At 42.0% G+C, this 60948-nt stretch overlaps 3 long non-coding RNA genes across 3 annotated transcripts; 1 reads left to right on the top strand and 2 right to left on the bottom strand.

Moving 5' to 3' along the window:
- Positions 1-347: 347 nt before the first annotated feature.
- LOC309337167 lies at positions 348-24817 on the top strand. Its single transcript, XR_014154131.1, has 3 exons — positions 348-778; positions 2698-2855; positions 24155-24817. It is a non-coding gene; the product is annotated as an uncharacterized lncRNA (long non-coding RNA).
- Positions 24818-50176: 25359 nt separating this feature from the next.
- On the bottom strand, positions 50177-57923 carry LOC309336438. The gene is made up of 2 exons (XR_014153995.1): positions 57563-57923; positions 50177-51432 (listed from the first exon to the last, which is right to left on the bottom strand). It is a non-coding gene; the product is annotated as an uncharacterized lncRNA (long non-coding RNA).
- LOC309336432 lies at positions 54763-56830 on the bottom strand. The gene is made up of 2 exons (XR_014153994.1): positions 56047-56830; positions 54763-54907 (listed from the first exon to the last, which is right to left on the bottom strand). It is a non-coding gene; the product is annotated as an uncharacterized lncRNA (long non-coding RNA).
- Positions 57924-60948: the final 3025 nt, after the last annotated feature.

The following is a 60948-nucleotide window of genomic DNA, read 5'->3' as shown; positions in this document are numbered from 1 at the left end:
GTGGAGGAGGGGCAGATAAATATGGAGCAAGATAGAGCCAGGCGCCATCCAGGGTCTGACTTATTTTTTCTTCTGTTGCAATGTCTGCGATATTTTATGGTTTCACAACTTGCAGGCTCTCAGCATGCCAATTACAGACACAGCAATAAGAAATAAGAAATTAGAAAATCTTAGAAAAGGGAACCACAAAGTTGATGGACGAGATCTGCAATGAATTTGCAGAGGGATGGTATGATCACAGCGGGTTTTTATTGATTGGTTGGTTGGTTTATTTAGCAAGTTTGCTTGGCTACAATATAAATATGCAAACCTAATACAAACCCAGAACGAATTCAGATTCTCATAATTTGAATGTTCTAAACATTCCCAGTTATCGATGCTGTCAGATTGATGGATTTTAGTTAGTGGGTATTGCCTAAAATGTTGAATTTGAAAAGCTGATGTTGAACGTTTAATTGCCTTAATGCTCACTGACAAATGTAGGCTTACAAGTGGGCCATCTAATCTGCATGGTGAATGATTGTACCAAACAGGGTTGTGGTCAGTGGTGGCTGGTGCCCATTGAGACTAATAGGGTGGAAGGCAGGGTAGATGGAAGTAGTAGAGCCAATGACGGATAGAGGCAACAAATTCTGGGTTTGTCCCACTGAGATCCAGCTCCAAGGGCCTTCTGGTGGTTCCCTCATTGCGAGAAGTGAAGTTGCAGGGAACCAGGCAGAAAGACATCTTTGTGGTGGCACCCAGCCTGTGGAACACCCTCCTGTCAGACATCCAAGAGGTAAACAATTTTTATTTTATTTTATTTTATTTATTTATTGTTATTGTTGTTGTTGTTATTATTATTATTATTACACACACTTGAGAACCACTAAGTCTCTTTTGTGGTGTACAGCTTTGCCAGCTTATCATTACACACACTGTAGCTGACACACTCTTTGGCACTAGCATATTATGGTATTTTTAACCAGCGAATGAACGCACAGACATAGGGACTTTGCTTTTACATCATTGTGGGGGCAGCAATTGCCAAGAAAACAAAAAAGGCCGGCAAAGAAGAGCCATTAGCAATGTTTAGCATGAGGGAAAGGAATGTGGGGGCTCAGGAGGTGATCCATAGGATGAGAATATGTGTGTTAACAGTCAAGCATGCAAGCGCGCCCCTCCCGATTTTAATCTGTGACCTGTCACTATAAAGCATTTTATGCTGGTACGACATAAATCCATGCTGGTGATGACGGGGGACTTTCCACTTTGTTTTTTTGTTTTGTTTTTAAGTTGGCAAAATTCCTTAGGTGAGTGAACTGTTCTTTAAAGGAGAGACCAATTTCTTTTTCTTGTAGAAGTGAAATGGCATGCCAAGAACACAAAACCCTACCTCAGCCATAACAGAGAGAAGTGCAGCTTCTTGGTTACGTGGGAGCGACACAATTATGACAAAAGGACACACGCGTGTTATAAAAGCATATCTACAAGTGAAACAAGGGGGCTGGCCCCCTTGACACCTCAGTCCCACAAGTTCAGGGGCAGGGAAATACCTAATTTGGAGCGTTCACATCCAAGCCACACCATCCATAGCTAAGACTGTTAACCAAGCGTCAGGCTCACTAGGCCAAAACCTGAATAGGCACGTAGCATGCCTTTCTGTCCATCCATTCTACCCCCCTACATTTGAGGAGAAACTTCATTTGGGCTGGAATCAGTGCTTACAGGTGCATGGGGTTAATTCTGGAGCAGCCTTCTGATCTCCAGTTTGTGCGTGCTAGCTGTAGTGAGTGACTCAGTAGCTAGGGAAAGACAACCTGCACGTGCCAAGAACATTCTCCTTTCCAACTAGCCTGCGGATTCGGAGAAAAAATAGTTCCACTGAATGAGTGATATTGCAGAGACAGATTCTGGAGTCTGATGCCAGCAAACAGCCCATCTGTTGGACAAATCGATTGAGTATTTTATTTGACTAGAATGGTAGTGATTACTCTCCATTTTTCATTCTCCAGCTCATCTGTGCACACCCTATTTCTCATGTTCTCAGGCTGAGCCCCAAATCTGAAAATGAGCTGTACTATGACCTGCCCAGGACTCTCTCTTTATATCTCTCCCTGCCTCTCCGTCTCTGCCATATGTGCGAAAAGTATTGGATGGTTACAAGAACCAAGGGATGCATTTATTTATTTTGAAGTTCCCCTCCAGCTTCCTCTTTCTAAGATGCAATTCTAATCTTCTCTATTCACAACTATGACTCAGATGTTGTATTAGGAGGGTCTGTTGTGTGTATTATTAATGAGGCAGAAGTATTTTGTATTGATTGATTTGAAATCCAGATCTCTGTAAGGGAAGAGAGAAGAGAATTGGGAAAGAAAACAAGGGATGGAGGGAAGGCAGAAAAGAAGGAAAAGAAAGAAAACGTGAAGCTGTTGAGAATAAGATTCATCAGTGGAATTAATGGGAGTAAAAGGGTGCTGTGGGTTAAGATTCCATAGCCATTTATAGATGAATAATAGCTGTTTTCCTGTCAAAAATGTTTAGGGCATGGAGAATGGAACAGCCAAGTTAGGAGGGTTGTATTTCTCAACTTCAGATTAAATCAGAGCTGCTCCAAAACCACATTGCCTTAGAATCGACAGATACACTTGCTTCTTGGGAACACTCAGTGTGAGTCCTGGCAGAGGAAAACCTCTTTTGCTTTGTCCTCAAAAACAGCTGTGTGGGTTTCCTGGACCTTGAACGCATTGGCGACAGCAGCCCAGCTGGTACCAAGGATTGGAAGACCTGGAGGGTGGTGGAGGAGGATGCTTCCCCCCGCCTTACAAATAAATGTCTGGAGATAAGGCATCTTTAGCTCACGTAGACATTTTCTGGTAAGTGTGCTTTCCATTGCTGCTGAACTGCTTCTCACATCTGCTATGCGGCATGTTTAGAAATATATATGCAAAATCCAGACTCTCCAAGTGTCCCTATTTTCCAGTAATGTCCCTGATTTAGAGGAGCTGCCACGGTTTCTGATTTGATCCTGGAATGTCCCACTTTTCCTTAGGATGTCCCAATTTTCATTGGAGAAATGTTGGAGGGTGTGGAGTTATCTGACCCCCGAGATGTCTGAAGGCAATCCTGTATAGGGAAGGGTTGTTGTTGTTGTTTAAAGTTTAATGTTTTATTATGTTTTTATATACAGTTGCACCTTGGATCCCGAGCGTCTTGCAAGACGAATGTTTTGGCTCCAGAACGCCACAAACCCAGAAATGAGTGTTATGGTTTGTGGACATTCTTTGGAACCTGAATGTCCAATGGCACTTCCGCGGCTTCTGATGGGCTGCAGGAGCTTCCTGCAGCCCATCAGAAGCTGCATCTTGGTTTCTGAATGTTTTGGAAGTCCAACAGACCTCCAGAACAGATTCTGTTCAACTCCCAAGGTACGGCTGTATGTTGGAAGCTGCCCAGATTGGCTAGGGCAACCCAGTAAGATGTGTGGGGTATAAATAGTAAAATTATCATTGTGGAATGGGACATTCCTATTTTCATTGGAGAAATGTTGGAGGGTATGAAAATCCTTTGTTGCACAAACCAGTATGCTGGTTTCTATTAATGCAGGGAATCCCTTTAAGGCTTGTGTTGCTACCCCATTGCCCAGGAAATGGTTTTTCTTATACTTCAGATGCCTTAGCTGTGGGCTGCTGAGCTCAGCACCCCCACACTTAGGACATTGGGATTTCCTCCTCACCTTCTCAGAGGGATCTGGGTTTGCAACAGCTATTATCTGCTTCAAAATCACTTGGTTAAAGGATTTTGCTTACAAAGTATTGGAGATTTGGGGGCCACCAGGTGGCGCATTGGAAGATGGCCGACAATAACATCTCTCCGACCCACACGAGGTAATTAAGAGGCTGCTATGGGAAGTATGCAGTCTTCCTACCCCCCCAAGGATATGGGGGGGGGGGCTGCCTTGCCAGCGGTGGTCACAATGCATCCTCCGATTCGAAAGACGGGGGTGAGGATCACTTGGCACAAGCCCTCTGTGAAGTCGGCTCTTCCTGAAGCCATCTCCAATCAGCGCCCTGGTTTGCTTCAGCTCGGAAAAATAATTGGAAATATATAATTGGAAAAGAAGCTGGAGCACATACATCAAACAAAGTTTGAGAGATAAGGCTGCTGATTAATGCATCTCTGTGATTGGAGCGACGGGAGGAGACAAATAAATCAAGCGATGAACCACCATTACGAGACTGGTACATGCGGAGCGAAAAAAGAGGGGGGGGGAGGAAAAAACTTTTATTTTCTTTGCCTATGTGAGTATTTATAAACTTCCACCCCAAAGAGACGAATCGTTGCCTTTTACTAATCGCAAGCAAGAATTTAAGAGCTGTGTGGAGTGAATTATTGATTGAAGAGAGGACTGGTAAATATTGGAGAGCGGAGGAAAAATTCTATGACACAGTTTTTAATGGCGTCTTGATAAGACAGGCTTGTCGAAGAAAAGCGAGGGGAGGAGGACCAGGGTCATTGGAATGTGAATGATGGATTGAAATGTGATAACCTGGCAGAGCCCCTTTGTGAAATACGTGGCAAGCTTGGGAAAATTAATAGGACAGACCGGGGATAAATTTTTGAAGAAGGGGAGGAATGGCGGCTGTCCTTATGAGATATGACTTTTGGACTGTGCAAAACCCACGCAGATGTTGTTTGTTTCTAAACTGCTTGTGAAGACTATCAGAGATCGCAAAGAAAGGAATATATGATAACAACAAGAAGACGAAGAAAGTAATAAAGAGACTATCTGGACAGTTCTGGATAGAACTGTTTGATAAAAGCAGGAACAGAAGTGATGTTTTGATCCTCGTTCAGAGCTTGATGTATGGGTACCCCCAATAAATTTAAAAATTTGGCTGTATAATTTAGAATTATGATTTGGAAATAATGTGATTGGATTGGCCTGCTAATAAAAATTATGTTTTTAAAAAACCCAAAGTATTGGAGATTTGGGGCAGCAAAAGTATAGGGCAAGGAGATAGCTGGAGTTTCAGCAGGGTAGGGGTGCCTCAGGTAGTCACCTCTATCTGTCCCTTGGGACTTTCCCTAGGTCACAACTTATCCCCAGGTCAGCTCTGCACATTCCTTGAGGACTTCTGCCAAGTAAGAATGTGTCCTTGAAGTGAGATAATGCCTTTTGCTTCTTTGGATGAAGAGAACTGTGTATAGAAACTTATTATTTTCACAGGACTGGAATGTAGTCTGGAATGTAGCCTACTGTACAAAGATGAGAGCCACATCCATTACTCCCCTCCCCTTTGCTGATGGTCCTGCCCATGTATGCATATGGTCCCATCTACCCCTGGCATGTGGCCTGCTCAGTGTTGCCAATGGTGGAATGTGGATCCTGCTATTCTAGTGGCCATGACCTAGTGAAAATGCACCTATGCATTATATTTTAGTAATTTTTAAAATAAATAAATAAATAAATCAGATTTTAAATTTGTGCTAAAATGTTTTGTTTTATTTAACTGCTATAGCATTATTATTATTATTATTATTATTATTATCATCATCATCATCATCATCATCATTATTATCATTATTATTACTATTGACATTTATATAACACTCATTGGAAGACCACAGAGTTGTTTACAACATGCAGCACAAATGTCATTACATAACCTAATATCTGTGGAACATAAAAATCAAACAGTTATATAAATATAAGAGAAGAATTACATAATAAAATGCAGATTCTTGTAATAGCGACAGCATAACAAATAAAGGAGAAGCAAATCAGCAGCAGAGTATCTAAAATATAAAAACTGTATTTGAAAAAAGTGGTATAGCATAAATGAAAATATTTATTTTTTTAAAGAAACAATGCTGCAACAATGGAAATATGTGTAATGAAAATATACGCCTCTGGTTATTGTGTGCTTCTGTTTGATTCCTCCCCCCACCCCCCACCCAAGGAAGATTTTATTAGATCTCAAAAGAGATGGAAGAACTCTGGGGGGAAACACCATGATTTGAGGATAATGTCACCTTGATTTTTTTTTTTTAAAAAAGGAATGATCAAAGAATGGTCATTCCAGAATAAGCACCTTGTGGAAGCACACTGAGATTTGCAGTAAAGCTGTAGTACGATAGCTCTTCAACCTCTGTTGAGGATGGGATAACTACTAGGACACTGTTTCCCAGGCCTGTCATTATAAGCATCCTCCAAACAGAATGCTGCTTCTGTTCAGGACTCATTTATCAATTTATTCCACAGACCCAAAATGAATCTGTCTCGATACTCATACAGTGTTGTCATCAACACCAGCTGCTAACAGCTCTCCAATGTTCTGACATAAGCACTTTCTGTCAGTACAGTCTGCTTTTTAAATAAACATCAAAAGAACAGAGCTTTTCCCTGAGATGACCCATATCTCCCCCTTACTCCTCTGTGAGCTGGGAGAAATGCTCCGCGTGCAGAGAGGAGAATACCCATCTGCTCATGGAACACTTGCCTTTTTGACAACAAAATAGGAAGCCTCTGCTTGCATATATGTCAATACTAAAGCTCGCACTGGGTGCTGAACTGAAGACCCGAGGGACTGCATGTACAAACTCAGACTGTGCAGCACCTCCCAGGTCTGCAGAGAAACCAGCCAAGAATGCTAGAACAGACCAGGTGGTGGTGTGTTCCCTGCACAAGCTTCCAGGTCAGAGCTACTCACTAGTCTAAGCAACTGAGCCCCAGCTATGGAGCACCATTCCACTCTTGTAGGGATGTGAGAGAACTTTGATTTGGTTTGCATTTAAGGGTGAATTTACCAAATCCACACTTTCCTAAACAGTAAGTGAGCTGAAACAACTGTCCATCAGAATTCACAATCATCCAAATTTTGGGGTGCAGCTTCAAAAATGCATATATTGGGGGGCAACTGTGCATAAAAAATGAATATATCAGTTAAAATAACTTGCAAAGAATGCATTACATGAGGGGAAATTGCTTGCTAAAATGTGTACATAAGTCAAAATCGCATACAAAAAATGTGTTTACTAGAAGAAATTTGCGCTAAAATGCTGATGAATTTTCATGAAGATTTGTATTTTATTTTAGTCACAAATTGATGTAGAAATACGGAGCACTAAATTTCAGAAATTTGGGAAAATGTGAAACTGAGATAACTGAAGTTGACAGCTCTTTCCATCCCTAGCACTACTTTCAGGGCCACAAGTGGCTAGCCTGTGGTCCTCCAGATGTTGTTGGACTCCAAACCGGCATCACTTTCCACCAGCAGGGGCAATAGTCAGGGATGATAGGAGTCGTAGTTCAGAAACATCTGGAGGGCTGCAGACCATCCCCAGTTTTAGGCACTGTGTAAAGTTTGGGACTCAATATATAGCAGGAGGGAGTTCCAAAAGGCAGGCGCCATCACACTTAATGCTCGATTCAGTGGCAGACTTTGGGGTCTCAAATTTCAGTGACTCCCTGTGTGATGCCAAAATTTGGTGCCTCCCAACTCTCAGCTTCCATTCTATATCATAGCTGCAGGGCCCCCTGTGGCACCCCTGAGGCTCAGCCCCCCCAAATCTGCCTCTGACCATTTCTACAATCCTTCTGATGTGATGGCATCTGCACAAGGCCCTCTTCTGCAGAGCGTGGTGATCAGTGAGGAAAATAAGGAGTGAGAAAACTTATGTAACTCTCCTGCCAGGGGAAGCTGGTAAGATGCACATGCAGTCACCGAGGTTACCAGGGCTTTTGTATCTTAAGATGGATCTGGGGCAATCCCAGAGGAAGTATGATCCCATTCAAAGCTGACAATTGTTCAATCATCCAGATTCGAGGACCGCTCTCTAGGAATGCATCAGTCTAAAAGTTTTGGTTACTCTCAGTTCCTCTTTTCCCCACTGAATTTATGTTCATTTATCCACATTTCCACATCACTTTGTAATTGTTTTCAAGTCCTCATGTGTGAATTTAGTGTGAATTTCTCCTAACACACTAGTTTTTTTTAATGCAATTTCCCCATATAAACATTTTTACAGAGCTATTCTCCCCAGTACATTTTGGATGTTATTTTCACAAATATATGCCTTTTGGAGTACACGTTAGCCTCGTACGTCCATTTTTACATAAATTACTTAGCTGGAGAACTGCATTGCAAGATTCGGAGAAGTGTGAATTTGGAAGAATAGCTGTGTTTTGGTTCACATATTGTTTTGAATTATGTATGTTTGCCTTTAAATGTGAACTGAATTGAATTTCTTCCCAATCCCTACCACTCACCTACAGCACCTCTATCTTGCAAAATTCAGATTCAGTTTTTTTGGTCCTCATCCAGCCCACCACCAAGTCCAGGCATTGGTCCAAGACTTGTATAGCCTCTCCTGATTCAGATGTTACAGAGAAATTATCTTAATCATAGGCATGTTTCCAAGTAATTATCTTAATCACTGACATGTTTAGGCTGCAGTCCAAAGCATACTTGGGAGCATGTTCTGTTGGATGCAGTGGAAATTACTTCTGAGTAAACATGCATAGGGTTGGACTGAGAGTGGCAATAATATGAAGATTCAGGCTAAAATTCTGTACTCATTTATCTGGGAGTAAGCCCCATTAAACTGATTGATGCTTATGTCTGAGTAGACATGTATAGGAGGGCACAGTTAACAAATAATTAACATCAAACACAGAAAACATAAAAAGACAAAGTCAAAGCTAATCAAACTTTATGACCTCATTAATTGTTAGCTTGATAATTGTTATCCCCATTTTTTCAAAGTATTCGCCCAGGACGACATCCACTTTTATCTCCCCACCCCCATTTTATGTTGTTATTTCTATGTATATTATGCTATGGCCACAGGGCTAATGCAATAAAATCGACTATTAATAATTGTTAGCTTGTATCTCTACATAGCTGGCTTGTTTTACTCACATAACTGTGTCAATAATTTTGAATCCTCCATAAGGATCCATTTCTGCTTCACATATTGCATTTTGTTTGTTTGTACCTAAAACATTTTATGTGCTGAAGAGGCTGAAAAAGTGGAAATTGGAGATCCCCGCAACTACTGCCACTCTAAGTGCCATATCAATATATCTCTATCTCTGTCACAAAGCTGCATCCAGTGAAGTAGCTACTCAGATGGCTTCATCAGACATCCATCTAACTCTGTAATTGACAAAGGCCTCTGTAAAGCAGTTTGTAAGGTAGCTACCAAAACAGGTCGCAGTATGCACCAGGGAGCCATTCTAAGAAGAAACAGAAATATAGGAGATTTTCTAATAGTCTTGACTTATAGAGATACTGGTATGAATACCTTCAAAGTATCGCTTTGAAGATATTCACCTACCTCTCTCTCTCTCTCTCTCTCTCTCTCTCTGAAAATGAGAGCACCTTGTAGTTTTCTAGAATCTGATTTCCACAGAATTCAGGGAAAGTATAAACTGCTTTGATGACTTCTGTTGGATTATAATGTCTTTAAAAGTTGGGCTTTTATGGTGAAAATAGGCTGGAGAGTGGCATTATGTGAATGGACTAGATATGTGCTCCATACTACCTGTTTTCAGATACCTTGCGTGTTCTGGGTAATAGGCCATTCAGAAGACCCAGGCCTAAATCTATGTGTGTGTTTATGTATGCTATATCTGTGTATGGTTCAGTATGTGTTGCTACGGTCCTCAACCTGAGAACCAAATGAAATAAAGAATGCTTAGATACAAAACTGAATCCAGTGCAGTGGAGGCCACTTTGAAAATGGACAAACTTCTACTTCAGACAATAGGCTAAGACTGATTCAGTAGAAAATATTCTAGAGAACATACTGGGCTTGGATCCTCTTCCAGTATATAGGGGTCTCCTTAGAACACATTGCTGGAAGTGTGGTCTCCCACAAATAGGCCACTGTTCTGGAGATGCTCTCAGAAAGAGGTTCTGACAAGGGTCAATCAACATGACTTAGAAGCTTTCCTTAGAGTAGGAGATATGCATGCTATGGCATGGCACCTTCAAACTATTGGAACCTGTAGCCAGAATCTAAGCTGTGGCTTAACTAAGCCACATTAATTGCTAAATGTATCACATTACAGAATTGGACAGCAACCCAAATCCAATCAGTAAATAATTGGATTTGGGACATGTTGGCTTTGGTGGCACATGAAAAAATCTATTACATTAGATTACAAAAGGAGGGCAAATTTCTAGCAATTTGGCAAGGATTCCTTGATTTCTATGTAGACTGATGTGAAAATGAAGGTGTTTTCTATAAAGGCACATTGCAGGAACCTGGGTTCTAATCATACCTATGAGATGGAAATTCAGTAGCAGCTTTCTTCATTTCATTCATTTTCTTTTTATCATTGTGCCTTCCCTTTTTGTTCTGCCTTCTAGTTCTGTCCTAGTTAACCCCATCCACTCCCCTGATTAGCTTCTTGCTTGGAAGCTTACATGTATAGGGATAAAGCAAGGCAAGGAAGGCGATCAGTTTATGGGTGGATGGGATGAAGGGAAGACATGGTAGAAGCTTTGGGAATTGGGAATTTCCAAAATATAGGGCAGATCTATGTCTAATGGGAGATGGACAGACTGTGGATCAGTAAAAATCAGTAAAATCTCAATAAACAAAACAATTGGATCACAAACAGTGATTGCTTTCTGATTTGTTCTGCATGCATAACTGGTGATTTTGGGCAGCTAAAACCTGCATAGATGCTCAAAACTCAAAATAATAGAAGTTTTCTCTTTCATTTTTATCTCTGCGTTGTTACCAAAATTGCTGGGATAAGCCTCCACACTGCTTGTTCAAGGGATGGGAAATTGGCCATGAAGTCTTTTGCTCTCACACAAATCAAGCTCAAGGCTATTAGACCAAAGGGGGGGGGGGGAGGGACCACCTGCCAAATGTTCTCTGGAATGATGTGCTGGAATGGTCACTGCTTTTATTACAAACTTTGTTGACGAGAGAAACAAACCTTCTCCAACATAGTTTCCTCCAGATGTTTGAGGATATAACTTCCATCAGCCCTGGCCAGCATGAACAATGGTTAGGGATTTGGGAATTGTAATGCAAAGCATCTGGAGAGCTCCAGGTTGGAGAAGGCTGGTATAGGCTGTGGATTGGTCTTGAAGGGCACATCTGTGTGACCATTTCCTGCATATTAGCTGAAGCGTAGGAGTTCAAAAGAGATCCTCAGGAATTGTTAGAACCTAAAACTAAGATACTTTCGAGAATGTACAACTTGCTGTTAAAATGGAATACTCAGGATGAAACAGTTAAATCAGCTATGATTAAATGGGCACAGGACATTGGTCATAACATTATGTTTGCTGACTGGAAAAAGTTGTGGACCACCAATATGAAGTTTACGGCATGTAATGCCTTAAGAGAAAATATTATGAAAATGATCTATAGGTGGTACATGACCCCAGTCAAGCTTGCAAAAATTTATCACCTGCCTGATAACAAGTGCTGGAAATGTAAAGAAACTGAGGGAACATTCTTTCACCTTTGGTGGACATGCCCAAAGGTTAAGGCTTTCTGGGAAATGATCTATAATGAACTAAAAAAGGTATTTAAATATACCTTTCCTAAGAAACCAGAGGCCTTCCTTTTGGGCATTGTCGGCCAATTGGTGCCAAAGAAAGATAGAACACTCTTTATGTATGCAACAACCGCAGCAAGAATACTCATCGCAAAGTATTGGAAGACACAAGATTTGCCCACTCTGGAAGAATGGCAGATGCAAGTGATAGACTATATGGAATTGGCAGAAATGACTGGCAGAATCCGAGACCTGGGAGAAGAGTCGGTAGAAGAGGACTGGAAGAAGTTCAAAGAATATCTCCAAAAACATTGTAAAATGTTTGAATGTTAAAATGATGTTGGATATAAAGATAATATGGCATCAGTGACATAGTAAAAAGAAATATGCAAAAATGTTTTAAGAAAAAAGGGTAAGACCAGAGTAAAATTATGTCGAAACTAAACAAAGGATATAAGGGATTAAGTTATAAAGAATATGCAAGAATGTATTTAAAAAGAAAGGGAAAATAGAAGACATAATAGGTTGGAATGTATAATATTGATTAAGATTTGAAAGAGGGTAAGGAGCTGCTAAATTTGATTGAGTAAAGGGGAATGCAGGAAAGGGAGACGTGAGGAAGTCAGGAAAGAGGGTTATAAAGATAAGAATTCAAAAAACTAATTTTTCTTCAATTTCTGTTCTTTTTTACTTTTTCTGTTATATGTTTTTATATTGTGTTTTTTATCTCTGTTGGATTATGTTGTTTTTTATTCTATTTCTCTGTTGTTTTGTTGGACTGTAATATCTGTTTTATTACATAAAACCAAAATAAATATTATAACAAAAAACAACAACAACAAAAGAGATCCTCAGAAGACAGGCACACCTTATTTCTCTCCATTGCTTAACAAGTGGAACTATTCTGTTACTCCATTCTGTTAAGGCTGGGAACATTTCAGCCACTCCTCATATATGTCTGAGCTACTTCAAAACTGCCGTACCGCCTCCCACAAAATTTAGTTCTCATGGTTTTCTTTCAAATCCCTAGGCAGTGGAATTGTTCTTCTCCAGCCTTATGGGACCTGACAAGCTTTCCATTAATTCTCAAATATAGCAGTTAGTTGGGCAAATCTTGGACTGGCTAGCTTTTCCCAATGCTGTCCTTTTCTTCACAGAAGCCTATTTGGCCCAGAAAAGCCAAATAATGGGAGGAGGCAGGAGTCCATTTCCACAAATTCCCTCTTTCTCTTGCAGCTCCCTTCACTACCACCCACATTGTTGTGGAGGGCCCCTAACTCCCTGGAACAGATTTTTGGAGTTGCAGAGGGAAGGGGAAATTTTCTAAATCTAAATTAAAACACGCCCCCCCCAACAACCCCTTCTTCTTTCCTTTCAGAAGAGCCTTCCCTGGATCAAGTAGAAGAACAGCATTAGATACAACCCACTATCTCCTTTAGGATTCCACAGGTTCTGGCCTGCTGATCTGAATTTGTTCAGGTGATCTTTTTGACAGGCTCCTATGTTAGCATGACCTGTGCTTTTGGTCCACAAGTTTGCTTTCTAGTTGAATGAATAAAAGAACTGTCCTGAAGACCAAAAAATTAGTTATGCTATGCTTTTTCAGTTCATGCCACGATTTGAGGGTCATCCAGCCATTATTTTGAACCTTTGAGGGTTCCCAGTCCCCAAGCCTTTGATCACACAGAAGTCCATTACCAGAACTTGGCCAGAGTTTGACTTCAAAAGTTGGCTTTAGTATCTTGTTGTCAAATATTTAAGGGGAAATTTCCTGATTAGATCGCGTTCATTTCCTGATCTTACGAATCACATCCTTCTTTTGTCTGTTGTAAAGAGGCACTTAAGTCTCTGGGCAGGCTTTTGTAGCATTTTTTTCATTCCTGTTTAAATAATCTCCAGGCTGGGCTACTGCAATGAATTCTCATGGGGCTACCCTTAAAATGCCTTGAAACTTTGACTAGAGCGAAGGTCAAAATCTACACTTCTGAAATGGGTTGCCATACATCCAGATTTTCCTGAACATTTCAGCAATTTCTGCCCGGACACTATTTCTGATGGCCGAATCCTGGCTATGTCTGGGAAATTCCGGATGTATAGCAACATATTCATTCAGTGTTATTCAGTCTGCACTGGTTACATACCCTCCAATTGTCCTCAGATGAAAATTGGGATATTTTATGCACCATGCATTTATGAGTTTTTAGGAAGCATGATAACTTTGAAAAACCCTTATTGTTGTGATTGTGTAGGTGTTTGATGTGGGGTTTACCAATGTTTATTTGGGGGCCCAGGGACATAGAGACTTTTGAGATCAGTGATACATAAACTTTCCCTTTTTTAGTGTTTCAAACTTAGGAATGTGTAAGCGACTTCAACATCCTGGTGTGGTGATGAATCCTGGATGGATCAGTTGTACAGACACCCCTGCCAAGCATCCCCCTCCCAGCTGTCCTGGGACTTCTCTTCACCCAGATGCACAAAATGGGGAGACTCGCATCAGATTTCAGAAGGTGGCACCAATTTAGCTCATGAGAGAAATCAAAGCCTTTTCTCTATCCACGTGAGAAGCCAGGCAGAGAACCCCTCCCCGTCTCTGCAAATCCCCTTCCTCTCTAGGAATTTAGTCCAGATCACTTTAAGCCAGAGAGAGAGAGAGAGAGAGAGAGAGCGCCAAGCTGCAGGATCAGATCTCTTTGCATTTCTCTCCAAGCAGGAGCCAGATGGGAAACACCACACAGGTGGTGATGGCTCAGTGACACTTCAGGTTCCCAAATGAAACTGGCAATGGTAGGTGAGGCAGCAATGCAAAGAAACTGAGTAGGGACCTAAGAGGTTTGGACACAGAGCAGACCCTCCCCATTGTGCATGATGCTGCTGAGCAGCTCATAGGAGTGTGGAAATAAGAATCCCAAATAGGTTGCTGCTTCTCTCTTTCCTTGGCCTGGAGATGGAAGGAGGTTTTTTGAGGGGGGAATATTCAGAACTCTGCATGACAAAGTGAGAAGCCCTGGTGGCTTAAGGGTTTTTGTGATAGTCCTGGCATTTGCCGGGCAGTGGGAGACTATGTGGTTACTTGTTCCTTAGCTGAGTTTATTGTGCTGGTTCTTAACATGTAGAGCCTTCCACAGCTTGGAAACTGGGTAGGCTAAGGCTTGTCTTTTCTGGTATGTCCCTCCAACAATTCAATCCATTCAATGTATGAGGTGCTGCTCTGCCCCCCCCCCCAATAAAATACAGTTGGTTGCTGCGATAAGCAGGGCCATTTCAGTTCAGGTGGCAGCTTAACAGAATGCTCTCCTTAGAAAAGCCCACCTGCCTCCAACTGACCAAGACTAGGCAGGGTTTTTTTTGGGGGGGGGAAAGGGTGTTGATAGATTATCAGTTTTATTGTCTTTCTTGTTGCTGTTGATGGGGCCATGCTATTTACCTTCTATTTACCTCTGTGATGCTGTTATGCCCATTTCCCTGCTTTGTTGAGCTGTTTTGTTGTTATTTTGCCTATTGCTTTATTGCATCTGGCTGTTTCAATATGTATTTTGTTGGCCACTTTGATTTCTTTTGAAGAAAAAGTGATATATGCATACAAAAATAAAAATAAAAATATCAAATAGATATCCTGCTCCTGCTCAGGATGCCTAATTTGCCAGAAGGAGAGTCTTACACTTGTAGATGTCACAAAGGCTGGCTGCCCTTACTGAAAATCCAGAACATTCTTCCCCAGCTGTTTGCCTTAGTCTTCACTCCCACCCCTATAAGGGCTATCATGTTTCTACCTACCTGCCCACCATCAGAACTGGAACAATGCACTGTCCCTTCCATGCTCATGTCATGCAAGATATGATCATATGAGGCTTGTGGGAATGCTTGTGGAAAACTCTGTGAGCCCAAGTGAAGGTTTGTGGGCTGTGCAAACAGTGTGGGATGGTTTCTGTGACTCCAGCCAGCTCCTCTATTGTGTGCCTGTGGGAATTCGTAACAGACAAAATCATTTTTTTATCTTGCTTGCTAAGATAGGAGCTTGGAGTTGTGGCTATATGTTGCCTGACTCAGACATCAGCAGGGGTAGACATGCTCATCAGAGATAACGCAACATTCAGTTTGTCAGAAAGACAAGGAAGGTGTGGAACCACAAAAGAGACTTTCTCAGAACAGAGATTGGTTTTGGCTTCCAAGTTGGGAAGGAGGAATGGGGGGAAATGTAACTAGAAGCTTGCACATTTCTTTCTCCAAAGGGGCATGCTGCTTCACAAGACTAGGTTACTAGTTTGCAGATTCCATATTCTTGTTAATCAATTCTCTTCTGCTGGCAACTCATCCCTATGCAGAATTTATAATATGGATTGGCCAGAAACTAACACAATTATATTCTAAATGTGTGGTTCCAAAAGTGTTGAAATCTCCTTTGAAATATCTTGTCTCATATTCTTGCAGAGGTTCTGCCAAGCTTTTTCCCCCTACAGATGGGCTGTGTTCAAGTTCCTTCTGATTCCATAGGGTGAATAGACATGGGAAGAAATGCAAGGGCTAGAATTTGTTTGGTATTTGCTGTAGAAACTGCAGTATTAATTTCAGATCATTCACAGGATTATATATTTGATGAAGTCTGTAGGATGCTGTGGCTTGAAAAGTACATCAGCTGCAAAACAGGTGAAATCCACTTCAAATATTCATTGCTCTTTAAGTTAAAAATTCATTTGAGGCAGATGTAGTTGCTGAGGGTAATTGGTCTGATCATCTGGATGTATAAACTGAAGCCCTTTAATCAGGAAATTCCCTTTAGAATCCAAACAAAAGATTGACATCAATAAAAATTCCCCGCGTCACTCCAGGCAGTTTCCTACAATCGCTTTTGTTAAAGCTTCAATCCCATTGCAACAAGGAGTGGTGGTGGAGGAGAAGAGCTAATATTTGTAGCTATGATTAAGATTTTTTTTTTTTAAAAAAAAAGCACATACACAGCTGTACTTGTGAACGGCTTTCCACAGCTGTATACAGTGGGTCAGATACCGCCTAACAGGTCCATTTTGCACTCCCAAACTAATTCCATGCAAAAAAATGTTAAACCTGTAAGCTGAATGCTGCTGCACGTCTCTAGGTTCCAAGCCCTTCCTTTCTCCGGGAATTGGGACTGATTATTAGGATGACGCAGACAGCAGCAGAAGAAAAGGAGAACAACCAGCCATTGAGATGTGCCTCACCTAATTACCTTCAAAACAGTGTTTCCTGGCTCTGGAAGAATGCAAATCCTTGGAAAGGGTGCAACCTCAGACGTATCCCTTTCCCCGAAAAAGAAGGAGAACATTTGAATACACCTGTGGATTTTGATTTCATTCTGATAATAGCACTGTTCACATTTTCCTTTTGACACATGCGGAAGGACATATTTGCTTTAGAGAAACTAGTGTTCCCTAGAGGAGATATTGGCTGTTTGGCCAGCAATCAACACCACCTCTTTCCTGGGACAAGTGCTGCATGTACCGAGCGCTCTGCGTTGGGTGTACAGGAAACAGATTACAGCTTTGCAGAGGGAGTCGTGTTGGCCGAGGAACACGGTGTCAACCTTGACAAATCAACGTTACAAAAGGAGAGGTGATTGTAGTCCCCTCGGGTTACATATATTTTAATCTGTGGACAAAGGTAGTTAATTTCAATAGCACATTTAGCCTGTAAATTATTCTTTCTTGTCATTTCTTTCTTTTTTCCCCTTTTTGGTAAAAATACATGTAGACTAAACATAATCCATACGTCTTGGATTGACTTAACTGTTTCTCCATGCTGAAAAAACAGAGCTTTTGGATCGTTTATAGCCATGCTGTGCACTGCTCTGGATGGCTGACTTTGCAAAACTTTTCCTGCTGTGGCTGGTGACACCAGATTGCAAAAGGAGGGTGTCTCACCCCTACCAGGATGTGCGTAACCACTGTTTAGCTTTCAGGAGAGCTATGCCTCTGCATATGATGCTCAGTGGGCTTTCAAACTGTATACTGTTTCTGGGAAACCCCGGTGTTCCTTGGAAGTTTTACCAGGGTGGAGGCAGGATGTGCGCTCTTTAATAAGATCCACAATGGCAGACAAGCTTCTCTGAAAGGCACTTTAGCAGCAAATGTTTCTTGAAACATGCACTGAAAGGAAATGCTGATTGGGCCCTATTCAGTGCAGTGATGAGGCCTCACACAGGCTTGGCCACCATGCCCAATGAGCTGAGGGTATCTCCTAGAATATCCCCCAGAATCAATTGCAACTCACAGCGGTTCATCAGCGTACAAGTCTATGGGCTTCTCCCACACTAACCTTGCCTCCACTCTTTCCAGGCCCAGTTCATGCCTGAAAGCTCCATGTCCAAGCATCTCCTCCTCTTTATTTCTTATTTTGCTCTGGAGCTTTCCTCATGAAAATCATTCTTTAATGCTCAATCAGAACAAATGCCAATCCATAGGAAACCCACGTTGACATTTGCTCTGACTGAGTGCTAAAAGGTAGGTTTTTGCAGGGAAAGCTTGGTGGCTTGGATATGGAGATTTTAAGCACAGACCAGTGCTTGGAAAAAGCAAAGCAAAAGTAGATACCACCTTAGTGCAGGAATGTTGGATGGGGCAGGGGATGAGTATATTATTATTATTATTATTATTATTATTATTATTAAAATTTGCATAGGCTTGCCTAGTTAAAATTCCCTCATGTGCTAAGGGTGGTGTTGAACTAATGCATCTTGTCAGAGCAAGGACTTCTGCATGCACGATGGGGATTTTCCTCCCTCTCCTTACACATGGTTTTTAAACTCATAATTTTATTATTTTATCCTATTTGTAAACCATTTTGAAGTTCTATTGCAATCCAGCGCACTATGACCTTTTGAAATAAATACATAAAATAAAATAAATTCAACATTATTTATAAGCTGCTGAAATTTATTCAAAGTAATTTAAAATAGTACTGAGTTATTATTGGGGTTAATTAGAGCCTTTCACAAATTTTGCCTATATTATACTTTATGGTATTTGTGTTATCATGCCAGTGCACTTAACTGTATATAGTTAATTGGCATTAACCATTAACCACTAGGTTAATTGGCATTAACCATTAACCACTAGGTTAATTGGCATTAACCTAGAACTGATTTGAATAAGGAAATATGAATAGGGAATGATATTGGGAAATTACTAATAGTATGACCAGTTTGTTTAGTATTGACTGTATAGATATTATCAGTCCCTTTGTACATGAAGGCTGAGGTGGGTGAGGGAAGGCTTGGGAATATTTCAGTATTAATTTAGTTTGATCCCACCCACCACACCATCTTCAATTATGAAAGATCTTGGATTAATGTGTATCCCCCCTACAAAGTGTGAAAAGTAATGATTTTTGCAAGTGAGAATGCTGGGTGCATATAAAAATAAACAGAATTCCTCTGGACACAGAAGAATTGTATTGTCTAGCATTATAGGGAAAGATAAAGGTTAACAAGGGAATACAACTTCTTCTCAAATTTACTCGTGGTGCTACATTCATATAGGAATGTTCAGGGGGAGGGGAAATCATCTCGAGTCACAGATTCTCAAGTTGTCATGTGGAAATCTTTATAACAAACTATATTAGCCAAAATTCAGCTTTCACCATTCTAGATTCTGAGCTGGGGATGTATTTTAGCATTTGGAATATGTGCAAATTCAAATTTTACTGACAGGCCAGATGTTCCTGGATATTATTTTTATATATATATATATATATATATATATATATATATATATATATATTGCTATATAGATCCAGGCACTATATATGGCAGGAACTTTGAGTCCTGTACTCATATATTTGGCTTATTTTTCTATATACTAGGTGGAATAGAAGGAAATCTGGGCACTAGAGAAGAGTTGGATTTCCCTCTATTTTCAGATTTCAAATTCCCATGAGGAAAAAAAAAATCACAGCTCAGCATCTGAATTTGCTCAGTTTTAAATACATATCCAATTCTGTTTGAGATGCAACATCTTGCTTTTCCTACACTGGGCTTGTCTTCTACTGGACTGCCTGAGATATTCCTAGAAGTAGCCAATTCCAAAGCCACTTAGGATTCATCAGCTTACATCCACTACAGTGTACTTTGCACCTGGTTGCTAATATATATTATATGGGTTGTAGAGTTCTGGCAACTTGGCTTGGAGTCTCTGTCCTTTTGTCCCTTAGATATGCTTCAACCCTAACCCCTCTCCACCCCAGCTTCAAATTTCCAGATGGTTGTGAAAAATACGATGTGACAAATACAGTCACAGGACTCCCCTTTAAAACTCGGCAACATGTTGGGAACAGTTGCTCAAGTTAATCAGCTTCAGCTCTTTCAAAGAACATCCCTTGAATAGCTGTGTACCAAGAAAGTAACATACTATGGATAATGCTAATCCTAAGTCTGGTTGAAATTTTGATGAAATCTGGCATTCTGCTGTTATTTTATTTATTTGTTAACTTAAATCAGGTGGAGAAACTATTTCAGTCTGAAGGCCACATATCCTTGTGGGCAACTTTCCAGGGTCTGCATGCCAGTGGCCGCATGGGCCAGAGGCAAAAAGTGGGGTGGGCAACCAATATGACCCCCAGCTTTGTACGGTCGGCTGCTCTGAAGCCATACAAATGCCAGAGGTTTCTATTCTACACATGCATAAGTGCATACCCCTCAGCTGTCCTGATTAAATCAAGACATCCCATTTTGGGGGGCTGTGCTCTCACACGGATCATGTGACTCACAGGGGAGCATGGCCTGGAAGATGGGCATCCCAGTTTCCCACTGCAACATGTTGGAGGGTATGCAAGTGGGTTACATAGTGAGCCAGTGTGGTGTAGTGGTTAAGAGCGGTAGTCTCGTAATCTGGGGAACCGGGTTCGCGTCTCCGCTCCTCCACATGCAGCTGCTGGGTGACCTTGGGCTAGTCACACTTCTTTGAAGTCTCTCAGCCCCACTCACCCCACAGAGTGTTTGTTGTGGGGGAGGAAGGGAAAGGAGAATGTTAGCCGCTTTGAGACTCCTTAAAGGGAGTGAAAGGCGGGATATCAAATCCAAACTACTACTACTCTTCTTCTTCTTCTTCTTCTTCTTCTTCTTCTTCTTCTTCTTCTTCTTCTTCTTCCTCCTCCTCCAGTGGGTTGGTGCCATGGAGTTGCCCCTCCAGCCAGCAGCATCACTGCCTTTTACCCGAATGATGCAATGGGAATGCACCAATGGGAATGCTGGGCTGGCTTGGACCAAGTGCCTGTGCTCCTCCAACCTTCCTGCTGCACTGTCCAGGTAAGCAGCAGTGGTGCTGTGGTCAGGAAGGTGTTTCCGCAGCACCATGAAACCACAACAGCAGGTCTGGCACACATACCTCCACCTGGGCAAGCAATATGACATTATCAGAGTTGAAGGGTGCATTTCTACCAGGCAAAAGTCATGGAGCAGGGCCACTGAGAGGCATGGCCTGAGGAGGATTCTGAAGGCCAGATGGAGAGGTTGGAAGATGGCGTTTGGCCACTAGGTCTGAGATTCCCCACCTGAGATTTGTACTTAACATAGATGTTAAAAGTTCATCCCCAGCTTTCCAGTCCAGTGAGTCTCATGGTGACTTCCAAGCAAGAGATTACACACTCCCCACCCCAAGTTATGTATGCCCCTCACCTGCAGTGGTACCATCTGCTATTGCACTTTGACCAGCTCATTCTGCTCCATGTCTAGACCAAATTATCAAATGATGAAAATTTATACATCAACAAAACCCGAGGGACCTTGCATGGAGGTGGAGATAGGGAAGGGTGAAAACTAAGCATCAATATTTCTTGATTAAAAACTGGTTTTCCTTTCTTTTCTCCTGTGAGCAGCATTATAAGTTGCAAAGTAAAACTGAAGTACTGGATGAGTGCTGATGGGTATTGGTTGAGTTGTTGTCGTCCGCCACCCCAGTTTCTTTTTTAAAGCATTACATGGGCAATTCAGTGTTCTTAATTTGTAGGTGATGTTTGTGTTTCTGCTGATCTGGGCTCAGCTTGGAATGCTATTTTTTTTTTTTTAATAAAGCCCATTCATTCCCTGGGTTTTTGGCTTGGCAGCCTCCAGTCTGTGCTGTCAACTGGATCATCTGAGCTTGGGAACAAGCTAAAGTTCCCAGGACCTGGGCTGGCAGAGGCTAAGTGTGTAGCCGAGAAGCTGTGTTCAAGTCCCCTGAGGAAGGAAGATGGCTGGGCTGTGGAGCTCCTTGGGACTAGGGGATTCGTGGCATCTCGTTAGTATCGGCTCCCTGGGGACTCATTTGTCTGCTCTGCCTGGTGGGGAGATAGCGTGAGAGGATGACTCCACAGGGGGACAAGGGCAAAGAAATAGGGCAGCAGAGATCAGTCTGGAGACGCCAGGGGTTTGTGCCAGATGATGGGAGATAAAACACTTGGGAAGCAAATTAGGGAGACTAAATAACTGAGTAGCAGCCCCTGGTATAACCCTTTCGGGTTTCATGCGTATCTCCAGCCCTGATTGCAGGGATGGGGAACCTGTGGCCCTTCAAAAGTTGTTGGACTCCCATCACACCCGACCACTGGCCATGCTGACTGAGGCTGATGGGAGTTGGAGTCCAACCAAATCTAGAAAGATACAGATTCCCCACCCCAGCCTTATTAGCAGGTGCAGTCACATTATTGGCATAACAGTCATGGACAACACATTCTTATCTTTATGGAAAGAGGGTAGGTGCCAAACCATACATGTTTCAAAATTGTATTGTATGGCTTTTCCCCCTGAATTGTACTATGTCAAGTTGCCGGTGGCAGTTATCATGTTCAAATGCTTTTTCCCTGGAGCAGATGGCTAGATGTCCTTCAATGCATATAGAAAATAAGCATGTAAATGAGAAATCTTGTAAAAAAAACAAAACCCAGCCATTCTAGTTTTCTATGAGCAAATATTTAGGGGGTAGGATATTAAAAATGTGGCTTGCATTAAAAATGGTCCGGTCCAGCAAATATTCACCACATGATTCTGCTGCATCAGCTGTAGAAATAACAGAAAGGTGTTAGCAGTGCAGAAGGAAGAATGGCAGGAGATAGCTGTTCCCCAGATCCCAAAAAGTGCAGGCTTAGGAGTTGTCTCCATTCTGGAAAATCCATCTTTTAGACAAAAGCAGGGGTGCCAACGAATAAAATATTGAGGGGGGCAGGTAAGCCCCATCTCACATTATTCATCACATGATGTGGAGCACACACATCATTTGAATGGCAATGCCCATCAACATTGCCCCCTCCAGCCTTCTCAAATATTTTATTTGGGGGGGGGGGTGAAGGTCCCTCAGCCCCAAGGAGTCGGCTCCTATGAACAAAAGCAAGAACTGACTTCTCACCTGGTGGGAAAGAACTATTTGTCTTTGTACTTCACATACTATTATTACTACAGGATTTCCATTTATTTCCTCCCAAATGAAGTTCTAAAATGCTTTTTTATGCTTGTTGTTGTTGACCATGCTTGTGGTTGGTAGGCCAAAGGTCCTGCAGGCATGCCTATGAATGCTTTGGTGGTGGATGGTAAGAATACTGTTTCTGAATTGAGGCCACCTCCTCTTTGTGTGTCTAGAGAGCATAGGTTTACTGCAGATGTGATGCAGCCACCCAAGAAAAACCACCCTGCCCCACGACTTGGGGAAATGTGGGTGGCTCTTTCGTTGCAATTGCCTGACTTTCACAAGGCCAGCTGGAGCCTCTCCACCTAGTCACCACCAGTACTTGGTACCATCTTCCCAGTCATTAGGAACATTGCTGAGCTGTTGGGTTTCAGCCAGGCATAGAAATGCTTCAGCATGGTGGCTCATTCAAAGTCAATATTAAAAGCCATTGGTTGTACGTGGTGTAACCCACTTCTTCCTTTCCAAAGTTAATTTGGTTTCTTTCTGGAATATCAGACCCAATGTCTTGTGGCATTCCTTCAGAACATCCAGTTCTAAGAAAGAAAAAAGGGGGCTTGGATGCATTTTCTTTCCATCATGCGGAGCTGCTGTTCTAAGGTCAGATGTTTACGGGCAAATGGAGGCTTGAAAAAAAGTGGAAAGGGCTTCAAAAAACAACAGCTCCTAAAGTGCTGCTGTTTGGCGCCAGCAGTTCAGACCAACATCCCCTTCAATTCCTGCTAGCTATGGCAAGTCCCCTTTCTGCAGCACGTTGGTCTCTCTCTGTTTTTGTTTATCGAGACCACAATTACAAGCCCAGCCTCCGACCTCAGGCCGCTTGAGACAGCTGAAGCCAGCAGGCAGAGTCTTCCCTGAAACCTGGGAACGCTGACGGCAGTAACTCCATTCCTAATCAGAACATCTCAAAACATTTGGGCTATTTGGTGGCAAAGCCTGAAACATGGGCTCGGTTTCTGAGGAATGTGCGTGCAGGAAATTCTTTAATGGGGGGCAGGAATTGTTAGCAGGAGCACAAGGTGACGAGCCAGATGTGAGCAGGGTGGAAGGCTTCTCCGACTTCCACTGGGCTACACGAAGGAGTGAATTTGTTTTGCGGTTTCAGCAGTCATGCTAAAACTTTCACAGAATTCCATCTGCTTAGCCCAGTAATTACCAGCCGATACTTCCAAGTAGAAGTCTTCTTCTTTGCTGTCACTCTTTTCTTTTTTCTCTTTTCTTTTCTTTTCTTTTACAGCTGCCGCCTACCCAAGCTGTGCTGGCATTCAGTACATTTGAAGGGATTTATCCTCTACAAGAAAATTGCAAGTCTCCACTTACAGAAGAGTATAATGGTGCAATGACATCAATTTGCTGAAATGCGGCACAGGGCTTGACTCTCCCACTGCTCAAATTGTGTGGAGAATTTTGATGAGCCGAAAAGGCTCATAGTATAACCTTCTGCTTCATGGCAGAACCATTGGTACACACATTTATGTTTGTAGACAAGTAGATTCAACCTGGGGCAAGGGACCAGTGTAAAAGTCCATGTTTCTGCTGTTGGATGTAGACATGGAATATAGGAATATAGAGAGCTGCCGTACATGAAGTCTAACCAATGACCCACCCATCTCAGTATTGACTGGACTGACCGGAAACAACTCTCCATGCTTTTAGGCAGGGTCCTACTTGGACATGCAGGAGATGGAACCTGAGACCTTCTGCATGCAAGGCAGCTGCCCTACCACTGAACTGTGGCCCTTCTGGCGAAGAGAAAGACAAGAGAAGGAAAAAAAGGATTATATATTTTGAGAGCATGTGAATAAATCCCATGTGGCCTGAAACATTGGGGGGCGGGGTTTACAGTGGCTACCCCACCTCACCCTCCATGTATAGTGATACCTTGGTTCTCAAACTTAATCTCTTCCAGGAGTCCATTTGACTCCTGAAACCGTTCGAAAACCAAGGCGCAGTTTCTGATTGGCTGCAGGAGCTTCTTGCACTCAAGTGGAAGCCGCGGAAGCCATATCAGATGTTCGGCTTCTGAAAAAACGGTTGCAAACCAGAACACTCATTTCCACGTTTGCGGCATTCGGGAGCCGATTTGTTCGGGAGCCAAACCATTCGAGTGCCAAGGTACCACTGTACAGTCTTTTTCCTTATATATCTCTGGAAGGAAATATTGGCAGGATAATCCCACTTCATTCTCAGAATCCATATTGGTTCTATTTTGCAATTTAGGTTTCAGGTTTTATTCTGTTCATAATTCAAGTTTCAAATGCTTGAAGAATTCTGGGCTCATACTCCCCCCCCCCCCCCATTTCTGGAAGCGCTGCCAATGTTCATAACTCACCTCACTTTTAACAACTCACAGCCTGTCAGGGCCCTGCCCATTGCAAGCTGCTTTTATACATTCTGGGGGGAAATCGGTGGCAGTAATTCAGGAGCTTAATTGATGAAGATAATTCAGCGAAATCTCTATTTTTGTAACAGGATCTAGGATATATATTTCTGTCTCAATACAGCATTTTTCACATTATTTTTGGAAGGCCTCACAGGATCTATAACCATAAGTGCTTCAAATGAGGAGTAAATCTGTACTCCTTTTTCAGGTTCATTTAAATCCATTCCATCAGTACTGGCTTCAAAGGGACATAAATCTCCTTCATTGTGCCACACAATCTGCCTGTGTCGACAGCCGACATCAATTTGTAATTGTTAATGATGGAGTTGGCACTAGAACTGGCAGCCACCCAAGAATTTGGAACACTTTATCTTTTCTTCAGGTTTCATAAAATAACATTAAATAATTGGGGGGTAATCAATTCAGAAAGAAAAGTTAGCTACACCTGGTTCTCATAGAACACTGGGGAAAGCTGGAACCCGCCAATTAAAAGCAATGAAATTCAGCCTGGCTTAGAAACATCCATTCATCTTCAAGGTAAGAATTCCATAAAAACGTTTTTGGCGTCTTTAACATTTGCACTGGAAAGTCAAAGCATCCAAATCCACCAAACTGTACCAATTTCCATTGCACCATTGCTAATAATTTCTTTTTAGCATGCAGAGAATTTAACAGTCATTTGTTTAGACAACAACATTGTGAAGTTAGTTAAATGGACAGAGAGTGACTTGTTCAAAGCCATTAAGGGAGATTTTAGACCTGGGGTGGGTAACCTTTTTGGCTCCATAGGCCAAATTCTTATCATGTTCTGCCTCATGCCCAAATTTGACAGATGAGTAGGGGAGCCCACCTGTCAATAATTTGATGTCATTATGATGCCACACTATTGACAGGTGGGCAGCCGTGCCCATCTGTCAAAGTCCTTTATGCTCTGATCTCAAAAGGGAAGTGGGAGGAGGCTTGCAAAAACATTTGTGAGTCTTCCCCTGGTCCTTAAAAGGAAAGGGAGGAGACTCACTAAGGCTTTTCTTACTCTTCTCTTTTAAGGCTCTCAGACTGAAAGCTTAAAAGGGAGGAGGGAAGAGGCTTGCAAAAACCTTTGCAAGTCTCACCCACTTCCCATTTAAGTCCCTGATCTCTCTCTGATCTTAAACCAGGAGGGTGAAGAGTCACAAAGGTGTGCAAAAGTCTTTGTGCATCTCCCCCTTCCCTGGAAAAAAATCACTGCAAAATTGGAGACTGAAAAGAGACACTCGCAAAGGTGATGGGGAAGGGAGAAAGAGGTGCATTTTGAAAGCAAAGGCAAAAGCACTCTTCCTATGCTTGCAAAATCCTCCTTCCTTTTGGCTTGGGAACAGGCACAAGCAATAAAACGGAGCAGAATTTAGCCCTTGTTCTTCAGCTGACAAGTGGGGGGCTAAATCCTGTTAGGACTGCAAGCACCCATTTGTGCAGCCAAGGCAGAATTGAACACCATCCTCCTGTCCCATTGGCTGACATAGTAAGTGATGTCAGCTGATTGACAGGGGTGTGTGGTTCAAGAAACATGGCCTCAGGGCCAAAATTGGACCTCCTATTTGGTCATAATTGGCCTATGAGTCAGAGGTTACCTACTCCTTTTCTAGACAAACATAAGCAGGCCACAATAGAAGCATAGGGCCTGGTGTATGGCATTGACATCATTTATAGGACTTAGGAAACTTCAGGCCCTTTCTGAGTACAATTTGGTCCCATGTTGACCAGGCAGGCATCTGAAATGTGTTTGATTATCCAGATTCAGAAAATCTGCATATTTATAACCACAATAGGAAAATTACACTTTGTGGAACTACCTTGGGTTGATTTTCATTAATGAGTTCCATCTCCAGAGGAGGTACAAGCAAACAAACAATGCTGTGTAGGTTGACTGCCACAGCTCATCCTTCTGAAGAGCTTTGTGAAGCCAGAAAGTCTGCACACGGTCACCCAAGTGGTCCCTTCCCTTGTTTACTCCCACTTGGGTAGCTATCTGCAGTTAGCTTCTAGTCAACATTGCAAACTAACTCTGGAAAGTGGTGTGACAAGCTTCCAAATTCAATCAGCCAGCTTTTCAGTGGCCTGGCCGGCTGTTTCATTGTTTGGATGCAGTGATGCTTCTGGTCTGTGTTGGCAACAAAAGCTTCTGTGTGCTGTGCTTCCTAGAAGCCTACTCCACCTCCTTTAATTCTTAGAAAGGGGAGAGCAAATGATTCAAAGCAAACATTTCAATGGCCTTTCTTCTTAGAATAAAAACTGTGGCTGTCATTTACTTGTTTGGTAATTCTGAATAACAAAGCATTGCACGATGTGTCCTGCAGTGCATATTTCCCCAGCACATTTTGCTACAGTCCACTGTAAACTGTCCCTTAGTGAACTGGGGGGTGAGTTCATGCTTTTTGTGACCTACTTTCTCCCCACTGTATAATCTCAACTGAGATGCCTATAAAAGAAACCTGTTCCATGATTTCATTTTATGCTGGGTGTGTGTGTGTGTGTGTGATGCCCTTTTGAGATAGGTATGGTTTTTTGGTGGTTTTTTTGGTGTGTTTTTTAAAAAAGAGATCTAGTGCAATCTTCACAAATCTTGTGCCCTCTGCATGTTTCAAACTTTCACTCTTATCAGCCTCAGCCAGCAAAAGTTCCAATTCCAAAAGTGGGAATAAGAAGAAGAAAGAGAGAAGGAGAAAAGGGAAAGGAAAGAAAGGGTGGGAGGGAACTTCCAGGTGAACAAATCAAAACAATTTCTTTTTAATTACTTAAGCTCCTCATGTTTCCAACAGAGTGCTTCCTCAGGGGCACTCTTGAACAGCAGTACTTAACCTGGTGTCTACACACTTTTGCAATTCAATTCTAACCCATTCATCAGGCCAGACTAAAGCAATGTTTTGCAAAGAGCTGGTGTGGTGTAGTGCTTAGAGTGTTGGATTAAGACTGGCAAGACCAGGGTTCAAATCCCTACACTGGCCTTGAAGCTCACTGGGTGACCTTGGGCCAGTCACAGACTCTGAAAGTGAACTACCTCACAGGTGAGAATAAAATGAGGAGGGGAAAAACCTTGAGGTCCTTGGGGGAAAAGTGGGATATAAATGTAATAAAATAAATAAAATTAATTTTGAAAGGAAATGTTAACCAGCAAATATGGAGATGCACATTTCCAGTGCCAGTATTTAGGTAGCCTTGCTTTAAGTGGACAATATGGGTATTTTTTTTCCTTCTGGGATGTATTGAGGCCAGTTGAAATAGATGGTGTTCAAGGGGTTGCTCCTTTGTGCCCCTCATTTCCTTCTTGTGGTCATAACCTAGGTGATTGGATAATGACTTCATAACAATAGGCCAAGCCACTGGAAGAGAAATATAGCCTTGCATGGACTTTGAAACTAGGGTTATTTTGATTATTTCCTTGCAAGAGAACATTAGCAGCTGAAACATGCAGTAATTAATGGATGGAATTTGCAATAACAGGAGCAATTAACCAAAGGGGCAACCGTTAATGGCTCAAAACTTTCCATCGTTCAATCATAGGGAAGTATATTTCTAACACAAATCAGTGATAAATGGCTGTTGAGAGGAAAGCCAGTGGGATGGCTCTACTTCAACATCAGCAGTTAATAGTGCCGACATAAACAGACACTTTGGTTGTGTTTATTTAATATATTTCACAGAAAGAAATTCCTGTGTTTGAAATAGCAAGTTTCCAGCCTCAGCCAGGGATGATGTTAAATAAACAGCCACATTTCAAGGGGAAATCTCTCCAAAAGAAAGTGATATGTTTCAAAAGGGAAAGGTTAGATCTGTTTAACTCCCCCCCCCCACTCGCTTTGTTGTATGGAACTTTTTCTGTGAACATCTGGAGCAAAGTGGCATATTTATGTGCAAATGATGACATCACAGCATTCCCCAACAAACACTAAAGAAGCAACTGGCACTTATAGAGGAATCTCATAGGGAAACTGCAAAACTGGGATTTGGTGTTTCTGCAAGGCTCTCAGTTTGGTTGTGCTGGTTGGTTGCTGAGATCTAAACTAGGCTGGGTGCACAGAATTCAATTAGCCATTGTGATTGCTTTTTCAAGGTGTGGAGGCTGCAGTCCAGATTAGGGTCTGGGATGTGGAGTGGGGGGCTTTAACCCTTTGTCCCTCTTCAATGTGCACCCAATCTGTAGCTCTCTTCCTATGCCTGAAATCTGAATTGCAGGGAAATTTCCTATTGGAACAAATGCCCTCCCCCATCCCTGCAGATGTGGGTTGAAGTTGGTAAGGAGTACACCACCTGACACTAGCAAAAGTAATGACTTTTATTAAAGATTGTTGCATTGGTAATTCAGAATCCTACTCCCCAAATTCTGGCAGTTCTACTGAACGTCTTGCAAGGGACCGTAAAATTTTCCTTCCGGATTTGTGGCAAATAGGTGCAAACATGGTAATGGTTTTTCTCTGGTGCATGTAAATTCATACACACAAATTGTTAGGTGTCCAGAATATTATTGAACCTTCTGAATTTGCATGGCCTGCTACATTTATTGCTGGAATATGGGGGGAAACGTGACTGCATTTGTGTTCTATATTTCAGAACTGAACACACTAGACCTTCAGTACTCTCTCTGATAAACATTGCCCCATATTTCATGATTTCTGATCTGTCCTTCAACTTTAGGAATAGTTGTTAGTCTTATTCTAAAGAATTAGGAGGAAAAATAGGTGAAGAGTTTCTTTCCCCCTCCTGCACGCAATAAGGGTGTGGCTAAATGCAGAAGATGTGAGAGGCTGCAACAAAGACTGTGTACACACTGTACAGAGTGTGACATCCCCAAAGAACTGTCATTTGCCCCTCACAGAGTCAAAATTCCCAGCACCCTTAACAAACTACATGATTCTTTGGGAGAAGTCATGTGCTTTAAATGAGCTTCACATGTACCGTGTGTGTGCCGCTTCAGTTGTGCTGGAAATTTGGAGACAGTGTCAAATTCAAGTTCTTCTGTGTCCTGGAAGAAAAGCTGCTAACCAACAAAGATACATTATTATATGTTTGCTAACTTCTCTTTCTGAACAGAAAATGAGCCATGTGGACATTATGGTCGGACGACCTACTGCCCTGGTATTGGAACTTCACTGGAAAGCTGGGGTAGAATGAGCAGGCAGTTATCCATGGCCTAATTTTATATTGCATCACACACACACACACACACACACACACACACACACTGCATTCTGTTAGGGAAATATAAATATTTGAGAAGATATGCTTTGTGACACTGTATATCAGGCAAAACTGCATATAAATGTGCAAATTAGGAAAAAATCACACTAAATTGCTCATTAATTTTCACAAGGACTCTTTTTTTTTTTTGAGCAAGGATCTATATGTGTCTGCTAGGAGACCATGCCCAGTATTCTTGACATGTGATTTGTTCTAACATGCCTGTGAATTATACATTGGGAGCTGTTTGTTTGTTTTTGCTACAAAATGCCAAGAGGAGGGAGAGAGTACAAAGCTTTCAAGGGAACTGAGATGGGTTAAAGCCAGGGTGGGAAAAAAATATATTAAGCACCCTACCTAGCCAAATGCGAGAGGGAACGTCTAAACGTTTCCTAACCTCGGGTCTAGAAACTGTCATGGAGGCAGCCAAGGTCAGAGAGACCTAGATTGGAAGGCGCCCAGGACAACCCTCTCCAAGCTCATGACAGTGCAAGAAGGGTTACATGGGCAGGCCACTGCTGGCTCAGCCTTGCTATAAACAGTGCTGAAATGTTGCACAAAGTTTAAAATAAAACAACCCCGAAAGCCAACATCAGGAGGAAGCAGAATGTGTTATGAAATAAACCTTAAAAAGCAGTTATGTCAGGCAGGCCTGTTGTTAACTTGTCATTTTAAGGATTCCTCAGGGAACATGTTATCTGTATCCGGAGATTGTTAACATGTGGGTGTTTTCTCCCTCTCTCCTTAAAGCATTGCTCTTTGTGAAGCAGTCATAGTTGTTATTTTTCATTTTGCTCAGTCATTTTTTTGGGGTGTCACTCTGTTTGGCAGAGGGAGCTGGGACCACACTATCTGCACTACAAAATAGAGAGAGAGAGAGAGAGAGAGAGAGAGAGAGAGAGAGAGAGATGGATGTAGCAATTGTCAAGCACGCTGTGACATGCTTTGTGATCATATTCCATTTGGTGGTGACCTTTGTGTGGTTATTTTCACATGGCCTCCTGGGAATTGCAGTCAGCAAGGAAGGACAAGGACATGTTGATGCCACCATTTTGGGGTCAGCACAAGGATGGACCAAGGTAGAATTACAAAGCAGAAGGGATAGAAATAAAAATGGAGAGGAAGGGGTGAATTGTCTCTAACCCCCACCCCACCATTCAGGCACATTTCCTTTTAAACTGGAGTAGATGAGCAGGAATTCTTTTGAGATAGCAGTGTGGTTTTTGCCCTCCCTCAATTGATCTCTGGGATCCACAAGTTTGACTGCTGAGTGCATTGGCAAGGTGGTGGGTGAATCTCATTTCAGGTGTGGACATCTTCCACGCACACAATTTAGTTTTATCCTGCCCATAGCATCATTCCCAGGGGACGTCTGGAAGGAAAATGGCAAGCACCCAGAGGACCACAGCAGGTCATCATCACTACCATAGTGGTGAGGAAAAAGTGACCTAGGTGGGTTTGGTGCACCTTTAACCCTCACCCTTTCAAACTTTTAGTCTGAACATCTCCTATGTGAACTTCTGTCCCAGCGCTAATGAAAAGGTATGATTTGCTGACTGGTTAGGTTTCTTTCCATATGATTTTTGGTTCCAGACAACTATGACCAAAGATGGTACATGAGGAAATGTGTGAAGAATGAACACATGCAGCAGAAGGCGTCACCGGTGCCAAACAGAGCCTCACGCCTTATTCAGAATTGCGAAACAGAATCCAAAATTGTTCTTCTGGAACCTGATACTGTTGGCGGATCCATTTCCAGGTGCTGTTAAAAATAATGAAGGTATAATGAGATAGATCCATCCAACAGCTCCAAAGGGAATGCCTTTCAAAGGCGAATCCACCCGTAGCTCATGAGGTAGATATGCAGCCTGACTAGGACTGCCAAGAGGGAGCCTGCCAAGATGGAGCCTATTCCAAGCAATGTTCTGCACTTGTGTACACAAGCAAACAGACGGCTCAGAATCAGAAAGCAAAGAAAACGCAAGGAGGGAGCTCAAACATATCCCCATGTGCAACCCATTAGGGATCAGTAAGGAAGAGGCAATGGAACATTCAGGCTCAATCTTTGTGGTCCATTTCTCCTGCCAAGTCACGGTCTCCGGGCAAAGTATAAATTAAGCCGTACAGTGTTGTTGTTGTTGTTCTAAGCAATGTTTCCCCCTGCGCTGATTTTAGATGGCGTGAAAAAGATCTTGTGCACCTGTGCAGGCGATTTTTGAGAGCCTCAGAGTGTGGGCAGCATACAGGACAAGTTTAATCTGATACGATATGGCTGGAGTTTCCCTGGAGTGTAACCTTCGACGTGAAAAGTCAATGTGATGCGTGAGAGAGAGATGGATGATTTTTGAACTGCCTTACCTGAATCCTGCTGTAAACTTTTCCCCTTCGTTCCCTGTTGCCTTTCTTACCCACCCAAGTCTTTCTCTCTCAGCATCACCGCTTGCCAGATGGAGAGGAAGCCAGCTGTACAGGAATGGAATTCATGCAGCGTGCTGACTCACTGAGTCACTCCCCAGCCAACCAGCATACATCCAGCTCTTTCTCTCCATCGCAGATAATGGAAAGCAAGAGCTTTGAGGAAGATGCTTCATGAGTGTCTCTTAATGTTTTGGAGGCCACAGCTTTCTCTCCATGCATGTGCAGAGGGACGTTACCAAACTTCATACTCCCAGGCTTTCCTGGTAACATTCTTTTGTCATATAACATGGCAGTGAGGCAAGCTGTCAAAGGCACGTGTCACACTGTCAATATGTCAAACACTCTCTGCTGGATTTTGATCATCAGCTGGCACTCAAGGACCTATTTCAGCCTGAAGAAAGTGTTGTGGTCACCACACACACGCTCCATAACCAAGCACACATCACCACATATTCTATTGGCTAGCATAGAAGCCAATGTGGTGCAGAGATTAGAATGTCGGGAGACCCGGGTTCCAATCCCCACATTGACCAGGAATCTTATTGGGTGACCTTGGGCCAGTCACTGCTTATCAGCCTAATATACCTCACAGGGTTGTTGTGAGGATTAAATGAAGAATGGGAGAACCTTGGAGGAAATGTAATATCAATGTAATAATTAATAAAATAAAATAAAATGGGTGCACATGAGTGCCCAAAGCAACCCCTGGTGTATATTATCTGGCTCTTTTTGTTGCATTCTTTTTTTAAAAAAATGTGTTTCTGAGGCAACAGTCTATCCAACAGAGGAAGTCAGAAGAAACAGGCGATAGTCCAAATTAAAGATCTCCACTCGCTTTTTGGGCAAAACAGACTCATAAGAGCCTCACTGCACTGGAAGGTTGAGCCGTGACACTCAACGGCAAACAGCCTTGTCTGGAGTGACAAGCTTCCAAAAGAAAAGAGAAAAGACAAACAAACAAATTTTGGGAAAGGATCAGAGAACTAGTTTGGCTGGATCTTGGAATGAAAAGAGGGAGTCCACTCCGGATTTGGGAAAGAAACGTGTGGGAAAATTTTACTGAAAAAAACAAGGTGAACCGTAATGTCCTGCGAAGTTTCCACGCAGGATGGGGAGAAGGGCGAAAGAAAAACTGTTACAATTTAAAACTAGAATCAAACACCCTCCAAACCCAACAAGCAAACTGTATCCAGATAGAAGTGATTAAACTATACAATTATACAACTGTTTGGCAGAGAGAAAATAAAATGAGGATTTTAACCCCCGCCCACTTGTTAAGCAGGAGGGCAAAGATCTTTTCATTGCATTCTGAGTGCACTGCCTTTTTTCCTGAGAATTTTGTAATTGTTTCTAAGCCCCTGAGAACCCAGATAACACTGGGTGGCTGCCACAATCAACCTACCAAAGGTAGACTTAAAGAGCTGGGCTTATGAGAGCTGCTACCAAAATGTCACCTAACGTAAAGTTTGAAGTGAAGAGGGAGGAAGGGAGTCTTGTTCAGATAAAACTCTTGAGGAATTTCCTGAAAGCCAAAGCATTCCAGGAAGAGCAATGAAACTAGTTAAGTTGCTTCCACTCAGTTCTGACCCTGGACCTGCCAGAAACCACCCTTGGCTCTGTCCCAGGGTTCCAGCCCTAGATTCACAGGACCCCTCTTCTGACCAGGGACCAACAATTTTGATGTTAAGGGTTGGCATCCTTAAATCTATTCCACTTCTGTGTGGGGGAACAACAATATAAATTAATCTTGATCCAGTGACATCTCATTAACATTTAGAGAATGTTTTAAAGTCATCTTTTCCCTTCCAGATAGCTTGTGAAATAAACAACAACAACAAAACCAGTGTATGTGGCACATGTGTGTCTGCAATTAATTGTTTTAGGTCTCATAAACCAGAGAGATGATCTGTCATATCCTTCACTGTGACCTTGGTCTCATTTAATGCTTGTTTAGCAGCTATTCAGATCACCCCTCAGTTGGATAGAAGGTGGGGCTGTCTTTGAACTGCAGGAGTTAATGCATTTGATCCAGCTGCCTTTTCACCCAGGGTCATTTTATCTTTTGGAAATTCATATTCTAAGAAAGCAGTGAATCCTTCCAAGTAACTCGCTGGCACATCCAAGAAATGTTGTTGAAGGGAATGTTGTAAACGATCCAGTGAAGAGTTGTTGTTGTGGGGGTTTTTTTCCCCCTTTTTCTTTTTGGGTGTTTGTGTGTGTGCTTACTTTTATTTTAATGAGGATTTAAGTATGTATCCGTGCATGCATTTTAACTGGGTAATGTTTAGATTTAGATTGCAAGTTACTATGCAACCAGCTTCCAGAAAAATGATAAATCATACTCATAAATAGACAAATGAAGGTGGAAGAGATCCCAAACCTTGTTATAGCACCAACATTTGAAGTCCAGTTTGTTCTAGTTCCACACAGAGATAAGAAGTGGTCATGCCTCATTAGTTTATAGTGGCTAATGCTAAAGGAAATATTTTGAGGTTTTGCTTTCTAATATTTTGAGAGAGGCTGACATGTAATATGGGTCTCCAGGGGCACTGTCTTTGTAGAAGCCCCTAATACAATTGCTAACGAATTGTCATAATTGGATCATATCCATCCTATCCTATCTGGTTCCAAACCCAGGGAGGGTGCAGGGGGCGGGGAGGGGAAATAATAGTCTGGGGTGTATTTTTTCACATACACTCTGATCAAATCCTCTTGGATATCTGCATTAAAATTGCAATGGTTTTGGGAACAAGAGTTCTCAGATCTGCTAGTTAAGCAACCATATGTGAGACAGCAATAGGAGCCTGAGGGTTGGTTTATGAATGCGACATGCAAGGAAATGAGGTTGTGGGGTTTTGAGGTGATAGAACTAGGGCAGGCTGCACATAGGGAGATCACATTTCTGAATGCTTCTTCATGTAAAACCAAAGAAAACAAACAAAAGCTCGTTGTTGTTGTTGATAATTTATTACACTCCCTCCACCCTAAAGTCACAGGGCGGGTCAAAACAATTTAAAATACAACATTAAAAAGAGTTTAAAACAAATTACAATCACAAGAACAATGTGGATCCTAAAATATATGTCTCAAATCTCAAATGCCAGGACATGACCTTCCTTCTCCAAACTGGCTGCAGAGCCTCCTTCTTCAGCCTCGCTCACAGCCGCTGTATGGAAGAAGAAGAAGAAGAAGAAGAAGAAGAAGAAGAAGAAGAAGAAGAGGAGGAGGAGGAGGGGGAGGAGGAGGAGGAGGAGGAGGAGGATTAGTTTGGATTTGATACCCCACTTTATCACTACCCTAAGGAGTCTCAAAGCTGCTAACAATCTCCTTTCCCTTCCTCCTCCACAACAAACACTCTGTGAGGTGAGTGAGGCTGAGAGACTTCAGAGAAGTGTGACTAGCCCAAGGTCACCCAGCAGCTGCATGTGGAGGAGTGGGGACAGGAACCCAGTTTACCATGTTTCTATCCTATCCTGGTGAGTGCAGGACTGCTGCCAATCTGCACCCACTCCCTCATCACACACCACTGCTGCTTTCATACAATCAGCTGTAGAAACCGAGGCCAGAAAATACTTTCTCCTAGAATCCACCATGGAAGGAATAAATAGAAGTTCAAAAGTGTTCTTATTGTTTTATCACTTGTTTGCTGTCCTGGGCTCCTTTGGAAGGAAGAACAGGATACAAATTTAAAATAACCACCACTACTACTTAATAATAACACACACATACACACACAAGAATTACAAACATTCATTTGATAAGGAATGAAGAATGGTTCGGTCTAATAACCTAATTTAACATAACTGGCTTCCTTTCCTTTCTCTATGATTCCTCTTCTAACTGATTTTTTTCACCATCATTCCCAAATGAATCTCCACATCACTCACTGACACCACCCATCATTTCACCTCGCTCTCCTGCTCTCCCTGATTCTTCCATGCCCCGCTTAAGTGATATCTGAACAGGAGATGCTTCCTTTGTGCTAATCCAGTAACAGCTACGACACTGCGCCAAAGTCCTCCTCCTCCAATCCTTTTTTAAGAACACAGGAAGAGGCCTACTAAATCAAACAAAAAGTTCACCTATCCCAACCCCGTCTTCCCTGGGGTCCCAACAAGATACTTCTGGGAAGAGTGCAGCAAGACCTTGAAAGAGATAGCCTGCCAGCAGGTGATATTTGGAGGCAAACTGCCTCTGAGTCTGGTGGTTCTGTATAGCCATTTTGATTGTAGCGGTCGACAGACCTGTCATCCATAAATTTGTCTAATCCCCAATTCTGTCTGCACAGCATACTCCCTTTGCCTCAGCTGAACAGCTGAATAATTCCTGTTCCTGCTTGCTGTGTGGAGATGATCTGTTTATAATATCCACAGTGCAAAACGTGGGACCTCCGTTTAATATGCCGGCTGTTTTTCAGATTTTGCATACCCTAGCAGAGTTAGTTAAATTCCAGGGGGTTGCACATCTGGCCATGCACAAACGTGATGTGATTTAGCAACAATAATAAACAAAGCCTGCCCCAGAACGCATGCAGGAGCCAAGTAATTATGAGAGCGGGAAGTGCACATATACAGGCACAGTGCACAATGCATAATGAAACATGATACATGGCGGCAATGGAGAAGAACAAACAAATCAAATATCCAGGTTGGTGATGGAGTGGCACTGGCATGAACACAGCTCAGGCAAAAGTGGGCATATTTGCATTACAAACTTACCTTGGTTCACGTAGTTTAACTGTTAAAGCATATCCTAAAAATTCTGGGCTATGCGACTGGATAAGAGGACTATGAGTTCTCTCTGAGAGAATATATACATGTGTGTGTGTGTGTGTGTGTGTGTGTGTGTGTATAATGGTTTTTCATATTAATATTTTACAGTCATATATCCAACAAACAACATAGAATCTCATGGACTTCTCTCCTTCCCTTTGTGGGTCCTATTATTAATCATTTTCCCCTGCATCTTTTATAATAATCCTAATCTTTTACCTCTCCATTGTGTCCAAAATTCACCATTAAACTACAAGTGTTGTTCCAACCCTACTAACTATTTTAACTGTTTACAATGGATTTAAGGTAAATTATAAATTTTCCCCATTCCTGATTAAAATGTTGATCTTCCTGATTCTTCCGGTCATTTTAGCCATTTTGACGTTATCCATCAACTTGATCTGCCATTCTTCTCTGGTAGGGACTTTATCTTCTTTCCATCTCTCATGGCACCTCTCTCTGGCTGAACCAGGAATCAGAATGAACGAAGATAACATGTGCTGGATCACCTATCACTAGTCCGGCCTGAAGGATAAAAGGAATCTGTGGCTTGAGGTAGCATATCCATCACTCTCACTCACCATTCTTTTGTGTCTCTGGCTGAAAAAACCCTCACTTTTACCACTCCTCTCTTGTAAACCCCTTCCCTCCCCAATCAAGAGCTAAGATTGATGTGCCATTTTGACACTAAACTGAATGGGTAAGTTGATGGTGCTGGTCAGTGCTGACCCTGTCACATAACACCTGTAAGGAATCTCAGCTGGGACATGATGGACTCTCCAATGTGCTCTTCAAGGCTACAGCATACTGCAGTGTCATACTTCCCTTTCAAATGCCCTGAAAGCTCGTATGGACTCAAATTCTCCAGAGAAGGGATTTGGGATAGGACTGCAGAATATAACAATATCTGAAGCAAAAAGGCCAAATCCTTTCTTTCCCTTTGACAAGAACACAAGTCTCAAAAATCAAACTGTGTATCTTTTTTTATCTTGGTGATTTTAACCACGATGCTAATCAGTCTACCCTAGAAGATGCCTATCTTCATGACACAGGAAAAGAATGTGTATTTTCCTCCTTTGGATGAGACCCAACAGCGTGAGGAAAGGAAGAAGACACAAGCCACTCGTACTTTCTGCCTTACATTTCTGCATTTCCTGCCTGCCTGCATTTCCTTTGAATGTCCCAAGTGGATCTAAATACATCAAAAATCAAACCATTTACCATAAATTCACTAGTAACGAGCTTTATTTTTTCTGCTTCCAGCATTATTGTGATGTAATGTTTCCTTAATTTTTTTGAAAGCTTTGCTTTTACTGTGAATAAAGCCCCAGTTCTTACCTGCTGTGAAAAGAGCACCCTATGAAAGCACTAATTCCTGCTTACTATTTACTGTCCTATGGAGCTGCCCTTGAAAATGGTCCAGAGGCTGCAGCTAGTGCAGAATAGAGCTACTCGGCTGGTGAGCAGGGCAGCCTGATGGAAGTATGTGTCACCAGTCCCCAAAGTTCTGCAGTGGCTGCCTGTGAGCTGCTGGAAAAAGAAGAAGAAGAAAAGTTTGGATTTGATATCCCGCTTTATCGCTACCCGAAGGAGTCTCAAAGCGGCTAACATTCTCCTTTCCCTTCCTCCCCCACAACAAACACTCTGTGAGGTGAGTGAGGCTGAGAGACTTCAGAGAAGTGTGACTAGCCCAAGGTCACCCAGCAGCTGCATGTGGAGGAGTGGGGAAATGAACCCGGTTCACCAGATTACGAGTCTACCGCTCTTAACCAGTACACCACACTGGCTCAGTTCACCCAATTCAAGGTGATTGGAGACTCAAGCGCATAAAAGTCTGCCTCCCTTAATATCAACCATCTCAGGCCTCACAATGGGCAGTGGTTTGGCAGTGCTGATTCCCCCTTTCTGGAATGCTGTCCATGGCAAGGTGCATCTGTCTCTCTCCTTCTTAATATTCAGGAGGAATTTTAAAACATTCCTGCTCACCTGAGGACTGAAAGATATCCCCTCTGGCAACCTTGTCATTATGAGCTGTGAGGAGATGTGATTGTTTTAAATGTTCTTAATCTTTTAAAATATTTTTACATATTTTATTTTTAATTGTGCTGTTTTATTGCTTCGTTGCCTGTTGCCCTGGGCTCCTTGGGGAAGAAGGGTGGAGCAGAAATTTAAGAAGCAAATAAACAGTTGGGGTAGCAGCCAAAACACCTGGAAGTAGTGACTGAAGGATTGCTCCTCTCTGTTCCTCTTTCTTCCAATCTTAATTTCAATTCTCCACATTTCAGGAATTAGTAATTAAAAAACACACAAAAACCCTGAAAATTCATCATTGTTTTTGTTTTTTGTATATTCCTATATGCAGCTTTGACTAAGGTATAAATTATGGCAGGCAATTTCTCATAATGTAATGCATTTTTTTGTATTTTATTTTCACTAGTACTGTATATTCATTTTTATGCACACTTCCCTTCCCTCTAATATATGCATTTTTGTAAACATGTTTTGGTTGAAGAACTGCATTGGAGGGCACAAGGAGAAGGGGATGACAGAGAATGAGATGGTTGGACAGTGTTCTCGAAGCTACCAGCATGAGTTTGACCAAACTTCAGGAGGCAGTGGAAGACAGGAGTGCCTGGCGTGCTCTGGTCCATGGGGTCACGAAGAGTTGGACATGACTAAACGACTAAACAACAACAAAATCAACTATCTCCCCCAGCCCTATCTGCCATCATTGCTTCCTCTCTGGCACCTCTCCTTTGCTGCTGCCCATGCCACTTCAGAGGAGAGATGAGAGAGCCAACTGCAAACTATGGAGCCTGGTGACCACCAGCAGATCCCTGCCCAAGATGTCCCTGCCCAAGGCCACCAATAACCATGGGAGTTCAGTTGCTGTTGATTTTGATCTTGCTTCTGTATTTCATAGTCTCACTGCATTGCAATATTGCATCTGACTTGTTTACTCTGGCACTTTTGAATCTGTTTGATGCATTTTGCTATGAATTGCTCATGATGTCTGTTGACATTTATGACGAGCTGCTTTGCTGCATTCTTCAGCCATGGAAAAGTGGCGTATAATTTCAATTAAATTGAACTAAAATGAAACATGACAGCTTAACTGGATGAGGTATGGTTTGAATGAATGTCATTTAATTTCTGCTTTTCACTGGATTGTGAAGAGAGCTGATCCTGTGGCTTCTTCAGCTCCTGGTCTGATACCAATTTACCCTTCCCAGCCACCATGAGTGTGGTTAAGCATTTGCATTGCTAAAAGCACTGCAAATTAGCTATCTGACTGTATGCTTAATTGCACCAAGGTTCTTTTTGTGCAATATTTTGCCAATGTGCACCTGAACATTATTTTTTAAAAAAACCATACACCCAAAAAAGCAAAATGGATGTGATTTTTAAATATTGTGTTTTTTGACACTTAGGTAGGTTTTGAAAAACAGCAACAACTAAACAATATTTATTGGGTTTCCTTCCCAAATAAATAATAGAAACAGTTCACAATAAAGCATAAATCCAAAGATCAGAAAATGCAATATACATAACCAAATATGTACATTGCCATTAATGAAGCCAGATCATCCTAGAATTATTACAAAAATCCATGTGGTAATAAAACCCTTTCAAAAAGATCTGTTTTGACTTGAGAATTGCTGTGCTGAAGAATCTGTGAGTGTTTAGGAAAGAAAACACAAACCATCTATCAATAAAAAAAGTCTAATTGTGGAGATGAAAATGAATGGAAGGAAATGAAAGCTGGAGCAAGCTTTGTATGCTCCACTTCCAAAATTATTTTTGAAATTTCTCTAGTTTTGCCAGCCTTCAGGAGCAGAGGCTTGCAGAGAAGAATGAATCCAATAAAAGAAAGGAACAAAGCACATATCTTCATTCCTAACAACAATCATATGAGCGCTTCAACATTCATACGGGTGTGTTACCACATTTTTCCAACCTAAATTTTTCCACCTAAAAATAATCTTGTGAATCTGTCACCAGTTCACCAACGCAGCACTTTAGCTAAGCTAAGAAACTTGTCCCCCACCCCCAGTTCCAGCTTGATAGATTCTTTGGCAAATATCTGGACCTGGGTTGCAGGGACAGAAGACTGGTAGATGTAACTTGGATTCACACATAGAGCTAGTGATGTGATTTGATGTGTGCTGCAGCCACGGAGAGGCATGTATTGAATCCTAAAACGTCTTTGATCTTTAAAATATCAGCTAAGTTGCTTGCTTATGTAGAACAGAGGAATCAGATTCTGCACAAACCTGTTCTCACTACATGGACGGCAAAACCATTTCCAGATGATGTGGAACTCCAGATTACCTTGCCTGATTTTGAGTAAGTCATATGGTCAACATCCGTCCACTGGTTTTTTAGAGCCTTCCGCTCTCCGTTGAGCAGTTTTTAAAATATATTTGGTTGATCCCATTGGGTTTTAACTTCCTTTTTTTTTAACATTCTTTAACCTCCTTGGGAAATTCATGCTTCAGCATTGCATGTGTTTTTTCTTAGTGGGCTCTGAAGAATATTCTCCTAAGCGCAAGGGAGTGATTTACCTCTTTATTGTGTTATCAGGCTGATTTATCTCTTCATTGTGTTATCATTCTCAGGACAACATGACTTCATACACCTAAGCATTAGAAATCTCTCGATACAGTTACAACTTAGCCTCTCCAAGTCAATACAGACTTGGAAACTCCAGCTATTTCCAAACAACACTGGAAGCAATTAAGTGAACACCACAATGGAAAAATCCAAGACGTAGGGAGGGATTCCAGAGGGACAATAAAGGCCTTGCCTTCTAACCCTAAGTTAAATGTATCATTCTTATACAATGCCTGTTAGTAATGAGTACCTGGATCTGAATTTAAGATACAGAATATGGTTCTGAATTTGGGGCACCATGCCAAGAAATCTCCATGGTGCAATTAGCTCTGGTGTTAGCTTTTCAGTAGATGGTTTCTTACACACTTAAGTCAGTCCACAACATAGTGAAACTGATGAACTAGGACTTAAACTGATTCCGGCCTGTTATATTTCAGTATGGATAAGTGGGTGAAATCCAGGCATTTCTGATTAACTAACAGACTATCTGGTTTGGTTAAACAAAAGCCAATTTATTGCTATAAGTCCTAGGCTCCCCGGATGCCCTGTGCAATCACTCAAACTATCAAAGGCTTTCAGTGAAGCACCTGTCTTACTGCAAACTGGCTAATACAGCCAACCCTTCTTTCTTCTGTAAGGGACTTCCCCTGCATGCAAAGACAGGCTCTGGTAGATTGAGCAGAAAAGATGAATAGTCGATCCAATGGTCAAGAAGGTGGTCTCTGCATGTGCTGTAGATGGGGCAGATGAGGCTCATCATCCTGGAAAGATAGCCCATGTAGGAGAAGGAAAACTCTGATCCTAAACCTCCACTGCCTTGTGAGATATCTTCTGGAGAAGAAAAGGCTAAGGAGCAAACCCAACACAAATCCAGAGTGGAGTCCCTAAGGCACCTTGTATGCCGCCTTCTGGCAATTCCTGCAGCCAAGCTGGTGCCAAACATATTGCTCTGCTTTCCTTTGGACCACATCAGTGAAGCCGAGTGGGAGGGTCTTGCCGCCTGGGCAGCCCAGGACCTCCATGCACACTGTCTAGGCTTGCGCCCTGGGAAGGTCACTTGCGGGCTGCTAACTCAGCATCCCAGGAAGTGCACTCATTGTTTCTCAAGACAGATGGATGGAAACAAAAACATTAGGGGAAATTGCTTGCAAAATGATATATTAGTGCAAAATGGTATACAAAACATGCATATTAGGAGAAATGTGCACTCAAATTCTGAGAGATTTCCATGAGGCCCTCTTTTTAAATAAATAAATCACAAACTGACGTGGAAATGTGGAGAAATGAATTTTAAGGCTGGAAAAGAAATGAGAAATGGACACAAACTGAAACTGACGGTTTTGTCCATCCCTAGTCACGAGTCACTTGGAAGTGAAATGTGGTGGAAACGCTTTAGGAAAGAGAAACATTTTGTCCAGGAAGCAGTTTCTGGCATGAGCCTGCAATAGAATGCTGGTAATGTGCAGCCCATCACTCCAGCATTGGTTTATCCTCCTGTCAGGGAACCATATGCCTCAGGACTTCTATGATTCCAGAATGTTACCTGAAGAATAACCCAGATGAAAAATCAGCCATGGCTGTGGCTGTCAGATTTAAATAAGGATGCAGATTTCCCTTTCTTTGAGTGCATGTCTTTCTCTAAGAGGCAGGCTAGAGCTTACTAAAACTATAAAAAGTATGTTCTTGATGCTGGAACAGCATTCCTACGAGCCGCTTGCTTTATCACAGCTCATTAACATAGCAAACAAAAGTCCCCTGAGGATCACAATCTTGTTCAAAGTTGATGGAGAAGTGACCTTTCTGGTTTCTGCAACTCATGCTGATTTAGAGGAGGAATGCTGAACTGGGCTTAGAAGCATTTCAAAGATTTCATGCTGAAAACATTCATTCCAGCTCTATTTGTTGAACTATAACTCGCTACCACATTGGAGTTCAGCAGGAACGTTTCCCAAAGCCCCTGTAGAAGAAATTTATGGTTGTTCAAAGCAGCATTATAGGCCACAAATGTGTGCACTCCACATGTCTTTGTAATCACATAATGACTCATTTCCTTAATCTCCCATTTCCTATAGCCTCCTTACAAGCAACTCATAAACCCAGCTCCATCATTGCTCTCCTGGCTAGAATTGGGCAGAATTACGCCAGCTCCTGCTTCTGGTTGGCTGGCTGGGATTCCCTCTCTCTATTCCCCCCAGAAACGTTCCTTCCATTAGACTTTGTCCTCTGCTACAGTGACACCTATTGATGAGGTAAGAATGCATTAACTTCAGGATCCCCCGGCACCAAGGCCAGCCAGCATGTACTTCCTGACCTCAGCCAGATGTTTCTGTTGTGGAGCAAATGAAGTTCACACCCCATGGAGAGGAGCTTCCAACAGTTTTTTGACATGAAGATGTTGGTGGCCAGCCGGCATGACATCAGCAGTTTCAGAGAATTAATTGAGGAGGGGACAGGAAGCTCCAATGGCTTGCACTTCCTGTTTCTCCATAGTGTTGTCTCACCCACCATGGAACTTTCTGCATTCTCCTCACACCTATGAGACAGGCACTTGCATATCACACAAGCGAGTGAGATGGAAAAAGAGTAGCAAGTGCAAAACAACCGCATTTCCTGTTCCCTCCATGACAATGTAACATTCAACACTGTTTTCCATCTCTAACCTCAGTGAGGTGCTAAAAAAAGAAGAAAAGAAAACAGTTTATGGCCTTCACAGTTTACCCTTCAAGACAAAGAATTCTCAAAAGGGATTACTTTATCCCTCCAAAAGGCTGAGGAGTGGAAATGACTGAGACATCTCACTGATAAATGAGACATACCCAAAGATAGTTCTATCAGCATTTATATGGTGAAATGTCTGGAGTGGCGGCAGTCAGCCAGGCACATGCTAAGTGACTTCAGAAAACAACATGGGCTGATAAAGGTTGGGAGTTCAGTCTGAAAGGGCTAGACTAAATTCTAGACCAAACAGATTTCTCAAAGCTATAATGTCTTTGAATGCTCAGTCTCAACAAAAAGGAACAATTTTTGCACTGAGATAGATTAAACCTGGATTTAGGCCCAGGCCTGAAGTGCTGCAGCACATCAACATCCCAAGCAAGTCTTCTGTTGATGAGATTTGTAGGCCGGAAATCAGGGCCTCTGTGAAGTGCTGTCTGGTGAACTACTCATAAGGAGAGCCCTGCTGGAGCAAACCAAAGACCTTGGTTCACAATATGTGAGCATGGTAGCCCTTTCCCACTTGTAGTCCCCAGCAAGTGGTATTCAGAGCCATACTGCCATGGAGGGAGTGCATACATCATGACTCATAGCCATTGACAGCCTTATCCACTATGAGTATGTTTAATCCCCTTTTGAAACTGCCCAAACTGATGGCCCGAACAATACTGTGTAATAGTAAAGTCCATCGTTTCACTATGTCAGGGGTTCCCTAAGTGGTCTGTAGGCCACCAGTTGCTGATGAGCTTCACTGAGGTGGTCCACATCACGCTTGCAATTCAAAATCACACAGCATCTAGCACTGTGCATTTCAATTTCCAAAGCAAGCAGAAAAAACTATGAAGCAATCCACCAAAACCCTCAACAGTTTTCAAGTAGTCCATGGAAGAAAAGGTTTGGAGACCACTGCAATATGTGAAGAAGCACTTCCCTTTGTCAGTTCTTTATCTCCTACTGTTCAGATTTATTGGTTCTAGTATTATAAGAGGAATGGGGTGGGGCTTCCTATCCACTTTCTCCACATCATGCATATTCTATCGCCTCTACCCTGTTTCCCTCTTACCCCTTTTTCTAAGCTCTGGGCATCTTCCAGCACCTATAAAATCTTAATAAAATGTCAAACATTAAAAGCTTCCTGTCACATAGAGGAAGAGGGCAAGTAGACCTGTGGAAAGGTGGGAGGAGGGGTTTGCCTGGCCACTAGAAGAGTTGTTTGTTCACCCATCAGCACTTGGGGAAGTGTGAAGTGATTGGATTACATGGATTGGTCAAACAAACAAAAGACACTGAGCTTAATTTTGAAGTGGAAGTCCAGAGACTGGGCAGGGGGAGAGGCATGGTATAGGTGTTTTATTTTGCAGAGGAGCATGAAACATGTACTTTCTATTCATATGAGGTGATAGAACATCCTAAGCAAGCCTCTGCCTGTAGAGCTCATTCCTAAGCATAGAATTCTTTTCCTATCATGTTGGTTTTCTATCATTGTTTTATTTAGTATTTTATGGGACCTGGGGTTTATTTAATGTGTGTTTTCTATTGTGAGCTTTAAGCCATCTTGAGTGCTTTTCTCTCTTTTTTTTGAGGGCAAAAGGCTGAGTTCATGGTAATAAATCAATCAGTAAAGTCAGCTGACCTGTTGATAAATGAATGCAATGCTTAGTACAGTCAATCCAACTTGGGTCAGCCTGACTCGGGTGGCAGCACCACAGTATTGAATGACGGGGAGTCACTTGGGAAGAATTTCCATAGCATGCTGGCGCATTGTCCTCCACGGTGGCTCTTCCTTGACCCAGCATTGTTCTGGGTCAGCCAGAAGGCAATAAATGTGAAACTATTCTCAGTGATTCGGGAATGCAGGCAAATGATAGGACAGCTGAACAGCATTAAACAGGGTGGGCAGGCTTCGTAGGTTAACACAACTATGACAGAACACAAACTTATTTGTTACATTTTTCATCCCACCCTTCCTCCAAGGAGCTCGGACTGGCACATAGGTTCTTCCTCACGCATGTTATCGTGACAGAATGAGATTTCATCAGCATACAAATTACATGGATATTTCAAAGATATGGTCTGGCTTGACACAGTAACAAAGTAGTTTATCACAGCCATCTTAGAATAGTTGGTAGTTTGTACAGATCCAGAATACAATCAGCATTAATATACTAGGAATCCAGGGTGAGGAATCACAAAGCAGGAATTCAAGGCAGTGCCTACTTTTACTGCTGAGGCAATGTCCCGGGAAAACTTGGAAGCCTTGATTGTTGCTCCAGCTTAGATGAACCAGTGGCAGAGTCACCACACAATAGGGATATACATTCATTTTGTTAGCAAACGAAATGAATGGGGCTCATTTGCTACATTCATTACTGTGAAAGGGCTGAATGCCAGAATTATGAATGAGTTCCAAATGCCAGATATTAATTTGTTCTTCACCCAGAACTCTGCTTCTGTTCCCCTCTAGTAGCCAGAATACTGTAGGTCAAATAAAGGATGCCGGGAAGGGGAGAGAGGGAGGAAAGAGAGGGAGACTGACACCGTAAACTGTCCAAACATTGAAGCCAATGTGTAAAATATCCTAATAGGCCTTTTTTCCAAAGTGAACCCTTGAACTTGGGGCCATCCCACAAAGCTGAATGTTGGAAGACTCGGGGCAAAGAAAAGAAAGTACACAGTGCACAGTTGAACTATGAAATTGGCTCCCACAAGACATAGCGATGGCCACCCACTTGGATGGCTTTAAAAGAGGGTTAGACAAATTCACGGAGGATAAGACTATCAATGGCTATTGGATGCTAGCCGCATACCTCTGTTGTCAGAGGCAGTGTGCCTCTGAATACCAGTTGCTGCAAATCACAATTGGGGAGAGTGCTGTTGCATTCAGGTTCTGGTTGCAGGCTCCCCATAAGTATCTGGATGGCCACTGTGAGAACAAGATGCTGGACTAGAAGGGCCTTTGGACTGATGCGACAGGGCTTTTCTTATGTTCAGTGGGGAAGAAGTTGGGAAGGAATATAAAAAGGGAAATTAAAGGCTTGTTTGAGTTCCTCCTTGGATTTAGAATGTTTGCAGATTCCTGGTTTATTCATTCCCCATGTCTGTGCACAAACAGTACCCAGTCAGTCATTCTTACCATTCTTATAAGAATTTTCAATCCATTCCATACTGTTTCCTCAAAATGCTTTCTGCTTAGTGAAGTGTACTTTCTTTGGGGATTTGGACTTCACTTCCCTGCTATTAGCATGCTGATGACACCCAACACTATCCTTTTCATCTCAATCCAGGAAGGCCATGGGTGTTCTGAATCGTTGCCTAGAATCAGTGAAGGGCTGGATGAGGATGCACAAATTGATGTCCAGAAAAGGCAACAGTACTCTTGCTTAGTGAAGCTACCCATCTGGATTTCAGCAACCTTCTCTTGATTAGCCGTGGTCTGCAAAGCCAGGTCTGCAGCTTGGAAGTGCTCCTGGACCCAACTTACTTCCTAGATAGGCATAACATGTACACGTGCTAATTGATATAGATAGATGCACGTTTTGAGAGAATCACTATAATTTTAGTGATTTATGGATAATTTTAATTTAAACATAGTAAATCTTACCATAGTTGGAAGGACTGCGATCAGGCGACTTATGTGCCCATTTAATCTGCTTTCCAGATGGGCAACTTCGAGGCCCTTTGTGGCCTGCACCATTCCACTATGCAGCAGTGATGCCGGTGTTTGTAGAGTGGCTTGGTGGCATCAACCCACTGTCCCAGCCACTTTTTTGCTCTGTGATGGTCCACCTTTGAAAAACATCTGTAGAAACATCAGCAAACACAATGCTACCATGGGCTCATTATTGGGAGTATAGGACTTCTCAGAAGTTGTGGGGGAGTGGCACCTGGGTTCCCTTTAAAAGTGAGGTGAATGAGTTCTTTATCTTCTTTTTTTTTTTTTTTATAATATTTTTTATTGATTTTACAACATAAACAAAAAACAAACAAACATAATGCGACTTCCCCAAACCTCCCCTTCACTGCATCCAAATTTCAAAATTTTTAGCAATTCTTCATCCCATTTTTATATTTAATTCTCTTTAAAAAGAGTTTCTGCTTTATAAATTTCGATTTATAGCTGTAATTCTTTGTGTCCAATCCCCTGACATCTTAACATTCCGAAATTTTACAACAATTTTTAAGATAGATTTTAAATTTTTTCCAGTCCTCCTCCACTGTCTCTTTCCTCTGGTCACGGATTCTGCCGGTCATCTCTGCCAGTCCCATAAATTCAGTCACCTTGGTCTGCCATTCTTCCAGAGTAGGTAATTCTTTAGTCTTCCAATACTTCGCCAGAAGGATTCTTGCTGCTGTTGTTGCGTACATAAAAAAGGTCCTATCTTTCTTTGGTACCAATTGGCCGACCATGCCCAGGAGAAAAGCCTCCGGTTTCTTTACAAATGTCCACTTAAGGATTTTCTTAATTTCATTATAGATCATTTCCCAGTAGGCCTTAATCTTTGGGCAGGTCCACCAAAGGTGATAAAAGGTTCCTTCACATTCATTACACTTCCAGCAATTGTTATTGGGCAAATGATATATCTTTGCAAGCTTGACTGGGGTCATGTACCACCTATAGATCATTTTCATTATGTTCTCTTTCAAGGCACTACATGCCGTAAATTTAATACCTGTGGTCCATAACTGCTCCCAGTCAGCAAACATAATATCATGACCAATATCTTGTGCCCACTTAATCATGGCTGATTTAACCGTTTCATCTTGTGTGTTCCATTTTAGCAGCAGATTATACATTCTAGACAAATTCTTAGTATTGGGTTCTAGCAATTCTGTTTCTAACTTTGACCTCTCCTTCTGAAATCCTAGTTTTCTGTCCTGCTTAAAAGTTTCATTAATCTGGTAGTAATGTAACCAATCTCGGACTTTAGGTTTCAATTTCTCAGTTCTTTATCTTCTTCAGCAGTTGGGCATCCTATTAATATCTGGCCTATAAAATGGGGACTTTCCCCCATCTGTCATAAATTTGGGAGGTCTAATTCTTTGACCTCAATCTATGGTGCTGGTTAGATGGAAAACACAGATGTTAAAAGCAACAGAAGAGCACTTGGGTTTCCCTTGGAAAGCAGTGGGAAACAAAATTGAATAAGGAAACAGAATGTGATTTTAATGAATGGATAACCAAACAAATAAGATGTTAATAAGGAAACATTTTCCTTAGAGCTTAGGAACCTTCCACTGGCCAGGCAGATACCTGTGGTACCTCACCACATGGAGCAACAGGCAACAGATCACTAGATTCCAGGTTCTAGATCTACTTTCTTGATTTCTGTTTTTCATTTTGAATATTTCTAAAGAGGAAAGGCTTTCTGATTTGAAGAGAGAGATAAGAAGAAGTAGAACTTTAGAATTCCAAATTATTTAGACATTAATTTGTCAAGAAAGCAAAACATGCCATTTGCCCAAGGTTAATGTGGAATGTTATGCAGAGCAAAAAAGAAAAAAGGTCAAAGGCACAATTTAAAAACAAAGAGATGATTGGCAAGCTGGTAACACTGCTGAGAAGGAGCTGGAGGTTGTGCTAGAAGAAAAATGGATGTGAATTTAGTAATGTAACTCCCACAATCTGGGAGAATGTGGATCCCAGAATTTGCTGGAGGGTTCCAGAAGGGTTTGGAATGTTGCTGTGAATGCTGATGCAGCAAAGTATAAACCCTTTTTATTCTTTTATTGTTTCTGCTCTAAAAAACATAAACTGAACAGAGGCTTCACCTTTTGTGTTCATATGTATCTCTGAGCGCTAAATTCTAGTTTATCTCCGGTTTTCAACCATTATGTTGTAGTTGGAGGCTTTGAGATTAGGAACCCTTCTCGTGCCAGTAGTTTATGGATATTATCTAAATGAGGCTGGTTGTTTTTGTCTTTCTTTTAGTTTTTGAAGATGTTAAGACAATCACAGTGATGCTGGGGAGATTGTGCTCTCTTGACTACAGTCAATAAACTTTCTCTTTTCCTCTTGATAAATCATGTGTATAAACACAATTTGAGTCTTTTAAAGTCTCTGTCTTGTTCCTGTGAAAAGTTGGAATTCAGCTCATTCCTACTGATTGCACTGAAACTGATTTTCAGTGAACTTCCAGTTCATCGCTTGAAAAGCTTCAATGGGAAGAATGAAAATGCCCACTGTAGTCCTTGCATCTCCTTTCTTATGACACTGACCCCTTCCCCAAGCTAAAAAAGAAAGGAAAGCATTATCTCAAAAGAAAGGGAATGGGTGGAAACTGTTCAGTCCTCTAACCAAAACCAGAGAGGCCATGTGGATCTTCTCATTGGCTGCAAATGTCAACGATGGTGTCTATTTCTTCCAGGATTCATCGGGGTTGACTACAAGTCTCATCATTCCTAGGAAGAAATGAGGCTCCATGTTACATTTCTGAACAGTGGAGAGCCCCGTGGGACCTCACCCTCATTGGCACATGATGCATGGGGCATCATTTTCTGCCAGGAAAGATAGAGCAAGCCCCACAATATTCTTCATTATTTGTTTTTGATACATCTGTGCCTCTATAACACGTAGTTATCTGGGTGGATGACAATAAGCATGAAAAAAGTGCATGAGGCCATAAAATATAAATCAGCATAAGGACAACAAAACAAAACTCACTGCAGTTATTTAAAAGGCCCGGGTGAACAGAAAGGATGGTGCCAAGTGTACCTTCCTGGGAAGACTTTTCCATAACTGAGGTGCCATCACCAAAAAGGCACTGGTGGTTGGCTGCATCACTTTGTTCAGCAGGGGCAGTTGGAGCAGGGCCTCTGAAGAAGATCTTAATATTTGGTAAGTATATATGGGAGAAGGTGGTCTTCCAGGTAACCTGGTCCTAACCCATTAAAACCACCACTTTATAAATGGGACCTAGTATTTTACATGTTGTTTGCCACTGAGGTGAGCCCCTACAGGCCCTGTGCACTGTTTCCTGAGTTCATGGGAATCCTCTGTCACTGACAACCCCACTGTTTCCGAAAGTAAGTTTTTGTCGTTTGTTTCCTAGTAAAGGAGATCTAGCAGGGGCAATGGGACAAGAGCCCCATTTTGAGACAGGCCCAGCTTAATAGGGTTTGGACTTTCAAATACACCCCACCCCCCAATCTCGAATATGTATCCCAAATCCAATGAAAAGTATGATAAGACAAGAAGCCAGAAGGGATCTCAAATGTTATCGAGTATAACCCATTGCTGGTTCAGGAAATCCACTGGTGCAACATCCCTGCTAGGGAGACAACTTCTTAAAGACCTCTAAGGACATAGAGCCCATTACTTTCCATGCCAGTCTGCACCTTATAAACTCTTATACAATATATGTTTTAAAGGTACCTTTAAACCCCCCCCCAAAAAAAAACACACCAAGCAAGCCAGAATATAATGCTTCTTAGTTGAGGTTCAAGCTATGCTTAAATAGCAAGGCTCTGTTTTAGGGTGTGTGTTGGGCATTATGATCATTTTATTTTTGGTCATCTTAATCCTTCTCTCTCTCTGCATTAGCCTTGTATATGCCAGGAACTGGAAAATTAATATCTTCCCATGGCCCGCAAACTAGCATTCTTTACACTGACAAGGTCCTTGCAAGTTGCGATCTTTCCTTTTGGTTTGTGCCAGGAGGAAAAGAGCCGGGCTTGCTTAAAGTCCTCCAAGGGCTGCTGTTTTATTTGATTTCATTGTGTTCCTCAAATTGCGCACATCGCCTTCAACGATACGAACGCAAAGCTGCAAGCAGCCCTAAAATGGGTCAGCCGGATGCAAGCCTGGAAAACATCCACACCCCGAACACTTGTTCTCATCGGGAGTGTTTTCTCCCAGCTACCCTGGCACTTGCCTCTCAATCAGGGTGCGGTTTTGAACACAGCACAGAAGATTCCTCAAGCAGTTCTTCTTGCTCAGCCTGCAGCCAAGTACAAAATAATTTATTAAACAGCCCAACCCCCAGCATATGGAAGGTTTTAATGCACCGAAATTTATGGAGATGCCTGTGCACAAAGGCACACACGCCCAGAGCTTGTGGCTTTATGGGCTGTGGACCTGCTCCTGCATGAAGGCAGTATGCCCTCGGTTACCACAATATAACTTTTTTGGGAAGAGGCAGGTAGGACTGCTCACAGAGCAACACAATCCCTCTGAAGCCATCGCATGGCATACTTGACAGATTTTTCTGGGTGCACACTGTTTTTGTATGATGCCCATCCACGAATGCTTTCAGAAGGGAAGAAACAACAACACATCTTTTTCCCGGAGCATCAGAATTCAGGTACCAGCAGTGAAAGCAAGAAAACAGCCCCATTCACACTAGGTAGGGAAATAGATGCTAAGTCCTCCACAAATACCTCTGCCCCAGATTCTATGCCTTGTCTGAGGCTTTTACAAATCCTCATTACACAGCCCAATGCATTGTTGAGTTCCTCCTCCAAAGTGTTCAAGTTAACACTGGGTAGTTTTATAAATGGTGGAAATTGGAATAAGTTAATAGACCCATCCATGGACAGGAATTTTATGGTAATTGAGATTAGAAGATGCATCCAGTCACATTTCCAAGAGGCTGGTCTAGAGGATCTATGGTAAATGTTGAATCTCACAGAAAAGGAACTTTCCTTTCTCTTTTCACTACATCACAACTGATTCCTTTTAGACTGTTTCCTAGTGTGCAGCATGCTAGTATTACAAGAGGTGCACAATAAAATTCATTTTCGCTATAAAAAAACCCTTTATTTTCCTTCATTAATTCCTTAAAATCACTTATCCATTTATCTCCAGCCCACTCTTTAAGAACAGTGATGAGTTGCTGTTTGTCCCATGAGTTGTTATGGACATCTGAGTTCATGGCCCCCAATTTCTTTCATTATTCATTGAAATTACACTTGTTTTTGTTACATTCAGTTTTGTTACTTCCCCCCTCCCCAGTTTCCTTTCCTTTCCTATTATTTTAGCTTCTGCATGTGGTGGTTGTGATGGCAGAGCTGTTTTCAGCAGCCACCATGTTCATTCCTGGAATGCCCTGGAATGTTGTAATGTCCAAGATATTGTGGGAAAATGCAACAATGGCAGGCTGGAGGTGGTTACCAAATCAATTCCACTGGCACTGGAGAAGTGAAGCCCCTCTGCCCAAAACTGAATGGTAAATGAGTACAAATGAAATAAAGGAAATGAACCCATTTTAAAAAACTTTTGGCATTTGTATCATTGTGAATCAAAATGATGCTGGGTTTATCATGTAAACGCCATCTAAAGCAACCTGGAAATTGAATGTTTCTTTCCTAGATAATGAGGTGCTTAAAATCAAACTGCTAAATAAAACCAAACAGTTCTTTGAGATTAAAGTTCCAGGGCTTCCAGATCTTCCAAAATAATACTATGGGGCCCCTTTAAAAGATGCATCAGAGGGAGAGTAATTGCATATGAGTCTTACAAAAAGAAAAGGTATAATTCAAAATGCAATCAAATTGGAGGAGCAGAAAGCTGAAAGCTGTAAAAGTCAGTGCTGCTTCATCCTCCCTTGAACTTCGGAAGAATGCAATAGCAAGAATATGGAATTAATAAAATTTGTACAGATAAAGGCCAGGTTCCTTTGCATTAAACAAATGCATGGCCGACCTGTTAGCTCACAAATGGAGGTAAGCTTGATGCTCAGCATATACTTCTCTACTGAGGATCACTGAGAATAAATAGCACACCAAAATAACTGAGCTTAATAATGTACTTAGACCCTTTTATTCAAAATTATACACTCCTGAGAGAGAATCAACACAAGAAGCAATTTATGCTTTCCTGAATAAAGTTCAGCTCCCACGGCTATTAGAGGAGCAAGCACAGATGCTTCAGAGGCCTCTGCAAGTGGAGGAAATAGAAAACACAATTAAAAACAACAAAGCTGGTAAAGCACCTGGGCTGGAGGACTTCGCAGCCAAATGGTATAAAACCTTCAACGATCCACTGGTCCCACGACTAGATGTCCCATATAAAAGACTTATGGATAAAATATGTTTTCTTCTTGATAAGGCTCACATCTCAAGAGTAAACTGGACAAGAATCAGGCTAAATGTGACAATTAAGGATACATCTCACTAATGAGTCATGATTATTGCCATTTTGGCAGAGAGGCTACGAAAGGGGAACTAAGGTCACAAGCATAAACGCTCTTACTAGGGTAATCCCCATTAAACACAGTGGAAGTTACTTGTGAGTAAATGTGCCCCACATGACTGCAATCTTATGCTCACTTCCTTGGAAGTAAGCCCCACTGAATTCAGTGTAAACCAGTTTGTAAATGAATAAATGCATAGCAATTTAGTGGAGGATAACAAGAACAACATCGACCAGTGGATTGATTTCATTAGTATATGCAAAGATAAATGAGACCCAGCTGTTATTGTATTAGGCAAACACTCACTGTTAGTGTATTAGGCACACACTCACACCCCAACACTGAGAAAGTTAAATAGAAAGTTGCATTCAACACTGCATGAGAGTAGTTTCACTCATGCATTAAGATTTCCCTCTCTTCTTCTCCACCCGTGACCTCCATCAATTTGCTCTAGAAGGCCACTCAGCAGTTAACAACAGATTTTAAGGCTGCACAAGAGCTGCAGGAGGGAGAAGAAGAAGGGGTTAGAGATAGGATGACAATTCCCAGGGTTCCCTAGGGATTGTTAAGCCACTCTGAGAATTATAGCTCTCTGAGTGGAAATAGAGGTCACTTAACAATACTCAGCACCCTTTACAAACTACAGTTTCCAGAATTCCGTGGGAAAAGCCATGATGGTTTAAAATGGTTTGCTGCAGCTTCAAATAGATAGTGCAGATGTGGCCATTCTGGCCCCCATTCACACCTGGGAATCTGTATTCTGCATCAGCTGAAGTTTCTGAACCATTGTCTATGGCAGTCTCATATAACTGTGTACATCTACTGAAATCCCATCATCCCTCATATGGGTCAAAAAGCCCTGATGGATTTGCATCCATCATACATTGCTCAGGCCTCTCCCTCGTCTTCCTTCTTCCCCTCCCTGGTTTTCTTTTCTTCCTTCTTTGTCCAGTTATATGAATGCATCCCCAAGTTCTCTTGGTTGTATTGTCTGTCCAGCTTTTTGCTGGTTTATTGCAAGCGTAGGAATGAAATAAAATATGGATTTTAAAAGGAAAACATTACAAGAGCACCACACCACAGGCTCCCTTGAAAGAACCAATCTAAGATCTAAAATATTGTCTCTGCCTCTTCTCACAGCCTGTGGATTTGCTCAGCCTTTCTGTCCCCATTGTGCTCATATAATAACTTTGTGAGCAGGCCTTGCCTCCATATTCTGCAGCTGGAATGAATTCAGGCAAACTCAAATATTCAGGCAAACTCAAATATTCAGGCAAACTAAAAGAAGAACTGGCCAAGAAGAAACAAAGACTTACAAGTCACTGGTGGCTTTGCTAATTTCATCCAGCTTGATCCTTCATGTTTACTAGTCAAAAGGCTCCTAACAGAGACAGGAAAACTGTGCCAGAGAGGGAGGAGGATGAGATGACAACGATGGAGAGGGGCTTCTTATTTTTGTTTCAGACAGTATATTTTGTCTTCTAGGCACTATTCAAAATGTTTGCTGTCACCTTAGGTACCTTGAATGCATCATACTTTAACAAAAGGCTGCTCCCTACCATTATTCCTTGTCTAGACAAAGAGGGTGCTTTTCACAGTCCCTTCCATGAACCAATACAGGGATGCTATGCATGGCAAAGAAAGTGTCTCTCTGGTGCTGGCTACTTCATATTTGCAGGACCTAGTTCAGTCTGCTGTGGATTCTGTGAGGGGATGTTGTGTTTACTATGAGTAGCAGAGTCCTTCTTAGATATGTCTGACATTTACTACGCCCCATTTTTTTCCATGGGAATTTTTCTGCAAGTGCACCCCTTCCTCTATGCAAATCAACAGTGGTACCTCTCTTTCCCATGGAGGAAGAGCTGCACTCAGAGCAGCTCAGAATCTCCATCACAGATTCAAGAAATTAAGAGCATAGTGCATCCATGCAATGCCCATCTGGAGGCCTATGCACACCTGTAATATTTATAGCTCTTATCTATAATTCAGGGAACATTTTAAAAAGCTGCAGTTTCATACCCTAAGCCTTCGACAGAGGGGAAACTATAAATCTCATTAACTTACTACCTGCATCTTTTCCACAGTTTTCTTGTGGGAAGGTTTACTTTAGCAGAGTTAAACAATCCCCTTTGTAAGTTTATGCAGCGATCAGCTTGTTGCTGACTCGTCTGAATTCTACTACTAAAGATGCCTTCCTGGTTAAAAATCCCTTTGAATCCCTCTTAAAGAATACACACACGAATCTGATTCATGTTAATATAAAACTATTTGGGTTGGTGAGCAAGGCAACCTCTCTTCATGCTTCTGTAGCTGCAACATACTCTGCTTCTGTGGAAGACAATGCTACACAGTTCTGTTTATAACTACCCCATGAAACAGGTCCATCCCACATTTCTCACCAGTTATGTGGCTAGAAACTTTCTTTTTCTTTAAATACTAAAATGAAAGTCTGGAAAAGCAGTCTTCCTAGCCCTGTGTTGTTAGGTAACGAAGTCTGCAGGATATTCAGAGCCTTGTAGACTTCTAGATTCCTCAGTACCTGCCCATTATGATGTCATGACATGGTGGCACGAAGGCATCACCTGATTGCTCCTTCCCATAACCTTGATGTCAGTAATGTCTCTTATTTCAAGCATCATGTTTCCATGTTGCTTTTTTATGGATAACCCTGCAGGAAGCATTAAAAATTACAGTGGGCCAGTGGGAAGACTGTGGCCTTGGTTTCATGATATCCCCACAGTAAAGAGAACACAGGCAGGGTGTGGGGGGGGGGGTGGAGAGAGAGAAGAGAGGGAACAGTGTTTAAAAGTGGCTATTTCCTTCCTTTCTCCCAGATCCGAAACAGACCAAAGGGATGAAATATACCAGCAGCTGGAGCTAATTTTGAGGTTATTTTACAGCAAGAGCTACAACACAATAAAGCACTAACCCTGAATGTGGCTTTGCGCTTTCTGTCTGACCTTCTGAAATTGTTCTGACTGGAGCTTCTTAGCCTCGTTGTGTCATGTCTGCTCCCTTGCCATGCACACATGATAAACCCCATGTCCGTTTCTGGTAGCAAAGAATGCTGCAAATGTACACAAAGTGCTCAAGAGGTTGGTTGGGAGACAACAGATGCAGCAAATAGCTTGAGTTGTGTGCACACACAAATCAGATTTCAAGGATAGCTGTTTGTGATATGAATGTAAGTGGTTCCCACAACCTTGTTGGCTCTGGATGATGAAATCTGACCTACCTTGCACAAATTATGTCAATGCAGAGCACGCGTGTGACGTCTCAGTGGCATGTGGGCAGGTTAAGGATTGAAAAAGAACCATGCTGGAACAGACCTAAACTAGCATCTCTAGCGGTGCAGTTTGTAACCATGGTGGCTAGTCAGATGCATCTGGGAAGTCCCAAAACTGGAAGCTGAGCAGTTCTTTTTTTAAAAATAATATTTATTACCTTTTCCAACAATTTAAACACTACAAAAAATAAAAACCATACAATACAATACAATACAAAAAACACCAAAAAAACTACATTACACTAACAAAACACTAACATTAAACTAACAAAACAAATACAGTTTAAAATACATCAAATAATTTCAATATCTTATCTTTCATTCACTTATTTCCACGACCTCCTCGCACCTCCCTTTTTGTATTCCACTTCTATTAATTTTTCCAGCAATTCCTTTCCATCTTCTCTATTTTTAATCCTATAATTATCTTAACACATTCTAACCTTATTTTCCCTTTAATACTCTATTAATCTATTTATCCTTAATTCCTTATAACATTTCTACTAAAGCCATATAACTTCATTCCAACATTTTCCTAACATTCATTAATTTTACAGTATTTCCGTAAATAGTCTTTAAACTTTTTCCAGTCTTCTTCCACCGACTCTTCTCCCTGGTCTCGGATTCTGCCAGTCATTTCCGCCAATTCCATGTAGTCCATCAACTTCATGTGCCATTCTTCCCGGGTGGGTAAATCTTGTGTCTTCCAATATTTTGCGATGAGTATTCTTGCTGCTGTTGTTGCATACATAAAAAATGTTCTATCCTTCTTTGGCACCAATTGGCCGACCATGCCCAGGAGAAAGGCCTCTGGTTTCTTCAGGAAGGTATATTTGAACACCTTTTTCATTTCGTTATAAATCATCTCCCAGAATGTCTTAATCCTTGGGCATGTCCACCAAAGGTGAAAGAATGTACCTTCAATCTCATTACATTTCCAACATTTATTATCGGGCAAATGGTAAATTTTTGCAAGCTTGACTGGTGTCATGTACCACCTGTAAATCATTTTCATTAAGTTTTCTCTTAGGGCATTACATGCCGTAAATTTCATACTTGTGGTCCATAACTGTTCCCAGTCAGCCATCATTATGTTATGTCCAACATCTTGTGCCCATTTAATCATAACTGATTTCACCATTTCATCCTGAGTGTTCCATCTCAGCAACAAGTTATACATTCTTGACAAATGCTTAGTTTTTGGATCAAACAATTCTGTTTCCAATTTTGATTTTTCTACCTGGAAGCCAACTTTTTTGTCCGAATTATATGCCTCCATTATTTGGTAATAATGAAGCCAATCTCGCACTTTATTTTTCAATTTTTCAAAGCTCTGCAATTTTAATCTATCTCCATCTTGTTCCAAAATTTCCCAATATTTCGGCCATTTGGCCTCCATATTGAGTTTTTTCTGTGCCTTCGCTTCCATTGGTGACAACCATCTTGGGGTTTTCTTTTCTAACAAATCCTTATATCCCAGAGTCTCACAGTTTTTTATCTTGCAGCTGGAAATTCCCCTAGTCCAGCTCTTGTAAAACAACCAGTTTCAAAAGCTTCCACTAGGGGAAAATTTCTATTTATATTAATCAATAGTGTCCTCTTTTAAGCACAGTTCAAAAAATCCGAAGTTAGTATCAATTTTCAGTTACTTTTACTCCTTTTTAAAAGCAACCGGAGACAGTAGAAACAATGTATTTCTCTTGTAGCTAACTGTCAATAAACGTTCTAAGCGCTGTCAGTGTATATTCCAAAAGACGTCAGTCCTGCTAGCAGCCCGTTTCCAGGGTCCGAGTGGCGGTATTTTAACACACTTCACTCTCTCCTGCAGGCCTATTTAGTCCACAACTTCCCCCCCTCTTCTCCTGCCTCCAAGGAGGGGATTTAATATTCTTTGCAGATGGAGATTCAATCTTTTACAATAGGCTTTCCAAGACTTCAGCTTGCAGCCTCATTGCTTCAGTCTATTTACAAAAGGGGAAGGCAGACTTCCTGTATTAAACCTCCCCGTTACGATACCAAATTAAACTTTTAAAAATCCAGTTCTCCCGCCTCAGCTCTACTCACGGGTAGTTACTTTAAAGTCAAATTGTCCACAGGAAAAAGTCAGCACTCTCCGGCAACAGCTATGCGGCTTCGCTCCGTGGAAGAAGCAGTTGATTCAAAGCACCGCGCCGCTCACCTCACGTCACTCCGGACCCCCGAAACCGGGTTTCCCCGTGAGTAAGGGAGGCGCAAAAGGTGCCCGCTGAATCCCATGCTCACAGGCTTCTCCCACCTGTGATTTTTTGCGGGTCTCCGCCTTTGCTGTGGCGGCCAGACCCAATTCCCACGGGGCAAATTCCTCCCGATCAGAGGAATTCCGCCATTACCGGAGGCACCAACCCGGAAGTCTTCTGACGCTGAGCAGTTCTTTGGGGCTGGTCAATGCCTGGATGGAAGACCACTGAGAAATCCCATGTACACAGAGTTCTATTATGGAATAAAATCAGACTATAAGCA

The sequence above is a fragment of the Podarcis erhardii genome (genome assembly GCF_964252035.2).
Source record: "Podarcis erhardii genome assembly, chromosome: 1".
NCBI lineage: Eukaryota > Metazoa > Chordata > Lepidosauria > Squamata > Lacertidae > Podarcis > Podarcis erhardii.
This window is presented reverse-complemented; position numbering and strand designations above follow the sequence as displayed.